Source organism: Colobus angolensis, unplaced genomic scaffold, assembly GCF_000951035.1.
Source record: "Colobus angolensis palliatus isolate OR3802 unplaced genomic scaffold, Cang.pa_1.0 Scaffold7, whole genome shotgun sequence".
NCBI lineage: Eukaryota > Metazoa > Chordata > Mammalia > Primates > Cercopithecidae > Colobus > Colobus angolensis.
This window is the reverse complement of record NW_012120709.1, coordinates 11,416,002-11,488,090: the sequence shown is the minus strand read 5'-3', so window position 1 is coordinate 11,488,090 and position 72,089 is coordinate 11,416,002. Positions and strand designations below refer to the sequence as shown.

The 72,089-nt window shown below is 37.2% G+C and overlaps 3 protein-coding genes across 3 annotated transcripts in view; all 3 read left to right on the top strand.

Moving 5' to 3' along the window:
• Positions 1-7,649: 7,649 nt before the first annotated feature.
• On the top strand, positions 7,650-16,854 carry LOC105500957 (caspase-1-like). Its single transcript, XM_011926647.1, has 9 exons — positions 7,650-7,703; positions 8,330-8,596; positions 9,671-9,733; positions 11,720-11,841; positions 12,497-12,670; positions 13,107-13,341; positions 13,736-13,879; positions 16,174-16,283; positions 16,756-16,854. The coding sequence occupies exons 1-9, from the start codon at positions 7,697-7,699 to the stop codon at positions 16,852-16,854; spliced, it is 1,221 nt and encodes a 406-aa protein (XP_011782037.1). The 5' UTR covers positions 7,650-7,696.
• A 21,550-nt stretch (positions 16,855-38,404) lies between these two features.
• On the top strand, positions 38,405-54,049 carry LOC105501187 (caspase-1-like). The gene is given in 7 exon segments (XM_011927024.1): positions 38,405-38,543; positions 38,914-39,180; positions 40,022-40,078; positions 41,889-42,016; positions 52,580-52,753; positions 53,182-53,416; positions 53,808-54,049. Coding segments are annotated over 7 exon segments (1,242 nt in total).
• A 17,756-nt stretch (positions 54,050-71,805) lies between these two features.
• Positions 71,806-72,089, top strand: part of CARD16 (caspase recruitment domain family, member 16) — a 3,820-nt gene continuing 3,536 nt past the window's right edge. The window contains exon 1 of the mRNA XM_011926644.1: positions 71,806-71,885. Coding sequence (XP_011782034.1) covers positions 71,879-71,885 — 7 coding nt within the window. The 5' untranslated portion in view covers positions 71,806-71,878. The remainder of the gene's footprint in view (positions 71,886-72,089) is intronic.

The window sequence follows — 72,089 nt, the reverse complement described above, 5'->3', positions numbered from 1 at the left end:
CTATAAAAAGCAATATCCTTGGGTTATTAATGTATTTTTCATTGCATTTACTGCAGTACTGTAATTCTTTAATAACAACAGGGGGCCCATACAACATGCCACTGCTGATGGTGTAATGCTCCCAAGAAGCAATATCATGACAATACAAGAAAAAGTAGCATTGTTTGATATGTACTTTAGATTGAGATCTGGATTTGGGGCTGCTCCCCATTTCAAGATAAATGAACACACAATGAGGACCAGTGTAAAAAAATAAAAGGAGATAATAAAGCTATCACTGCACTATGCCTGCCAGTGCCAAAACCTTAAGCTTTTGTGAAACAATTTTTAATCCCCTTATATTGAAATTGAAGTGTGTATGTGGTTGCAGGATTTTTATATGAAAGGTATATTTATAAACTCTAATATGATTCCAGAAAAAAATGAAGTCACTGTATACAACTTAAAGCAAAAGAAAGGGGAAGGACCTGAAGGTTGATGCTTTAATGACAGCCAAGGATGGTTTGATAATTTTAGAGTGCTTTTGCTTTAAAAATGTCAAGATATCAGGAGATGCAGTTTTTGGTTATCAAGAGGCAGCAGATTAGCTCCAATAAACTGTTAAGAAAATCATTGAAGAGAAACTATATTACTGGAACAGGTTTTGAATACAGACGACAGTGTCTTATTCTGGAAAAAAATGCCAAAAAGGCCATTTATTAGTAAGAAATAGAAGCAAGCACCAGGATTTAAATTTAAAAAGGATAGGCTAATTCTACTGTTTTGTGAGAATGCAGTCAGGTTTATTATCAGAACTGCTCTTATCTATAAAGCTACTAACTCCTAAGCTTTGACCAGAAATGGTAAACATCAGCAGCCAGTGTTTTGGTTGTACAACAGGAATGCATGGGCAAAGGGAATGCTTTTTCTCTATTGATTCCACTGATGCTTTGTCCCCGAAGTCAGGAAATATTTTGCCAATAAGGGACTGCCTTTTATGATTCTTTTGATGTTGGACAATGCCCCTGGTTACCCAAAACATCATGGGTTAAACACGTGAAGTGTCAAAGTAGTCTACTCACCCCCAAATGCAGCATTCTAATTCAGCTTCAAAGTCAGGAGGTCAGAAGGAACTTTAATGCTCATTACACATAGTTACTCTACGAAAAGATTTGCAAATGCCATGGAAGAGACCATCTATAGAGACAGCATCATGAAAGTCTGGAAGGGCTACACCGCTGAAGATGACGTCAAAGATATTAAAAATGTAGAAGCCATGATTTTGGGTGCAGTGGTATTGGCCTGTGATCCCAGCTACTAAAGAGGCTGAGGTGGGAGGATTGCTTGAGCCCAGGAGCTTAAGGCCAACCTAGGCAACATAGCAAGACCCCAGTAAATTCCTGCTAGAGGAAACTGTGTCCAGAAATTGTTCATGACTTCACCAGGGCTTATGAAAAAGCCAACCAAGAAAATAATGAAACAGATTGTGAATATGGCAAAAAAGTGAAGAGTTTTAAGATATGGATCTTACAACAATTCAAGAGCTAATGGCACATCAGAGAAAGTAACAGAAGACGACTTGATAGAGATGAGTGCTTCTGAACCACTTCCAAATGATGAGGAAGAAGATACAGAAGAAGCAGTGCCAGAGCATAAATTGGCATTATAACCTGGCAGAAAGATTCTAATTATTCAAAGAAGCTTTTGACCTGTTCTACAACAAAGACCACATTCTATGATATCAACACTGAAACTAAATGAAATATTGAAAGATTGGTAGTGTCTAGAGAAAATTTTAAGGAAATGAAAAAGCAAAGAAAGTCATACAGAAATAACTATGTATTTCCACAAAGATACACTCAATTTGCCTGCCTCTTCTGTCTCCTGTTCCATCTCTTCTTCTTCCACCTCTGCCACCCACGAGACTGCAAGACTAAGCCTTCCCCTTCCTCCATCTCTTCCACTTCCTCAATGTGAAGATGATGAGGATGAAGACCTTATGATGATCCACTCCCAATTAATCAATAATACATATATTTTCTCTTCCTTATGATTTTCCTAACATTTTCTTTGCTTTAGCTTACTTTATATTACAGCATATGATACATATAACTTACAAGGTATTTGTTAATCAGTGGTTTTTATTACTGTTAAGGCTTCCCTTCAAAAGCAGGCCATTATTACTTAAGTTTGGGGAGAGTCAAAAGTTATATGCAGATTTTCAACTGTGTGTGGGAGTCAGCGCCTCTAAGCATTGCATTTTTCAAAGTTCAACTTTGAAAGATACTTCTCTGTATCTTCCAGATTATTTACTTTTTCACAGACTTTGTGTGTCTGTCTTTTAATCTATTCATTATTAAATATAACTAATTTTTGTATTTACACAGCTCTAGTTTATTGTTTCTCTATTTCTTATTATATAATAATTACTTTTTGTATCTTTTATTTAAATCTCTCATACACTTTCATTCTATATTTGATATTTGGTTGGTCCAACATCTCAATATCCTTTAAGATCTAAATTTATAGTCTTTTGTTTCTGTTGATATATCCTTATAGTGTATTGCTTTCTACTGTATTTATATATTTCATCTCTCAGTGTAGTTTTTATTTTGAGCGAACGGAAGGAGAAGAATGGCTTCTACTTCTGCTGCTAGGCAACACACCACATCCAAGACCATGTCTATCCCTCCTCAGGGATTTGGCTCTATCTGGTTCCAAGATGAGCCTTTGTTGTAGAGTTTCCATGGGTCAGTTATTTTCTATCCTGTTGGTATAGAAATGTATAGAAATCTGACACAAGGAGACCATACGCCTCCTGGCCACCTTCCTGTCCAGGCAAGCTCTTTACTGCTTCATACTAGTTCCTTCCTACTCTTTTGCAGCTTCTTTCTTTAGTTAGCACCAACTCCCAGACATTCTTACCCCTTCTCCTCACTCAGTCCACTCAGGGTTCAGCTCCTGTTTCTGTGGGTCCCTGCCTCAAAGAACATGTCCTGTTAAATTCTGGATGTTGTGGTGCATGGAGTCTCAAGGGTGAGGCTCAGGATGAGATTTTGATTTCATAATCTGTGGTTAGTCCAAGTACCAATATTTTTAAACGGTTCAACAAGAGGAACAAATATTGATGAAGTACCTATTAGAGGGCCTGGGGCTTGTTAAGCACTCAATATGAAATAGTTACTTCAGAAGCATGTTAACGTGACTCTCCTACCTAGGAAGCTGCAATGGTTTTCTATTGCCCATCTCATCAGTTTAAACAGCATACTGGGGCTGACTGTTATAAATTATCATAGTCTAGATGCATTTAACTCAGAATTTATTTCCCACTGACACACCTTGTGTCTGCTTATTTAATTCAGATTTCCCAATATAGTGTCCAGGTGGAGAGAAGCACGTCACATAGAAAAGTAATGAGTGACAAGGTGGGCTGGCTTCTCACCCAATTCTCTAACTTGTGCTTACCAAGGCCTTGAAACAACTTTTTACCTAGTTTTCCTATTCATAAAATGAAATTAATGCTTATTTAACATATTAAAATAAAGCATATGAAAAATTTACAAGTACTTAACCATTTGTACATGACCTTGCTTCTGTTCTATAGGTCATGACTACCATAAATGAGAGGTACTGTGGCATGCTCTCTACACCTGACATTGTATCCTAGAAGGTGAGAATGATTAGGAGGTCCCTCCTATACATGAGAACACAGAAACTGAGAGTTGTTAAATAACTTGTCCAAAATCTAATAGCTCATAAACAGAAATTGACCTCAGACTATTAGATTCCAGAGTCCACACTGATAAGCTATGCAGAAAGGAGGAAGGTTTTAGACAAATAAAAAATAAAATAGTGTGTTATAGTTGACTAGTGCTGTAAGTTGTATTACTCAAAATGTGCAGATAGTCCACAAATATAAATAAGAAGAGGAGCTGGATAAACTGAAAGGGTATATGATGTTCTAAGGCTTGGAAATGGGATGGGCAAAACCCAAGCACAGGAATTTTCTGTCTTCTATATCAGAGATTCTTATAGTACCTACTCTGTCATTTAAAATAATATTGCTTCCCAGACTTCACATTGACAGAAGGATTTTTAAATAATTATGCACATTTTACATATTACTTATAGTAGAATTGCTACATTCATTTATTTTAAGACAATTTTCCTTATGCAATGCTATTTTCCAGGTACATATTTCAGTCAATAAATTGGTTCCTGTAAGTTATCTCCACTCTGTCTATCTATCTCCATAAACGTGGGTGGCGGGTAATTACAGTTCAGTCACTATAAGAAGTGCTTCCTCTTACCAGAATTATGACTAATTTGTGGAGGATTGAGTGTGTCCTGAAATCAAGATTAAAAAAATCTTTTTCAAATCAGTATATTATTACTACAACAAACGTTTTTCATTTCAAGATTTTAATGTTATTTTAGTGTAATTTACATAAAAGAAAATGTACCCCTTTTAAGAATACAAATTGGTTATTAAAGATATGAGGCTATTTAGTATAACTTCCTAATCAATAGGCATACCAATTTTATCACCCCAGAAAGTTTTGTCATGCCCTCTGTTCTAAAGCTCTTTCAACTTCCTCCTCAGATAAGTAGTCATTGAATTTCTCTCACTATATATTAGTTTTTTTAAACTATAACTTCATATAATTAGAATAACAGAGTATGTGCTCCTTCGTATATTACTTCTTTCACTCGTAATGAATGCAAAAGTTTTTTCATCCATGTTATTGCATGTCTTAGTAATATTTCCCTTTTATGACTGAATAGTATTCAGTGTATGTGTATAGCACAAAAATTGTTTACTTATGCTACTGGTTATTGAGTTGTTTCTAGTTTTTGACATCTTCATTTTTGAGGAAACAGTGGGCCCTTGCACTCTAGTGGCTCAATGTTTAGCTTCCCAGGACATGAGACTCAAGGCTCATGGTTCTACATTTCCAGATATGAGCCTAGCTTCTAGTCATAGTCTAACTTCTGTGTCCTGGATGCCGCTTTGGCATGCTTCAACTCAGTGGTTCATGGCTCTGGCTAGGAGGGAACCTTCGTGAAATCCTTAAGTTAACAGAGGAAATAAATGAGTCAATAAAAATTTAAAAGCAAATGAATAGAAGAGAAGTGATTTACAGGCAATTTCTGCTTTCTTCCATGCCGCAAATCCTCCCAGTGGCAAGGAGCACAAGATTGTGCTGCAAACGGATTAGGTCATTGCCAAAGTAAAGATAGAAACTTTGACCGATTTTGTCACCCCAGAAAGTTCTGTCATGCTCTTTGTCCTCAATCTCCTGCCACTTCCTCCTAAGATAAGCAGTGATTAAATTTTTTATCACTATATGTTAGTTATTTCGAATCTAAACTGTATTTAGTTGGAATCACAGGACATGTGTTCCTTTGTACATGACTTCTTTCATCATGAAAGCATAATGTTTTCATCTATGTTATTGCATTTATTAGTTTTTTCTTTTATGACTGAATCGTATTTCAGTGTATGTGTATAGCACAAATTATTTCCTTTGCTCCTGAATTAGATATTGAGTTGCTGTCAGTTTTTAACATCTTCATTTTTGAGGAAACAGTGGACCCTTGCAATCTAGTGGCTCCATATTTAGCTTCCCAGGACATGAGACTCATGGCTCGTATTTCTACATCCCCAGATAAATGGTCTAGTCATGGTGTCTGTGCCCTGGATGCCACTTTAGCATACTTTAACTCAGTGGTTCATGGCTCTGGCTTGGGGAGAAAACTATGTGTGAAATCCTTAAGTTAATAGAGAAAATAAAAGAATCAGTAACATTTAAAAGTAAATGAATGTAAGAGAAGTGATGCACAGGTAATTTCTGCTTTCTTCCATACTGCAAATCCTCCCATGGCAAGGAGCACAAGATTTTGCTGCAATCAGATTAGGTCATTGACAAAGTAAAGATTTAAAAAAAATTAGAAATCCCTTAGATTAAAAGCCACATCATTGTCCTCCCACACAGTATATTCTACTCTAACAAACACATTTAGCTCTTCGCCTAGAGCACAGAAAGTAAAGCTGATGGCCCACACGTCAAAAGGTGGATGTTTTTGTAACTCCTCATCCTTATTCTCTAAAGATAAGAAGGTAATAACAGAAGAAAATTTTTGTTAAAGAAATTGATAAATGTAAAGCACTGTCTGCATTTTCTTATTAGTCCATCTTGCATCAAAGAGGTTCATAAAATAAATTGGCCACATTGAGTTTATTTCTGGAGTGATCAATTGAACATGTGCTTGCAAGACAGAGCCCTCTTCTGGCCTTCCCTGGCTACTCCATAGTTTTCATGACTCCTGAAATATTTTGTCTCTCATTTCTCCAATTAATTTCTTATTCTTCTCATCACTTGCCATATTTGCACATTCTGAATATTGCAGTTACATATTACATACAAGGTTTCATGTTTGTCTTCTCTTCTTGTATGTGAGAGCAAGGGGGAAAATGACCATGATATGTTTTGACTGAACCGCTTGCTCCTAGAACCGTATCATCCATATATATTTGCTAAGTGAATGGCTAGATGGACTGCTTGAGCAGTCTAACAAAAGATAAACTTAGCTGGATAATCTGCAAAACTTTATCCTTGATTTTTTTCTAATGTAAAATATTTGTATTAATTATAGTAATATCACTCATTATCTGCTTACCTTTTGCCAGGCAATGTTCCATGCATTTTTTACACTTTCTCTCACTTAATGCTCAAAACTGCGTAGGTACGTACTGTTAATAAAATCATTTTATAGACAGAGGAAACAATACATAGGGGAGTTCAATTTCTTACACACAAAATGAAGTTTAAAATGCTAAGTTGAACATTCTGAGTCCAGAGCCTATGCTCTGGGCCTCTATGGTACAATGTCCCTCAAAAGAAAGCCAGCCAAGATGGGTGGGTGGCTCACACCTGTAATCCCAGCACTTTGGGAGGCCGAGGTGGGTGAACCGCTTGAGCGCATGATATAAAAACTAGCCTAGGAAACACAGGGAGACCCTGTCTTTAGAAAGATGCAAATATGATCCAGCCATGGTGGCACGTGCCTGTGTTCCCAGCTACTTGAGAGGCAGAGCTAAGAGGATCATCTGAGTCTGGGAGGTGGAGACTGCTGTGATCCACGCTAGTGCCACTGCACTCCAGCATGGGTGACAGAGTAAAAATTCTGTATCAGGAAAAAAAAAAATCCCTCTGAAGAGGAAGGACATTAAATAAGAAAAACTTTAATTATGGTGAAAAATATGTTCATTACTTAAAGCAAAATTGCTTCACAGGGACATACATTTCCCACGACTTTCCCTAGACCTGTGACTTGGGCCCAGGACAGAAGTTGTTCAAATTCTCCAAAGGTTGTGTTGCTTTTCTCCATCAAGTTTTCTAATAAATGAGAAACTCTTCACTGTGTGAGTTTAATTGTACACATACTTTGTCATTCTTGTCTTATTCTCCAAGCCCCATTCCCCTCCTACCCTGACCTGTTCCAAGGGTTGGTGAAGAAAATTCCTCAAGGATACACTCTCTAATGCAATCTACAGTTCAGGAATCTGATTCTTTTTTTGCCGGCAAAAAAAAAAAAAGGCATGCATATGCATGTGCAGTGGTTGTTTCCCAATATGTGTACACGCCCTGCCAAAAAGGAAGGTGAAGCATGCTTTCAGTTTCAGCCCACACAAGAAGGGTAGGAGAGAAAAGCCATGGCCGGTGAGTCTTTTACTCTTCTAAGAGCAGGTCCCTGGGAAGAAAGAGTTTTGGAAGGCACTGGCTGTTCTGGAAGCCAACATTAGTATCTGGGGAAGTTTAGGTGAACACAAATGAGGGAGAGGGTGGAGAGTGAGGAGAGAAGAAAGTAGAAGATGCAGCCTTTAGTAAGGAAAAGCAAGCCCAGAAAGGAACTGAGGCTTTAGGGGCAGCCTGCTGTCATTTTGCAATCTTAATTAAACTCTTACTTACCTGTTGAAAGTCTGACAGAAGGTACAGAATTGGCACAGGAGGAGTACTAGCAGCACTGATTCCTACATGAAATGGGCTATTTCTGTTTCATTACTTTATTAATCAGAGTTAAATAAACATGGGGCACAAAAGGATGATCTCCGCTTTCCAGGGACTAATGTAAATGGTAAATTCAGTCTTCAGGCCACTCCATGCACATGTATGGAGACTATTGAGGGAAACAAGTAGGACAGCGATACAGTAAGAAGAGGGATTACTCAACTTTGAGGAGGGGGACATTTCACTGATGAAATCTAAATGAGGTCACTTTCTGTTGATTACATGAGAGGAATATGAGGCTGTCTTTATGATGTGAGAAATCCTTGTGCTCCAAACAGACAAGGTCCTGAAGGAGAAGAGACAGCTGTTAATCCGTTCCATGGGTGAAGGAACAATAAATGGCTTACTGGATGAATTATTACAGACAAGGGTGCTGAACCAGGAAGAAATGGAGAAAGTAAAACGTGAAAATGCTACGGTCATGGATAAGGCCCGAGCTCTGCTTGACTCTGTTATTCGGAAAGGAGCTCCGGCATGCCATATTTGCATCACATACATTTGTGAAGAAGACAGTCACCTGGCAGGGACACTGGGACTCTCAGCAGGTAAGGGTCAGTGACTCACACGCAAGTTCATGTAGGGTCTATTATTGTGACTACCATGTGATGTCTTTACCAGTCATGTTAAGTTGCAGAAAACTTTCTTATCTCTGGCTTCAGTGCCATATTTCTGTAGCAGGGCCCCTAATGCATGTCCCTTGACTCTCCTTTGTTTCTGTTCCTTCATCCTCAGTGGCCTTCTTCTGATTAAAGTTCATTTCCAGTTCTGAGTATGTGAGTGTTCATTTGTAGAAGGTCATGAGAACTATCTAAAAAGCTTCACGCTATATGTTCCACTGTCACCGGCAAGCCACAATATTTATTGATTGATTTAGTATTTTTGAGTCCAAGGTGCTAGGCTCGTATGCAGTTGTCTGACATGAAGCTTTAAGGTCTGTAATCAAATAGGTTTAATAACTTCTCCTCAAAATTTTGCCCTCTGAGAAGAAGAAATTATATTTCAGAAATGGTGATACACTCAGAGAATATATTGAATAATTATAGAAAAGCAAAGATTTCAAGTTGGCTCTTTCCTCCAGTTGCCTCCTTGCATTTTCTTTTGAGTGAGATCACCCACTTGCCTGTTACCAGGCTGCAGATCATGCTGTGAGGCCTGGACTGCCTCCTCCTGCAGCCCCCTTAGGGCCTGCTACGGTGCACAAGAAATGCGCTGGACCAATCTTGTGATCCCTTGGACCTACCACATGGTGAGGATGAGAGGTCTGGTGGACTCTTAGTCACTGGTCTCTGTGACACTTCCTAAAGCCATTTCAGAGGGAGATGTTCTTTGAAAGCAAAAGCCTTTTTTCTAATGGTTAAGGGAGTCTTATACCTGTCTAAGCAGACATGGGAGAAGTTTATGTTTTCATCTATGTATAATAAGTATCAGATTTTTCTGACAATGTCTCTTTCATTTTATACCCCCCACCACTCTCTAAATTAAAGCACATTTTGAACATTACTTAATGTCATTCAGCCAGGGTTCTGGGATGAAGCTTTAGTGGGGAATGTTGTAAGCATTAGGGTAAAGTTTTCCAGAGATGGTAAGTGACTATTTCAGTGTCCTTCTTCTTTTTCTAGGTCCGACATCTGGAAATCACCTTACTACACAAGACTCTCAAGTAGTACTGCCTTCCTTCCTAGGTAATGCTGTTTTTAAAGAAAGAGCATTATTTGAACCCCATCTTCCATGACATTAATGTTGTAGGATGAACCACAGTCAAAGGGGCTATGGAGAATTCCTGTAAAGTGATCATGTAATTTTCTTTCTGTAATCTATTCTGCTTTTGTAGAAATTGTACCCGCAGCTTCACTATCTATGTTTATATTAAAAATTCTGAATCTTTATCTCAAATCCTGAACACCAAATAATCACCATACTTCATTATTTAAGGCTACCGAAATATTCCCTCATATGTCCCAGAGACATGATCATCTAAAGAATTTTAGAGCTGAACATGCCATTCTTCCACACCTTGCTTCTCTTCCAGTTTTGTGTAACTAGGTTGTTGGTGTCACCATCACTAGTTGTTCAAACCAGTAACTTGAAACTAGTTTTGGCCCCTTTCCTCTTACGCACCTCCAATATTCAAGCCAAAGCCAGGTTTTATGCATTCTTCTCTCAAATTTGGAACTGTATCTCTCTTTCAACTTCTATTCCATTATTTCATTTATTAAGGTTGAAACTTCTATTTCATTTATTAAGGCTGATTAACTCATGAATGTCTTCTTTTCTTTTTATTTTTAGATGGAGTCTCACTCTGTCACCCAGGCTGGAGTGCAGTGACACAATTTCGGCTCACTGCAAGCTCTGTCTCCCGGGTTCAAGTGATTCTCCTGCCTCAGTCTCCCGAGTAGCTTGGACTACTGGCACTTGCCACCATCCCCAGCTAATTTTTTAAAAAATATTTTTAGTAAAGACAAGGCTTCACTGTCTTAATCAGGATGGTCTCAATCTCCTGACTTCATGATCCTCCCACCCCAGCCTCCCAAAGATGAATGTTTTCTTAAATGTTTTCCAGCACGGGATACTCACTATATAACTAAATACTGTATTTTCACACACACACACACACACACAAATTACCTCAAAAATAACCCATATACTTCTACTTAGTTTTTTTATATTGTTTTCATTCTTCCTTTTGAAACCAAACATTTCTTCAACCAAATTATTATTTTGTAGTTTTCTCCAATACATCCGTTCTAATTAGTTCTTCTGTGTCAACACACTTCATGCTGCCTTTATTTATCGAACTGATTGTACAAGTTTCTCAAGCTTGTTTTCAAAATTGCGTAATATTTTCTTGACTTAATAGTTTCTAAAAGATACTCCACAGGTCTAGAAAACTCATTTCTATCTTGATACAAAGATTACATTAATTTCTCTAACAAGCACATCACATTGTTGGATGGTGTTGAACTTATGATGAAACAAAAGCCTCAAGGATTTTCTCACATAAACTATGTGAGAACATTTCCTCATATGTCTGTGCAATCAATGTTTAGTGCTATAAATCCATCTAGTGTGCACTTTGATTTTAGCATTTATCATACTATTTTATATACATTCTAGTTCATATATTTAGTAATCTTCTCCTTCCATACACATATATAGTAGGAAGAGATCCTGGAAGACAGGACAAATGTTCATTAAAAAATATTCCTATTGCTTACTACCATGTCTTTTAAGTAAATACATAAAAAGATAAGAATATCTCTTAAATCTTTTCAGTAGATTTAATTAAGACCTCCTACCATTAAATTTTATTCTGTGGTTCAAATCTTTTGAAATAAATTTATATTCTATTTTATCTCACACATTTGATTGGTTGTTGAGTGTTTTATCATGCACGGCCTTGAAAAGCTTTCTTTCTACATTTTTATCTAAAATACTTGTGAAAATACTGATCCTGAAATATGAAAGGAGATCCCTGTATTGCACACCTGGAAATCTCTGACTGGAAATGTATTCCATTAGCAGCGAAATCACTCAGGGTAAAAGATAAGGATTGTCTTCCTAAGAATGCATTTCCATTTTTGTGGCTTCATTCATATGTGAGGCTGTAAAAAACAAAAAGTGGAACAAAGAGGAATGCCAATGTTCATGATGTTCTTTGACTCTTGCAGCTCCTCAGGCAGTGCCAGTGTGTGATAACCCTGCTATGCCTACATCCTCAGGCTCAGGAGGAAGCATCAAGCTTTGCTCTCTAGATGAAGCTAAAACAATATGGAAAGAAAAGTCGACAGAGGTACCACGCTCAGAACACAAGAATAGAATGGGGTGACAGATATCCTTTAGGCGATTATGAAATGTAGTGACTTTTTCTTAGAGCTATTCTCAATGGAGAATCATAATTCTGCTTCCCTTACTTTAAAAAAAAATCTGTATCCTGGAATCCCAGATTTATAGAAAAAGTTCCAAACTGAATCCCATTCCTGGATAAATAACATCAACAATGGCAGCTATTGAATGTTCTTTGAGAGTGGGCAGTGTTCTAAGCATTTTATACATGATGATGCATAATTTTTAACCTTAAAAGTAACCCGTTTTAGAGATCAAGAAGCTGAGGCATAGGATTGGTAAATACTTTGCCCAAAGAAAAACAATCAGATATTGAAGCAATCAGTTTTAGAATTCTGTCATTCCTGCTTCATAGCTTGTGCGTTTTTCAAAATCCTGCCTATCAAGAAAAATGAAGTCAGTAGCTCACCTGCCATCTGGGCCTTTGCAGTTTCTATGCCTACTCTCCAAGTAGCACTCAATTCCGTCCCCCATTTTCAACGTATAGTCCATGGGATTTAGTATCTTGATACGACTAACAAAGGGAAAATGGTCATAAATTTACCAGATGAATATTAAATTACAGAGGATAAGTCTATTCATCCAAATTTCATTTCCTACAGATTTATCCAATAATGGACAAGTCAAGCCGCACACGTCTTGCTCTCATTATCTGCAACGAAGAGTTTGACATTCTTCCTAAAAGAACGGGAGCTGAGGTTGACATCGTAGGCATGACAACGCTGCTACAAAATCTGGGGTACAAGGTGGATGTGAAAAAGAATCTCACTGCTTCGGTAAGGTCTATTATACATTAGAGAAAATGGTCATGCCCTTCCTATAACTAAATAGTATTAGAAAGCTTGGTTGACCAAGAAATGTAATCTCTTCATAATCTAAAATATAAACTTGCCACGGGAGGGTACTGGATGCTACATGTTCCCTTGTAACTAACTCATTCAGTTCAAGCCTAGCGTAATTTACTTGGGAAGTGTTTCTTGTTTTATGTTTTTTTCACTCAGTAATGCCACGTTCTCTCTACAAGATAACTCTGAATGACTTCCTACAACACCTTTCTTCTCCTTTCTCGAAATGAAGACTAAAAATTTTTTGGGCACTCCTTTGTTTGTCATGAAATTCCTTAAGAAATCCTTAAGTATTTACTTACTGGCTTTCCAAGGTGCCATGATAGTTAATTACATAGTCCAAAATCAGTGGTATGGTCTCTTTCAGGAAATGACTACAGAGCTGGAGACATTTGCTCGACGCCAAGAGCACAAGACTTCTGACAGCACCTTCTTGGTGTTCATGTCTCATGGTATCCAGGATGGCATTTGTGGAACGAAATACTCTGAGCGAGTACCAGATGTATTACAACTCAATGTAATCTTTGAAAAGTTGAATACCAGGAACTGCCCAAGTTTGAAGGACAAACCGAAGGTGATCATCATCCAGGCCTGCCGTGGTGGTGAGTGCTGAGGTCTTTGAGAACACCAGACATTCTAATACTGTCCTCATCTGTATGCATCCAGGAATTTTCAGTTTATGTCTGTTTCTTAATGTCAAGGAACACGTACGGTCAGCACTCAAGTGTGGCTTCTGTTAATTGTATGAATGGTGGGTAGATATTTGTTTTATATTCAAGTCTGAGACTTTGATGTTTGGTTGCTTTTAAATGTGTTTGAGGGTTGGAAGAAATAAAAATTGTTGAAAAGATTGTTACTTGGATGTATGTGTGTATATGCATGTGAATTTAATGACAGAGCAAATACATTGATAAATATGATTGAACAGAGGCTAAGAGGAGAACATTGTCCTCTCAGTCATTGGTAATAGTAGCAAACCAAATTTTGTCTTTCCAGGTAAATATGGTGTGGTGTTGGTAACAGATTCAGTACGAGCCTCCGAAAATATAACTTTACCAACTCCAGGAGATGTTGAGGCTGATGCTATTAAGAAAGCCCACATAGAAAAGGATTTTATTGCTTTCTACTCTTCTACATCAGGTAAAAAGTTTCCTGTATACAGAACATCTTTGTGGGGGTTATCAATGCAAAAACTCACAACCACCCACTAGAGGGTAGATACGTGTGTGAAACTTTAGATTAGATTTTTGAACACAAATTAAAACTTTGTTCCAAGTTATACACACAATTCCCTTTATCCACAGAGAGCAAGGAAGCATATCTTTTCATTGAGTTAGTAATTAATGAACTCCTCTCTGTTGCAAACTATTTTAGAACTGTGAGTGATAACAGAGAATTAAATGGAAGAAGATCTCTGCTGCAATAGATTAGAATCTGACTCTGCATAGAAAAGGTCTGCCATGTTGAGATAATTCAATGGACCAGTTGGCCCAGACATTAAGTATTCATAGGAGAAGATTAAGATCAGTGTTCAGAAAATTAGAACAGCAAGCGAGGCACTTTGGGGCCCTAAATTAAAGTGGGTTTTACTTAGAAGCATGAAATGTATAAAGCAGAATAAAAATGCATTATTCTAAAGGTATGGTTTGCAGTAAGAATCTTGTTATTCTTGACTGATCTAGTCATTTAGTACTTTGTAAACTAGCTCCACTAGTTCCTCCCAGGGCTTTCTTTGAATTGCTCACAAATATATAAGAATATAAATATCAATTTTCTAAGGATTGAATAATATATGTGAAATATTGCTCATGTCACAGAATGAAGTACACATTAAAGAACTGGTATTATTTAAATAGTTTTTGTTTTATAACTTAATTACTTTTCTTAGCAAGTTTTAAATAAAAATAACTTGAATGCTTTTATCCACCTTGTATGACAGTTTCCTGAGAGGACTCACATTGTCTTGGTCACCTCTGGCCCAAAGGTTCTGCCTCTGTTCAAGTAGTTAAATTTTCTAAAATGTTCTATAAAATGAGATATCTTCTTTCAGAAGAAGCTTGGTTTTTTATTGTTTTGAACATGCCCTGATGTACAACTCAATAAGATTTTTTTCAATGATCAAAAACAATGACAAGACAAACACACAAAAAATACATTTCCTGCCTGACTACATATAGTAGACTTTAACATTAGACAAAACTGTTCTTTAACATCCTTTGATCCCAGCCTTCCACATGACATGCACCACTCTCTATGTAGCTCTTTGTAAGCCCCTGGCTTCTCATCATCAATCTTGCTGATTTCTGTGTTTTTCTTTTCTTTCACTTTCCTTACTCCTCCTTTCCATATGACTGTCAGAAACTCCAACTCAGTTATTTATAACTCCCATATTAAGCCTAGCTCCACATTCTACTGTGCAAATCCCAACTGTATCATAGTGCTCTCCTGAGGAAAAATAACTATCTACTTCCCTAATTTCACAAAACATTTGCAGAGATACCTGTCTCCACTCTATCTCTTACCTACTTCCTTCAACTAAGATAGCTGTGGTTCTAAATAGAATTTTATTATTAATGTACATTTTATGACCATTATAATTGGCTGAAATGTGTCATTAAAGAATGTATCTGTGATTATACACCGAGCTATTGCTACTGCTTTTCTCTTATCCCTTCCTTTGTATAATTTTCACATATTCATTACTTCTGTGTCTACCATGTAATAAATTAATATTGTTTTCTTTAATATTTCTCTTCTTCATAAGAACTTATTCTCCATTATCATGTGATCATTCTCTTATTGACTCTTCCTAGATTTCTACTTTTGTTCTGTTTTATGATTTGTATAGTTAACTCTTTGTATGTAAATATCGTACTGTTATTGTTAGTAAATTTTAAATAAAATTTTATGTAAGGTACATAAATTGAGAATTTATTAACATAATTTCCCTGTATAGACTGAGTATTACATATTCTCTGTTAGCTCAGACTCTTGTGTAGCCTCAGATATCTCCTATGTATGAAATTATTACCGTTCCCTGTGTAACTGAGTCTATTACATATCAGAATGGACAATTAACTTAAATCACAGTCAGTAATGCCACTTCGGGGATGCACATTTAGACATTTCTTTTCCAAATCCCAATTCCTTCCCTTGACCCTATTCTGCCTTTTCCTAACGCACTACTAAATTTTACGACTTTTTGAACTCAGGGACTAGGCCACGTTAATACCTCCACCATATACAGCACCCTTTAGAGGATCAGTAAAAATATACACACTGAACTTCAAATATATTCACTAGAAATTACAATGAAGCATATGGCAAATAGAGTAATTCCAAAACATGCCTCAGCTGGAGCAGAAATACTAGGGTTTCTTCTCTTTCTTCAGGCAAGAGCCAGTCTTGAGATTTGAAATGTGTTTTATCAATAGAAAATGTTTCTTGGAGACATCCAACGAAGGGCTCTGTTTTTATTATGAGAGTGATTGAACATCTGCAAGAATATGCCCATTCCTGTGATGTGGAGGAAATTTTCCGCAAGGTAGGCCTCTGGTGGATGCTATTTTCACTCTACTTCCCTGAATGCTTGGTTATTGCAATTGGAAGCATAGAAAGCAGATCCAGACATGTTTATTTTCCAATAACACCCTTCTTTCCAAAAGTGTTTTGAAGTTCTTTGGAGAGTGAACAAGCCTGGGAGTCAAATCCAATGTATTAAGACCCACAGCCTCAATAAAACCATCATTTATTTTCACCCTCCTCCTGCCCTGCAGAGACAAATGAATGGACTCTAATTTGCCTGTGTCCTTCTTGGCGATTATGCCCAACCACAGATTTTAAAAGCCCCAAGGAGGGTCATTCAATGCTTAGATAAGCACATGACTATACTTGTTGCAGATACAAGTACTTTTTGTTTTTGTCGCTTATTTTGCTATATTCGTTGTAGTCTTTTTGGCATGAGTCATCAAACTTTTCAGAAAAAACAGGTCTCCAGATTTTCCTTTCTCTTTTAGGTTCGACTTGCATTTGAGCAGCCAGATGATAAAGCACAGATGCCCAGCACTGAAAGGGTGACTTTGACAAGACGTTTCTACCTCTTCCCAGGACATTAAAATAAAGAAGCCGTTTGAATGTCTGTGGGCAGGTATGTTGGGAGTGTGGGAAGATTGAGGAAAGTGTACTCAAAGTCCATTTTAGTCAAGGACTCTAGGTCTACAGGCGTAGAATTTTTAATCCAAAAATTTAAATTTTGAAATGCTCTAAAATCCAAAACTATGTGAATGCCCACATGATATTCAAAGGAAATGTTCATGGAATCATTTCAAATTTTAGGTTTTTGGATTAAGGATGCTAAACCAGTAAGTATAAGGCAGATACTCCAAATATACAAAAATATCTGAAATTCGAAATACTTCCGGTAGCATAAAATTTTAAAATAGCATGCGGTCTTTCCTTTTAAGATTGCATATGTTCCCACTGGTGGTATAACTTTATAACTTACATTTCTTTTAGCAAAATTCTTTTATGTTTGTTTTTTATTTTTTGTCCCCACAGGAAACCAAGAGTTTCTTCATTCCGTAATCGTTTTTGGAATTATGTCTGTTTAGTAATTGACTTTTTTGAACATTTTAATAAATCTGATATAAAAGTTAAAAAGTGTCCTCAGTTTTATTCCACACTGGAGAAACAAGGGTTGGAAATCAGAGGGAGTAATGAATTTAGAATGCTAGACTTAATTCATAAGATCTGAACTGGCTATTGGCCCCATTTTTTCATTCGAAAAACCATTTTCTGTGCTTTCTGCTTTAGGGATGCAGATACAAATTACCACAGGTACTTGACTTCAAAAAATTTAGGGTTCAGCAGGAGACATGGGGAGAAGATGGATTTTTATGACAGTGACACTGCAGTGTGATAGGGGACTTTTCCCAAATCCCACGGTTTACTACTGACAAATCCATGAACAGAACCTGCATATTTCTACCCTTTGTTAAGGTATTTAAGAGAGAAAAAGTAAATTTTGAGTTAACTCCAGACCCTCAGTAGTTCACAGACTTCTTGAAAAGGCAAGGCAGCCATCAAAAATGAAGCACTTGGCAGATGGTGCATGACACCCTGAAGAAACTCTAGGATGAATGGTGTGCACAGTGAAGTCCCTGCATGGTGTAGAGAAAATGAGTTTGGTGTGAAATCACTCACTCAGGGATGTTAAAATTTAGGGAGGATTGGAAGAACTACACTTTCACTTGCAGACATGAGCCTTTTCTAATATTTATCCTATTAAATCAAAGTGAATATCTAACCTTTTAAAAATCTTCATAGTTGAACACATTATGGTTCCTTTTTCTTTGGTCTTTTATTAACTGTTGGTCTGGGCATACCTTTTCTCTACTAACGTGCATATTCTACTATAATCGGAGACTACATTTGTGATCAGTCTTTGCTCAGAGAATATCAAAAAGCAGAAGAGAATTGTCACCCTCAGTAAAAATTAACTGTTAAGGCAATCTTAAGCAGTTGCAGGAAAGCATTCCAGGGAGTAAAGGGATTCCTTCAGAACACTCTCCAATCAAAGAATAAGATTACAGGGAGATGTAGAGCGGAGGCAGCATCATGATTCCTCAGCACAGTTTAAACTGTTGCAGGTGCCAATATTTTTTGTTTTTGTCATTTATTTTGCTGTATTTGTTGCAGTTTTTCTGGTTTAAGATTCTACATCACAAACGGTCCACAGACTTTCTCTTTTTAGGTCTGATATTCGTTTGAGTTTCCAGATGGTAGGGCACAGATCCTTATCATTGAGTGACATTGACAAGATGTTTTTATCTCTTCCCAGGACATTAAAAGAAGTAAGTTGTATGAATGTCTGTGGGCAAATGTGTGTGTGTGTGTGTGTTGGAGATTTTCAGATGTTGGAGAGGAGTACTGAAGCTCTATTCTGGTCAAGGTGTCCAGTTCGAAATGTATTATTCCTCATCCAAAAACTCAAAATCTGAAATCCTCCAATATCTACATTCTTTCCTATTACCTCCCACAATTTTTTAATCAAAAAGAGACGTTGAAAAGTCCTCAAAAATTGCTGGTATAAATGCCTTCATTCCATAAAAAAACATAAGAGTATATCATATCGATGAGTGTTTTTTTAAAATATAATTCCAACTTTTATTTTCCATCAAGGGGTACATGTGCAAGTTCATGACCTGGGTATACTGCATGATGCTGTGGTTTTGGTGACAATAGTTCCTCTCATCCAAGTTGTGAGTATAGTACATAATAGTTAATTTTTCAACCGTTGACCCTCTACCTCCGTCCTCCCTCTTATTGACCCAAGTGTCCATTGTGCCCATTTGTATGTCTGTGTGTACCCAATGTCATTATTATTCTTGTGTTTGTACCCATTAATATTCCCCAAATTCCCCCCCACACCACACTATGCTTCCCAGCCTCTGCTAATTATTCTTCAACTCTCTGTTGCATTGAGTTCAAATATTTTAAAATTTAGCTCCCACAAATAGGTTTGATTTGCATTTCTCTAATAATAATGTTGTGCACGTTTTCATATACCTGTTTGGCATTTGTGTGTACTCTTCAGAAATGTCTATTCAGATCTTTTGTCCATTTTTAAACCAGATTATTAAAATTTTCTCCTACAGAATTGTTTGAACTCCTTACATATTCTGGTTTTTAATCCCTTTTCAGATGGATAGTTTGCAATTTTTCACCCATTCTGTGGATTTTGTCTTTGTTAATTGTTTCCTTTGCTGTGCAGAAGGTTTTTAACTTGATGTAATCCCATTTGTTCATTTTTGCTTTGGTCGCTCATGCTTCTGGAGTGTTGATCAAAAAATCTTTGCCCAACCCAAAGGACTGGAGAGTTTCTCCATTTTTTGTAAGAGTTCCGTAGTTTGAGGTCTTTGATTTAAGTCTTTGATTCATTTTGATTTTATTTTTGTGTATGGCAGGAGGTAGAGGGTCTAGGTTCATTCTTTTGCATATGGATATCCAGTTTATTTTCAGTACCATTTATTAAAGAGACCGTCCTCTTACCAATGTATTTATGTTCTTAGCACCATTGTCAAAAACGAGTTGACTGTAGATGTATGGATTTATCTCTGGGTTTTGTAATCTGTTCCATTGATTTATGTGTCTGTTTTTATACCAGTACTATGCCATTTTGATAACTACAGCTCTGCAGTGTAATTTAAAGTCAGGTAATGTGATTCTTACAGTTTTGTTCTTTTTCCTCTGGGTACCTTTGATATTTTAGATCTTTTGTGGTTCTATATACATTTTAGGATTTCTTTTTATTTTATTATTTCTGTGAAGAATGCCAGTGGTATCTTTATAAGGACAGCATTGAATCTATAGATTGCTTTAGGTAGTAGAGACATGTTAGCAATACTGATCCTTTTAATAAGTATTCTTTTAAACCATAAACAATTTTTTTTTAATTTTTTGCATCCTCTTTAATCTATCACATTGATGTTTTATAGTTTTCATTGCAAGACTCTTCTACTTCCTTGGTTAATGTAATTCCTAGGTATTTAATTTTACTTGTAGCTATTGTATATGGAATTATTTTCTTGATTTCTTTTTCAGATTGCTTACCATTGGCATATAGAAATGCTACTAAATTTTGTACACTAATTTTTGTATCTTGCAATGTTTCTGAATTAGTTTATCAGGTCTAAGAGTTTTTTGGTGGAGTCTTTAGTATTTTTCAGATATAAGATCACATAATCTGCAAACAAGGATAATTTGACTTCTTCCTTTTCAATCTGGATGCACTTTATTTCTTTATCTTGTCTAATTGCTCTGCCTAGGACTTCCAACACTATGTTGGATAACAATGTTGAAAGTGGACCTCCTGATGTTAGAGGAGAGACTTTTAGTTTTTCTCCACTCAGTATAATACTAGCTGTTGGTCTGTAGTATATGGCTTTTATTTTATCAAAGTATCTTCTTTCAGTTCCTGGTTTTTTTTTTTTTGAGAATTTTCATGAGGAAGGTATTTTGAATTTTATTAAATACTTTTTCAGCATCAGTTGAAAGGATTTTATGTTTTTTGTCCTTTCTTCTGTTGATACAATCTATCACATTAATTGATTTACATATGTTGAACAATTCTTACATCCCTTGGATAAATCTTGCTTGGTCACGATGAATGATCTTTTTAATGTGTTGTTGAATTTGGCTTACTAGTGTTTTGTTATGGATATTTGCAGCAATATTCATCAATCATATTGGCCGATATTTTCTTTTTTTTTTTTTTATGTGCCTTTGTCTGGCTTTGGTATCAAAGTAATGCTGTCCTTGTAGAATGAGTTTGGAAGTATTTCTTCCTCCTTTGTTAGTCTGAGGTGTTTTTTTTTTTTTTTTTCCTTCAAATTATTTTAAGTTCTGGTGCACTTGTGTAGTATGTGGAGGTTTGTTCACAGGTAAATGTTTGTCGTGGTAGTTTGCTGCACAGATTAAGCAATCATCTAGGTATTAAGCCCAGCATCCATTAGTTATTCCTCCTGATGCCCTGCCTTCTTCCCCTGACACCCTCACAAGCCCCATGTGTGTTGTTCTCTTCACTGTGTAAATGTGTCCTTATTGCTCAGTTCCCACTTCAAGTGAGAACATGAGGTGTTTGGTTTTTTGTTCCTGAATTAGTTTGCTGACGATAATGGCTTCCACCTCTATCCATGTTCCTGTGAAGGACATGATCTCATTTCTTTTTATGGCTGCATAGTATTCCAGCATAGTATTCCATGATGTAGTGGCACAGTATTCTGTGATGTGTATTTACTACCTTTTCTTTATCCTGTCTATCACTGATGGGCATTTGGGTTGATTCCACATCTTTGCTATTGTGAATAGTGCTGCAATGAAGATACGCTACCATGTATCTTTGTAATAGAATGATTTATGTTGCTTTGGGTATGAAAATCTCCAGTCTACTTCCCACAGTGCTGAACTAATTCAAGTTTCCACCAATATTGTATAGGCATTGCTTTTTCTTCACAGCATTGCCAGCATCTGTTATTTTTGTTTTATTTTCACAAAAAAAGGAGAAAACACTTCTCAATTTATTCTGTGAGACTGATATTGCCTTGATATCAGAACTTCACAACAGCAAAGACATGGAATCAACCCAAATGCCCACCAATGATAGAATGAATAAAAAAAAAATGCAGTACACATACCCCATCTAATACTATGCAACCATAAGAAAGGATGAGATCATGTCCTTTGTAGAGACATGAATTACCTGGTAGCAATTATCCTCAGAAAACTGGCACTGAAACAGAAAACCAAACACTGCATGTCCTCACTTTTACGTGGGAGCTGAACAATGAGAACACATGAACACATGGAGGAGAACAACACACACTGGGGCCTGACATGGGGATTTGAAGGGAGGAGGAGCATTAGGAAAAATATTTAATGCATGCTTGGCTTAATAGCTAGTTGATAGTTTGACCTGTGCAGCAAACCACCATGGCACACATTTGCCTAAGTAACAAACCTCCACATGCTGCACATTAATCCCAGAAATGTAAAAAAAGTATCTAATAAAGTCATACATAAAAATTATCAAAACTTCTAAAAAATTGAATACAGCAACATATAAAAATTATTATATGCAATGACCAAATGATATACTTTTGAAATTTTATTAACAGCCATTCTGATTGGTGTGAGATGGTATCTTATTGTGCTTTTGATTCGTTTTTCTCTGATGATTAGTGATGCTGAACATTTTTCCATATATTTTTTGCTATTTGTATGTCTTCTTTTGAGAATTGTCTGTTCATATCTTTTCCCTACTTTTTAATAGGGTTATTTATTTTTTTCCTGCTGAGTTGTTTTAGTTACTTACGGGTTCTGGACATGGGACCTTTGTTGGACACATTGTTTGTAAATATTTTCTCTCATTCTGTCTCAGCACCATTTATTGAATAGAGAATCAATTCCTTATTGCTTATTTTTGTCCACTTTCTCAAAGCACAGATGGCATACAGCTTCATTTCTAATTTTTTCATTTTGTCTATTGGTCTATGTGTCTGTTTTTGTACCAGGACCACACTGTTTTTGTTACTGTGGCCTTATAGTACAGTTTGAAGTCAGGTAACATGATGCCTCCAGCTTTGTTTTTGTTGCTCAGGGAGGTTTTGGCTATTCAGGCTCTTCGCTTGTTCCATATGAATTTTAGAATTGGTTTTATTTTTCACTCTGTGAAAAAGGGCATTGATCATTTGATAGGAATAACACTGAATCTGCGGATTGCCTTAGGCAGTATGGCCATTTTAATGGTATTGATTCTTTTACTCCATGAGCATCGAATATTTTCCCATTTGTTTGTGTCATATCTGATTTTGTGTTTTGTAGTTCTCCTTGTAGAGATCTTTTAGATATATTCCTGGGTATTTTATTTTTATTTTTTGGCTCTTGCAATTGAGATGAGTTCTTGATTTGACTCTCAGCTTCAACGTTTTTGGTGTACAGAAGTGTTACTGAATTTTGTACCTTGGGTGACAGTTTGACATCTTCTTTTCCTATTTGGATACCTTCTATTTCCTTCTGTTGTCTGATTACTCTGGCTAGGAATTTCAGGATTATGTGCAATAGTTGTGTTGAGAGAGGGCATCCTTGTCTTGTGCTGGTTTTCAAAGGGAATGCTTTCAGATGTTTGGCTATGAGTTTGTCAAAGATGACTCTTATTATTTTGGGGTCTGTTCCCTTTATTGCCTAATTTGTTGATGGTTTTCTATCATAAACGGATTTTGGATTTTATCAACAGCTTTTCTGTGTCTGCTTTTTTATTTGAAATCCTGCTTATTTGGTGAATCACATTTATTGACTTGTGTATGTTGAATCAATATTGCATTATGGGAATGAAGTGCACAGGACTGTCGTGAATTAACTTTTTGATGCACTGCTGTTATTCAATTTGCTAGTATTTTGTTGAACAAAATCAAAAAGTTTTTGAGTGTTGACATGATATTCAAAGGGATGCTTATTGAAGTATTTCAGAGTTTAGGTTTTGGGGTTAGGAATGCTCAACTAGTAATTATAATGTAGATATTCCAAAATTCAGAAAAATCTGAAATCCAAAACATTTTGTGTCCCCAGCATTTTGGAAAAGAGATACTCTACCCATAGTATAATAAACAGGGGATACTGAAAGAACGCCTTCCTTCTGGTCAGTGCAGAGTACACTGCTCTTCTCTCAAAGTTCTTTGCTTAAACCACTCCTTTTGAGGATCAGTTGATGTTGATTTCTGAGGTGGTAATAAGATCACAAATGTTTTTTATAGGTGTTTCTCATTTCAGCAGAGGAATACTTAGACACAACATGGGCTGTTTCCTCTTCAGAATGTGTATAGTCCCATTGGTGGTATGACACTATAACTTGCATATCTTTTAGTGGAACTTTTAGAAATGTTTGCTTTATTTGTTTTCTCTACAGGAAGCCAAGAATTCTCTCTTTACGCACTTAATTTTTAGGTATGCCTGTTCCAAAACACACAGTTCTGTAAGAATTCCATTAAGTCTGATATAAAAATGAAAAAAAATTTTTTTTTTATCACACTGAAATAAAAACAAAAGAAGAAACTTAGAGCAGGTAATGGATTTAGTCCTTAGGCTTGATTCATAAGACCGGAACTGGCTAATAGCACCATTTTTTCCTTCAGAACACCATTTTCAGGGCTTTCTGCTTTAGGAATACAAATATAAATTACAGTAAACACATAACTTTGAAGAATTTAGAACTCAGCAGGCGAGGTGGGGAGAAGAAAGACAGTTATGATAGTGAAAGCATGATGTGAAAAGGGACATTTTCCAAATCCCAGACTTTACTACTGACAAATCCATGAAGAGAATCTGTACATATCTAATATTTGCTAAGAGTGTTGAGAAATACAAAGTAAATTTTGATTCAACCCTAGACACCTAAGATTTCACAGTCTCTTTAAGAATGTATAACAGTCAACAAACATAAAAGCAATAGCAGATAGAGCATGACACTCTGAAGAAACACTACAGTGCACTGAATGCAAAATTATGCACCTGCATTATGCAGTGGACAATAGTTTGGGGTTAAACCAGTTACTCAGTGATGTGAAGATTTTGAAGAACTGGAAGAAATACAAATTCAGTTGCAATCATGAGACTTTTCTAATCCTAAACTCAATAAAATTAAAGGTGAATTTCTGACCTCTTGAAATCCTTCAGCATTGCTCATCATACTGCCATTTTATTACTTATTATTTTTAAAGTTCTGGAATACATGTGCAGGATGTGCAGGTTTGTTACATAGGTAAACATGTGCCATGGTGGTTTGCTGCACAGATCAACCATTACCTATTTACTAAGCCAGGCATTCATTAGCTCTTTTCCCTAATGCTCTCCCCCATCCCCCATCCTCTTCTCTGACCCTGGTGTTTGTGGTTCCCTTCCCTGTGTCCATGTGTTCTCATTGTTCAGCTCCCAATTACAAGTAAGAACATGCAGTATTTGGTTTACTCTTCCTGCATTAGTCTGCTGAGGATAATGGCTTCCAGTTTCATCTTTGTGCCTTCAAAGGACACGATCTCATCCTTTTTTATGGCTACATAGTATTCCCTGGTGCATATGTGCCACATTTTCTCTATCCAGCCTATCATTGATGGACATTTAGGTTGATTTCATGTCCTTGCTATTGTGAATAGTTCTGCAATGAACATATGCATGCATGTAATGTATCTTTATAATAGAATGATTTATACTCCTCTGTGTATATACCCAGTAATGGTATTTCTGGGTCAAATGGTATTTTCAGTTCTAAATCTTTGATGAATCACCACACACTCTTCCACAATGCTATACCTAATTTACATTCCCACTAACCGTGTCTCTTGAACACAGCATACTGATGGGTTCTGTCTTTTTATCCAACTTGCCATTCTGTGTCTTTTAACTGGGGCATTTAGTCTATTTACCTTTAAGGTTAATATTGGTATGTGTGAATTTGATCCTGTCATCATGATGTTGGCTGGTTAATTTTGCAGACTTGTTAATGTAGTTGTTTCATACTGTCATTGACCTGTGTTTTTTAGTGTGTTTTTGTAGTGACTGCTAACAGATTTTCCTTTCCATGCCTAGTACATCCTTCAGGATCTCTTGCAAGGCAAGCCTGGTGGTGACAAAATCCCTCAGCATTTGCTTGTCAGAAAAGAATTTTATTTCTCCTTCACTTACAAAGCTTAGTTTGGCCAGATATGAAATTCTGTGTTGGAAATTATTTTCTTTATGAATGTTGACTATTGGTCCCCAGTCTTTTCTGGCTTGTAGGGTTTCTGCTGAGAAGTCTGCTGGTAATCTGATGGGCTTCCCTTTGTAGGTAACCTGACCTCTCTCTCTGGCTGCCCTTAACACTTTTTCCTTCATTTCAACATTGGAGAATCTGATGATTACATGTGTTGGGACTGATCTTCTTGTGGAGTATCATACTGGGGTTGCCTGAATTTCCTGAATTTGAATGTTGGTCTATCTTGCTAGGTTAGGGATGCTCTCCTGGATGATATCCTGAAGTGTGTTTTTCAGCTTGGTTCCATTCTCCCCATCTATTTCAGGTACTTCAGTCAGTCATAGATTTGGTCTTTTTATATAGTCCCATGGTTCTGCGAGGTATTGTTCATTGCTTTTTTTCCCCTCTAATCTTGTCTGCCTACCTTATTTCAGCAAGATAGTGTTCAAGCTGTTGTATTCTTTCTTCTTTCTCTTTGATTCGGCTATTAACACTTGTGTTTGCATCAGGAAGCTCTCATGCTGTGTTTCTCAGCTCCATCAGATCATTTGTATTCCTCTCTAAACTGGTTATTCTAATTAGCAGTTCCTGTAATCTTTTATCATGGTTTTTAGCTTCTTTGCATTGGGTTAGAACATAATCCTTTAGCTCAGCAAAGTGAGTTTGTCATTACCCACTTTCTGATACCTACTTCTGTCAGTTCATCCATCTCAGCTTCAGCCCTGTTCTATGCTCTTGCTGAAGAAGTGTTGAAATCATTTGAGGAGAAAAGGCATTCCATCTTTTGGAATTCTCAGTGGGTTTGCGATGGTTTTTCATCTTTGCGGATTTATCTACCTTTAATCTTTGAAGCTGTTGACCTTTTGATGGGATATTTGTAGGGTCTTTTTTGTTGATGCTGTTATTATTATTGTCTTCTGTTTTTTGTTTTTCTTGTAACAGTCAGGCCCCTCTTCTGCAGGTCTGTTGCGGTTTGCTGGGGGTCCACTCCAGACACTGTTCACTTGGGTATAACCAATGGAGGTTGCAGAAAAGCAAAGGATGCTGCTTGCTCCTTCCTCTGGAAGCTTCATCCCACAGGGGCACTGACCTGATGCCAGTCAGAACTCACATGCATGAAGTGTCTGGTGACCCCTATTGAAAGGACTCACCCACTCAGCAGGAAAGGGATCAGGAACCCACTTAAGGAAGCAGTCTGGCTATCCCTTAGCAGAGCTGGAGCACTGTGCTGGGGAATCCCCCTTGTCTGGATCTCTGGGAATCTTCAGAGCCAGTAGGCAGGAAAGATTAAGTTGGCTGAACCTGAGACCACAGCTGCCCCTCCCCACCCCACAGGTACTCTTTCCCAGGGAAATGAGAGCTCTGTCTGTAAACTCCTGCTGGGTTTGCTGGAATTCCTGCTTGCCCAGGGAGGAGGGATGGATCCTGTTCCCACCTGAAAAAGCAGTCTGGTCATGATCTGCTTCAGTGGCTGTGCTGTGCTGTAAAGACTGCTGCCCAGTCCAATCTAACCAGCATCTCTAGCACTGGTAGGCGAAAACCACTGACTAGAGCTACAGCAATGACAGTCGCCCCTCCCCTGTGGAACTCGGTCATCTTTGGCCTACTCCATGCTGCTATGCTGGCTAGTGGGGATACTAATCCAGTGGATCTAAGCTTGCAGGCTTCTGTAAGAGTGGACCTGCTGAGCTAGGCCATTTTGCTCCCTGGCTTCAGCCCCGTTTCCATGGGAGTGGACGGGTCTCCTGCCTCACTAGAGTTCTGGGAGCTGCTGGACTATGTAAAAACTCCTGCAGCTCAGTGCCTTCCCAAACAGCTGCCGACCAGAACAGCAGCCATGGGTCTGTCCAGTTTTGTGTTGAGATCCCAGGCCGTGATGATGTATACTCATGAGGGGATATCCTGAACCCTGGATTGCAAAAATCCTGGAAAACATAGTACCCCGGTTGGGTAGCACAGTCTCTTACTGCTTTCCTTGCCTGAGGGAAGGAGGTCCCTTTGTCCCATGTAGCTCCTGGGTGAACTGCCGCCCTACTCTGCTTTTCCTTGCTTTCTGTGAGTTGCACTTACTGCCTAGGTAGTCCTAGTGAGAGGACTTGGGTACCTCGGTTTGAAATGCAAAAATCTCTCACCTTGTGTGTTTCTCTCTGTGGGAGTTGCAGACTGGAGCTGTTTCTACTTGGCCATCAAGGCCTTTTCTTTCTCCTTTTACTAACTGTTCTTCTGGGCATATCTTTTTTGTATAATCACACATTAATTCTATTACAGCCTGAGACACCTTCTACAAGCACCTTTCATTCAGGGAATGTCAAAAACCAAAGGTGAACTTTTACCCTCAGTAAAAGTTAAATGTTATGGCCATCTTAGGTAGTAAAAGGAAAGCATGCCAGGGAGTAGACCACAGCGTTCTTTCACCTCTAACTCCAATAAAAGGTTAACACCACAGGAGACGGAGAGGGGAAGACATCGTGACGATTCATCAACACAGTTAAAGCAGGAAATATGAACTATTTGGTTAATTCTTATGAGGAAATGAACAGAGACTTCTTAGATTAAACTCCTTCAGTCATTGTGGGTTTATGTGATCAGAGAAAGAAAAACTGAGAGATCAGGAAGAGAAGAGACAGATGGATAGGAGAAGTAGGGGGTCACAGAAACAAGGAAAAGAAACAGGCTGAGGTGTCAACCCACAGGACAGTGTTTTGTCATTTTCTTTTTTTTTTTCTTCCCACAGGAAGAAACTAAATTCCAGTACTTGGATGCCAATTTGCTGACAACATGGCACTTCCTGACAATGAGCCTGGAATTCTGAGCAGCAGTTTCACAACCTGTAATCACACGTTTCTGCCCTTTGCAATAAAAAATACACAGTTTCCTTTCATTTTTCTGCCTGAACCTCTTTTGAACGCTGTAGGGAAGAACAGAGGCTGTTACCTATGGCAGGTGATTCCTTTTCTGACTAGGAGCTTGGGAGTAGAATCTTAGGAAACACTTGATTTATTGATGTGTAATAAACACAAGAAAGGAAGAGAGCCGATAGCACGCATGCTGAATTCTTTTTCTTACAGATTGTGTGTAGTTTGAATCACGGAACCCAGTGTTAGAGATACTGAAGGAGATCATATGTTTTCCAGATGTCTTCTAACCAGAAAGAAGTTAATTCATTTCTTCCAGCTTCTGGTAATCATAGGAAGGGTAAAGAAAGCTAGAGGAAATTATTTGTGTGAGACAATTCTGGAAGTTGCAAAGTACACCCTGAAATCTTTCTGTTGATTTCAAACTAATTGCCCAGATCAGAAACATTCATCTCAGAACCAGACCTGAAAGCCTCTGAATTGTTAATCTCTTTGCCATCTCTTATTGTGAATTATATTCTTGGTCTGTTTAAAGTGATTCCTTTTCTCCCCCTTTCTCTTTGGTCCTGGTTCTGACTACTTTAATCCGATATTTTATGAGTTACTATCACAGTTGTTTTGTTTTGTTATTGTTGTTGTTGTTTTTAAGTGGTCTCCTTCTCTCCAGGACTTAACTCTAAAATCCATTCTGTACACAACTTTCAGGTCTCCTGTCTAATATATTGAAGCTGAAAAAGCCTAAGTGATAATGTCATGAGTTACTTAGGCAGTTAGTATTCTATTAGATACTATCGCTTCTTTGGTTTCATTCTCCTCACAGGAAAAGGAAGAAACTGGACTAGATCAGTGGATTCTAAGCCTTATAACATACCACAGTAATCTGTAGCCATATAAAAATGTCTGATGACTACCCCCTTCCTCATCCTGAATAACTCAATCTTAAATACCCTGCAGGCATTTACTGCCATTTGAAGATCTGCAGATAATTCTTATGAAACTGACTTGGCATAGGTTTGTCTGCAGATTAGTGTTATTAGGAAGGTTGGTCAGTTAGTTAACTCTCTCTGCTTACCTGCTAGTGATCTATTAATGTAATTAACTTTGCTCAGGGACATACAGTGGCATCCTATTTCCTTTCTTAAAAAAATCTGAACTTTCAGACGAATTTTTCTACCTTCTGAAACATGTGTGTTCATTTTCTCCATTAATCCCTGTAAAGCACAATTTCAACTTCATAACAAAATTGCTGTATTTACTTCACTCATATTTTCTTGTTTTGAGTTTCTTTATTCCTTTGATTCTCCCTATAGAACAATTCTATCCAGGGTTTATGTCTCACCTCACAACACTTAACTTAAGCTCCAGAATCAAGGATCATTAGATAATAGATAGGAGAAATTGAAAGCCACTAGTCATAAACAAGTCACGGTCTGATAATTATAAAAACCAAGTGTAGACAGCTATTGTTACCTTAAACTCCTGAGGAATTGTATCCTATAATGTGTTCAAGCATTATGTCACTTTACCTGGAACCAAAACTGTGGTCCTGATGAGTTTTTTCCTCTAATCCATTCCTTCCATTTTTATTATCACTGCAGCTTTCATTCAGTAATTATAATAATAACAAAATAATCTATAATAACAGTCTCTTTGAAAAATACTTACCATATGATAGCTATTTCATGCACCTTCTCTGATTTAATATTTAAAACCAATCAATACAGTTGTGTTATCAGCATATTATAATTGAAGGGGATACTTAGAGAATGCCATCAAAATATGCTTTAGGTCAAAAGTCTATTGGGAGGAGTGATCTCAGCTTGGCATGACTCTCAAACTCTGCTATTACTCTACCTGTCTGCAAACGTCTTCAAATACTTGCCCTGTCTCTGATCACTCCCACTTCAGTCCTGGCTTCACATTTCTATTCATTCTAAAGCCCAGTTCTCCCAGTTTTGTGGTTATGTCAGACACCTTCAAACCTTTGTGCTTCTTCCCATACTGCTCTCTGCCGGGAGACCAGCCCCCAGTTGTCCAAGGGACAAATTCCTTCTAGTCCTTCCAGATTCAGTGCCATGCCCTCTCTTCTCTGGAGAGCTATCTTCCTCCTGAGACACAGTTTACTTATGCTTTTCTTAAACATCTCATTATTTATATTCTTATGTTTCATTTTACTTATTTGCATATCTATCCACTTGACTGTAAGCTTTAAAGTGTATGAACATGTTTCCAAAATGATATCCCCAACACAAGCAGAGTAAGTTTTAAGAACTGATGATCATCAAATATTCCTGAATGGGGCCGGGTGCAATGGCTCATGCCTGTAATCACAGCAGTTTGGGAGGGCATGGTGGATGGATCACCTGAGTTCAGACATTCGAGACTAGCCTGGCCAACATGGTGAAACCCTGTCTCTACTAAAAATACAAAAAAATTAGCCAGGCATGGTGGTTCATGCCTGTAATCCCAGCTACTCAGGAGGCCGCGGCAGCAGAATTGCTTGAACCCGGGAGGTGGAGGTTGCAGTGAGCTGAGATTGTGCCATTGCACTCCAGTCTGGACAACATGAGAGAAACTCCATCTCAAAAAATATATATATTCCTGAATGGATAGGGGAATGAACATGCCTTCCTTCTGCTTGAAACTCCCAATACGCACTTATCATTTTTAAATGAGATCAAACTTACCTGGTTTGCTATTAAGAATTTATTCCCGTGCAATGGGTTCACCTTGTCCACTGTTTAGGCAGAGCTGATTTATCAAGACAGGGGAATTGCAATGGCAAAAGAGTGACTCAGAGTCGGCTGTGTGGGAGATCAAAGTTTCACTATTACTTAAATCAGTCTCCCTGAGCATTCAGAAATCAGAATGTTTAAAGATAATTTGGCAGGTAGGGGCTTGGGAAGTAGGGAGTGCTGATTACTCAGGTGGGAGATGGAATCACAGGGTGTCAAGTGAGGTTTTCTTGCTGTCTTCCCTTCGTGGGTACGATGGCAACCTCGTTGGGTTAGATTACTCCTCTGGGTGGTCTCAGCTGATTCACTGAGTGCAGTGTCTGAAAAATATCTTAAGGGCTGATCTTAGGGGTTCACAATAGTGATATTATCCCCAGGAGCACGTTGGGGAGGTTCAGACACAGGGAGCCAGAGGTTGCATGATCCTTAAATTATAATTTTTAATCTTGTAGCTAATTTGTTAGTCCTGCAAAGGCAGACTGGAACCCAGGCAAGAAAGGGGTCTTTTCGGGATAGGGCTGTTATCTATTTTGTTTCAGAGTCAAACCATGAACTGAATTCCTTCTCAAAGTTAGTTCGGCCTATGCGCAGGAAAGAATAAGGACAGTTTAAGGGTTAGAAGCAAGATGGAGTTGGTTAGGTCTGATGTCTTTCACTGTCATAATTTCCTCAGTTGCAATATTGTAAAGGTGGTTTCAATCCATTCCTTCGGGTTTTATAACAGCTTAATCTTATGATGTAGGCTATGAAGACGAGAAAAGGCCATCAATCGTGTTGGCTCCTACCTGCTGACAGGGGACGGAGTGGAAATTGGATGAACCCCAAGGAGAGAAGACTGGAACTGCTTTGCAACTGTCTGAGCATACTCATGCAGGCCTAGCTGGGCTTCCAAAGCTTGCAATGCAAAAACATTAGTACTCTCAGCCGGGCGCGGTGGCTCACGCCTGTAATCCCAGCACTTTGGGAGGCCAAGATGGGTGGATCACAAGGTCAGGAGATCAAGACCATCCTGGCTAACACAGTGAAACCTTGTATCTACTAAAAATACAGAAAATTAGCCAGGCGCAGTGGCGGGCGCCTGTGGTCCCAGCTACTCGGGAGGCTGGGGCAGGAGAATGGCATGGTCCAGGAGGTGGAGCTTGCAGTGAGCCGAGATCGCACCATTGCACTCCAGCCTGGGCGACAGAGTGAGACTCCATCTCAAAAAAACAAAACAAAACAAAACAAAACAAAAATTAGTACTCTCCTCTGTAAGTTTATTACAATATTTACATGAACAGCCTCCTGTAAGGTAGATAACAAATCCTAGGATGAGGAGTACAATTCTCAGTTTTAAAGGGAAAGATTTGAAAGCACTAGTTTGGGGACTTCTAATCCACAATTATTTGACTGTGTGGGCCAGGCTTACTCAAGGGAACTTACGAAAAAAAAAAAAAAAAAAAAAAACTTCAAGGACAGCTAACAATAGATGTATTATTGGTTTTCTTTTGACGCATAATTTTTTTCCTTCCAGACCCATTTTTATTAACAACAAATTATGACAGAAATAATTTGTTCACAAAAATAAGCTTTAGTCTTACTGTACTTGACCTGATTATTTGCACAAGGTGCAACAAGAATAATTATTTTTCAGTTAGGCTGCTTTTTGCTTAAATTGGCTTTGATGGAACTCTGTTCCATGAGGAATCTCAGATAGGACTTTTCAAGAGCCGAGCCCAGCCATGCATTTGTACTCTCAAATACCTATGAGTTGGGTAAATTCCTCTCCTCTCAAGGTCCCAAGATAACTTGGAGCTCCTGAACCTGTTAGGAAGTGATATTCTTCACTTACCAGAGATCAAGAAACTTGTACAAGGACTCTGTAGACAAGGTATGAGGCCAGGTTCCCCAAGGGACTTTTACTGGCTGTATAAGTCAACTTTGATTCTTTAAAGGAAGCATGCCATTCCAGTCAAATTCTTGGTAAAATAACCAATTTCTCCAATTGTGTCCTGTTACAAATGAAAACAGATTCTTATTGCACTTACACAATTAACTATTCTGCCATAAATTGTGAACACTTACAAATAGTTCCCAAATTCTGGAGAAATCAGGTAGAGAGAAACAAATATGCTTCAACATTTTTTCACAGGAGCATATTTTACTCACTTGTTAAAAGTTGCAAATAGCTCTAAAGAAGTAAGTTATCTTAACTCTGAAAACAAAAGAATTAGTGATGTTTAACACATACGCTCTCCCTGAGAGTCCTAGAATTTCATTTTTTCCTCTATTCCAATAGCACAATTTTTGAAGTTATCTGATACCCGCTTTCAGAGTCCTATATCTGATTATAAACTGCCTTTTGAAAAGGACCAAAGCAAGACAAAATATCTGTGGATGACAAAACCCTGTAGACACTATTAAAGTTACAATTGACTAGGAATTTGGCTTACTTCTGTGGCATTCAACAATTTTACATAACAATGATAATTACTAATAATGTACACTAAATAATATCAGAATTATAGAAGTTTATATAAATATACAGACAGAAAATTCAGCACTTGTAAGATTTTTTATTTGCCAGATTTTTCACTGGATTACTAACTTCATGGTGGAGCCCTTGGAGGAACAGGGTCAGGAAAGCATGCATTTTTTTCCAAGTAAATAAGCAGCCACAGCTGAAGGGAAAGACAGATATCCAAAATTAAGGGTGCCATTTTATACTGAATCTTGGATGCCCAAAAGGAGGGAAGTACTAATGGAGAAGACAGTGCAGTGCTTCTACCCTGCATTTTGTTGCAAGACAACCTAAAACCAATCAGCCCATTTTGAAATCAGCCCAAGCCCCATGGGAGTCTCATCTCTCTGTCAGGGGTGAGGATATTTCCATATCTTCCAGGTGGCCAAGAGCATGTTTCTCTAATCCAGTGTGCAAAGAGCCAGTTATCCCTCCAAAAACACTATTAGCCATCCCTTCAAGTATATTTCCTTCCTGGTTATTATATACCAAAGCTCTCTCATAATACAAAGTAATTTCTGATCCCCCCAAAACTCAAACTGTCAGATAACACAATGCAAAACAGAACAGAGCCTTTGATTTTGAGAGGGATCTATGTACATTTAATTCCTGGGGTTTCAGGAAGAAAACAGAGGGTGTTTGTTTGTTTGTTTGTTTTCCAAAACAAGGTCTATGTTTTTCCCAAGGAGTCCCAGGCTACCAGAAGTTATCTTAGGGCCTTTCATGTGTGCATTAAGAGTGGCAAGACAAAAAATGGAGAAAAATAATTCAGTTGACTAAGAAGAAAAAAACCTTTTACAGAAAAATGAGATCCAAGAAGAGAAAAACATGAAGACCTTTTAAATGTATCCATAGCTTGTTTATTCACTTTTAATTAAGCTGACTTTGAACCATAGTGCTCTTTAAAAAATCATTTTAAATTCCTTATTACTCAACTTTAGCCATGCGGCCAATATTTCTGGCTTTTGAACTTTACCAAAAGTAACCTCCCAGGCACTTCAAAGATATGGTAAGCAGTTTCTTTTTACAAGATTTAGAATTTCCCCAAGGTAGTTCAGAGCAAGGAAAATTCAAGAGAGGCAATCAGAAGCTATCCATGGGGTTGTGAGGGAACCTCATTAAATGGCAAAGTTATGCAAATAGTAAGCCAGAAAGAAATCATTCCAGAAGCCAAGAATAGAGACTGGGCCACTATTGTCAAAAGGCAAAGTCTTAGCTACTGAGTTACAGCCTTGAGAAGTTTCTACTGCTAATCCCTGAAGGAGCCTAGAGAAGCCAATTTTAACCTTGCCAAGGCTTTTAATTGCTCAAGAAAAAATTTTAGGGCTGGATGGTGTAAACCAATAGAAAGTTTCCACATACTGTCACAAGATTAAGCTCTTAAGGAGACCAAACAAGACACAGAATTTTCATACAGTATTGGTTTCAGGGACTCATGGCAAAGTTTATGATTGGCCAGCCTGCTAAGCAGTCTGCTATTACTACTAATGACCTTATTCATTTCAAAATTTTATTTTAGTATAATTTACATCAAAGAAAATGTACCCCTTTTAAGAATGCAAGTTGGTTATTAATGATATGAGGATATTTAGAATAATAACTTCCTAATGAATAGGCAAACCAATTTTGTCACCGCAGAAAGTTTTGTCATACCCTTTGTTCTTAATCTCATTCCACTTCCTCATCAGATAAGTTGTGATTGAATCTCTTTCACTATACGCTAGTTTTTTCTAAGTTAGAACTTTGTATAATTGGAATCACAGAGTATGTGTTCCCTCCTATATGGCTTCTTTCACTCATAATTAAAGCATAATGTTTTTATCCATGTTATTGCATATCTTGGTAATATTTCCCTTTTATGACTGAATAGCATTGCAGGGTATGTGTACAGCACAAATTGCTTACTTATGCTCCTGAATTGGATATTGAGTTGTTACCAGTTTATGACATCTTCATTTTTGAGGAAACAGTGGGCTCTTGCAATGTAGTGGCTCAATATTTAGCTTCCCAGGACATGAGACTCAAGGCTCACGGTTCTGCATCCCCAGATATGTGGTCTAGGCATAGTTTCTGTTTCCTGGATGCCACTTTGTCATGCTTTAACTCAGTGGTTCATGGCTGTAGCTGGGGCATAAATCTTCATGTGAAATCCTTCAGTTAATAGAGAAAATGAAAGAATCAGTACATAAATGTAAAAGTAAATGAATGGAAGAGAAGTGATGAACAAGCAATTTCTGCTTTCTTCCATGCTACAAATTCTCCCAGTGGCAAGGAGCACAAGATTTTGCTGCAATAGGATTAGGTCATTGACAAAGTAAATATTAAAAAACATCATGAGAAAGTTTGATTTAAAGCCACATCACTCTCTTTCTACACAGTGCATTCTACTCTAACCCAAACACATTTAACTCTTCGCCTAGAGCACAGGAAGTAAAACTAGTGGCCCACGTGTTAAAAGGTGGATGTTTTTGTAACTCCGGGTCCTTATGCTCCAAAGATAACAAGGTAATAACACAAGAAAATTTTTGTTAAAGAAATTGAAAAACGTGAATTACTGTCTGCATTTTGTTATTAGTCCACTTGCATCAAAAAGGTTCATAAAATAAATTGGCCACATTGAGTTTATTTCTGGAGTAATCATTTCAACATGTGCTTGCAAAACAGAGACCTCTTCTGTCCTTCCATGGCTACTCTCTCTATAGTTTTCATGACTCCTAAAATATTTTGTCTCCCTTTTCTCCAATTAATTTCTTATTCTTCTCATCACTTGCCATATCTGCACATTCTGAATATTCCAGTTACATATTACATACCAGGATTTGCACATTCTGAATATTCCAGTTGCATATTATATACCAGGCTTCATGTTTGTCTTCCTCCCTTGTATGTGAGAGCAAGGGGGAAATGACCATGATGACTGAACCCCTGGCTCCTAGAACTACATCATCGCTATATATTTGTTAAGTGAATGGCTAGATACACTGCTTGAGGAGTCTACAAAAGATAAATTTAGCTGGATAATCTGCAAATAATTATCTTTGATTTTTTTCTAATATAAAATATATATGTTAATTATAGTAATATCACTCATTATCTGCTTACCATTTGTCAGGCAAGGTTCCATGCATTTTTTACATTTTCTTTCAGTGCTCAAAACTGTGTAGGTATGTACTATTATTAAAATTATTTCACAAACAGAGCAACCAATGCATAGGGAAGTTCAATTTCTTCCCCGCAGAATGAAGTTTAACATGCTAAGTTCAACATTCTGAGTCCAGAGCCTATGCTCTGGGCCTCTATGATGCAATGTCCCTCTAAAGAAAGCCAGCCAGGATGGGTGGGTGGCTCACACCTGTAATCCCAGCACTTTGGGAGGCCAAGGTGGGTGAATCGCTTGAGTGCATGATATAAAAACCAGCATAGGAAACATAGGGAGACCCTGTCTTTGGAAAGATACAAATATGATCCAGCCATGATGGCATGTGCCTGTGTTCTCAGCTACTTGAAAGGCAGAGCTAAGAGGACCATCTGAGCCCAGGGAGTGGAGGCTGCTGTGAGCCATGTTAATGCCACTGCACTTCAGACTGAATGACAGAATAAAGTTCTGTATCAGAAAAAAAAAAAAAAAACCCTCTGAAAAGGAAGGACTTTAAACAAGAGAAGCTTTAATTTTTGTGAAAAATGTGCTCATTTCTTAAAGTAAAATTCCTTCACAGGGACATAGATTTCCCATGACTTCTCCCAGACAGTGAAATGGGCCTAGAGAACAGTGGTTCAAATTCTCTGAAGGTTGTGCTACTTTTCTCCATCAAGTTTTCTAATGAATGAGAAACTCTTCACTGTGTGAGTTTAATTGTACACATACTTTGTCACTCTTGTCTTATTCTCCAAGCCCCATTCCCCTCCTACCCTTACCTGTTCCAAGGGTTGGTGATGAAATTTCCCAAAGATACACTCTCTGATGCAGTCTATAGCTCAAGAATCTGATTCTTTCTCTGCTGGGGGGGGAAAAAAAAAAAAAGACATGCATATGCATGTGCAGTGGTTTTTTCCCAGTATGTTTACATGCCCTGCCAAAAAGGTGTAAAAGGAAGGTAAAAAGAAAGGTGAAGCATGCTTTCAGTTTCAACCACACAAGAAGGGTAGGAGAGAAAAGCCGTGGCCAGTGAGTCTTTTACTGTCCCAAGAACAGGTCCCTGGGAAGAGTGTTGGAAGGTGCCGGCTCTTCTGGAAGCCACAATTAGTATCTGTGGAATTTTTGGTGAGCAGAAGTGAGGGAGAGGGTGGAGAGGGATGAGAGAAGAAACTAGAAGATGCTTGCAGTCTTTAGAAACAGAAAGGCAAGTCCAGAAAGGAACTGTGGCTTTAGAAGTAGGCCACTGTCATTTTGCAATCTTAAACTGTTACTTACCTGTTGAAAGTCTGACAGAGGGTACAGAATTGGCACAGGAGGAGTACTAGCAGCAGTGGTTCCTAAATGAAATGGGCTATTTCTGTTTTATTACTTTATTAATCATTACTTTATTAATCAGAGTTAAATAAACATGTGACATAAGAGGATGATCACTGCTTTCCAGGGACTAATGTAGAAATGGTAAACTCAGTCTTCAAGCCACTCCATGCACATGTATGGGGACTACTGAGGGAAACAAGGACAGCGATACAGTAAGAAAAGGGATTATGCAACTGTGAGAAGGGGAACATGTCACTGATGAAATCTAAATGAGGTCGCTTTCTGTTGATGACCTGAGAGGAATATGAGGCTGTTTTCATAATGTGAGAAATCCTTGTGCTCCAAACAGACAAAGTCCTGACGGAGAAGAGAAAGCTGTTAATCCGTTCTTTGGGTGAAGGTACAATAAATGGTTTACTGGGTGAATTATTCGAGACAAGGGTGCTGAGCCAGGAAGAGATAGAGATAGTAAAATGTAAAAATGCTACAGTTATGGATAAGGCCTGAGCTTTGCTTGACTCTGTTATTCGGAAAGGGGCTCCGCCATGCCAAATTTGTGTCACATACATTTGTGAAGAAGACAGTCACCTGGCAGGGACGCTACGACTCTCAGCAGGTAAGAGTCAGTGACTCACACTCAAGTTCACTGTTCCCTGGCGAGGCACAATATTTATTGATTGCTTTAACATTTTTGAGTCCTGGGTGTACCCAGGCACTTGTGTAGTTGTCTGACAGGAAGTTTCAAGGTCTGTAATTAAATATGTTTTATAACTTCTCTCCAAAATTTTGCCCTCCTAGAAGAATAAATTATATTTCAAAAGTGGCAATATACTCAGAGAATACATTGAATGATTATAGAAAAGTAAGGACTTCAAGTTGGCTCTTTCCTCCAGTTGCCTCCTTGCATTTTCTTTTGAGTAACATCACCCACTTGCCTGTTATCAGGCTAGGGATCATGCTGTGAGCCCTGGACTGCCTCCATTTGTGGCCCCCTTAGGGCCCAATACAGTGCTCGGGAAATGAGCTCGTCCATTCTGGTGATCCCTTGGACCTACCACATGGTAAGGATGAGAGGTCTGGTGGACTCCTAGTCAGTGGTCTCTGTGGTACTTTCCAAAGTCACTTTAGAGGCGGATGTTCTTTCAAAGTAAAAGCCTTTTTGTTTTGTTTTGTTTTGTTTTGTTTTCTAAGGGTTGGGGGAAGCTTATCCCTGTCTAAGCAGATAAGGGACAAGTTTATGTTTTCATCTATGTGTGATAAATGTAATATTTTTCTGACAATGCCTCTTTAATTTTATACCCCCCACCACTCTCTAAATTAAAGAACATGTTGAACATTATTTAATTTCATTCAGTCAGGGTTGTGGGAGGAATCTTTAGTGGGGAGTGTTGTAAGCATTAGGGTAAAGTTTTTAGAGGTACTAAGTGACTATTTCAATATTCTTCTTCTCTTTCTAGGTCCAACATCTGGAAATCACCTTACTACAGAAGATTCTCAACTAGTACTTCCTTCCTAGGTAATGCTGTTTTTAAAGAAAGAGCATTATTTGAACCCCGGCTTCCGTGACATTAATGTTGTAGGATGAACCACAGTTAAAGGGGCCATGGAGAATTCCCATACAGCGATCATGTAATTTTCTTTTTGTAATCTATTCTGATTTTGTAGCAACTGTCCAAATTGCTTCACTATCTATGTTTACATTAAAATTTGGAATCTGTATCTCAAATCCTGATTACCCAAATAAGTATCAAACTTCATTATTTAAGCCTGCTGGAACATTCCCTCACATCTCCCAGAGACAAACTTATCTAACCAATATCAGAGCTGAACATTCCATTCTTCCCCACCCTGCTTCTCGTCCAGTTTTGTGTCACTCGGTTGTTGGTGTCACCATCACTAGTTGTTCAAACCATGAACTTGAAACTCATCTTGGCCCCTTTCCTCCACCCACCTCCAATATTCAAGCCACGGCCAAGTTTTATGCATTTTTTTTCTCAAATTTGGAACTGTCTTTCTATTTCTTCTTCTATTTCATTAAAAACCCCTATTCATCAAGGGACCTCTTAAAATAAAAGACACTTATATTTAAAAGCAACTTAGAGGCAAGAAATGCAAATTTTTCTACCAAGTTCAGGTTTTACTCTATTGAATTTATTCAGGTTGATTAACTCATGAATGTTTTCTTAAATGTTTTACAGCATGGGACACTCACTATATAAACAAATACTGTATTTTCACTAAGAAAAATTACCTCAAACATAACCCATATACCTCTATTTAGTTTTTTTTATGTTGTTTTCATTCTTCTTTCTGAAGAAACCAAACATTTATTCTATCAAATTATTATTTTATAGTTTTCTCCAATATATCCATTCCAATTAGTTCTTTCCCAAGTCAACACACTTCATGCTGCCTTTATTTATCTAACTAATTGTATAGCAGTTTCTCAAATTAGTTTTCAAAATTAAATATTATTTTCTTGACATAATAGTTTCTAAAAGATACTCCATAAATCTAGAAAACTCATTTATATCTTGAAACAAAGATTACATTAAGTTCTTTAACAAGTATCTCACATTGTCAGATGGTGCTATACTTGTGATGAAATAAAAGCCTCAAGGATTTTCCAACATAAACTCTGTGAAAACATTTCCTCATATGTCTGTGCAGTCAATGTTAAGTGCTATAAATCCATCTAGTGTGAACTTTGATTTTAGCATTTATTCCAGTTCATATATTTAATTCCATATGTATACATAGTATACATCTTCCTTCCATATGTATCCTTCTTCCATATGTATACAGAGTAGGAAGAGATCCTGAAGGACGGGACAGAGGTTCATTAACAAAATATTCCTAGTGCTTACTACCATGTCTATTAAGTAAATAAATAAAAAGATAAACATATTTTCTTAAAGATTTTTAGTAGATTTAATTAAGGCCTCCTCCCATTAAATTTTATTCTGTGGTTCAAATCTTCTGAAATAAATTTATATTCTAATTATTTTATCTCACACATTTGATTGTTTTCTGAGAGTTTTTTTTTCCATTCATGGCCTTGAAAAGCTTTCTTTCTACATTTTTATCTAAAATCCTTGTAAAAATACTGATCCTGAAATATGAAAGGAGACCCCTGTATTGCACACCTGGAAATCTCTGACTGGAAATGTACTCCATTAGCAGTGAAATTACTCAGCGGTGAAAGATCAGAATTGTCTTCCTAAGAATACATTTCCACTTTTGTGGCTTCACCCATAGGTGAGGCTGTAAGAAACACAAAGTGGAACAAAGAGGGATGCCAATGTTCATGATGTTCTTTGACTCTTCCAGCTCCTCAGGCAGTGCCAGTGTGGGGCAACCCTGCTATGCCTACATCCTCAGACTCAGAAGGAAGTGTCAAACTTTGTTCCCTAGACGAAGCTAAAAGGATTTGGAAAGAAAAGTCGACAGAGGTGCCATGCTCAGAATGCAAGGTTAGACTGGGGTGAAAGATATATTTGAGGCGATTCTGAAATGCAGCGGCATTTTATTAGAGTTGTTCTCAATGGAGAATCATACTTCTGCTTCCTTTACATAAAAAAAGAAAAAAAAATCCTTTATCCTAGAATCCCAGGTTTGTAGACAGAGTTCGTAATTAGATCCAATTCCTGGATAGATAACATCAACTATGGCAGCTACTGAATGTTCACTAAGAGTGGGCAGTGTTCTAAGCATTTTGTACATGATAATACATAATGTTTAACCTTAAAAATAATCAATTTTAGAGATCTAGAAGCTGAGACATGGGGTTGTTAAATATTCTGCCCAAAGAAAAACAATAAAAAATTAGAGCAATCAGTTTTAGAATTCAGTCATTCTTGCTTTAGAACCTGTGCATTTTTCAAAATCCTACCTATCAAGAACAATGAAGTCAGTAGCTCACCTGCCATCTGGGCCTTTGCAGTTTCTATGCCTACTCTCCAAGTAGCACTCAATTCCGTCCCCCATTTTCAATGCATAGTCCATGGGATTTGGCATTCTGATAGGTCTAAGAAAGGGAAAATGGTCATAAACTTAGCAGGCGAATATTAAATTACAGAGAATAAGGCTACTCATCCAAACTGCATTTCCTACAGATTTATCCAATAATGGACAAGTCAAGCCGCACACGTCTTACTCTCATTATCTGCAACGAAGAATTTGACAGTCTTTCTAAAAGAGTGGGAGCTGAGGTGGACATCATAGGCATGGCAACGTTGCTACAAAATCTGGGGTACAAGGTAGATGTGAAAAGAAATCTCACTGCTTCAGTAAGGTCTATTATACCATAGAGACAACGGTCACACCCTTCTTGTAACTAAATAGTATTAGAAAGCTTGATTGTAGGACCAAGAATTGTAATCTGTTGATAATCTAAAATATAAACTTGCCATGGAAGGGTGCTGGATGCTACATATTCCCTTGAAATATCAGAGTCATTCAGCACGAGCCTGGTTTAACTTAAATGTGAAGTCATTATTTTTTTTCTCTCAGTAATGCCACATTCTCTCTACCAGATAACTCTGAATGACTTCCTACAACACCTTCCTCCACCTTTCTCGAAATTAAGACTGAAAGTTTTTTTGGCACTCCATTGTTTATCATGAAATTTCTTAAGAAAAAGATTCAGTGCGGGCCTCTGAAAATATATCTTTACCAACTCCAGGAGATTTTGAGGATGATGCTATTAAGAAAGCCCACATAGAAAAGGATTTTATTGCTTTCTACTCTTCCACATCAGGTAACAGGTTTCTTCTACACAGAACATCTTTGTGGGGGTTATCAATGCAAAACCTCACAACCACCCGCTAGAAGGCAGATACGTGTGTGGAACTTCAGGTAAGATTTTTGAACACAAACTAAAGCTTTGTTCCAAGTTACACAGTTCCCTTTATCCGCAAAGAGCAAGTAAGCACTTCTTTTCACTGAATTAGTAATTAATGAACTCTGTTGCAAAATATTTCAGAACTGTGAGCAATAACAGATTATTAAATGGAAGAAGATCTGTGCTGCAGTGATTTGGAGTCTGACTCGACGTAGAAAAGGTCCGCCATGTTGAGATCATTCAACGGACAAATTGGTCCTGACATCAAATATTCACTGGAGAAGGGTAGGAGCAGGGTTCAGAAAAGTAGAACAGCAAGCGAGGCACTTTGGGCCCCTAAATTAAAGTGGGTTTTACCTAGAAGCATGAAGTACATAAAGCAGAATACATACGCATTATTCTAAATGTATGCTTTGCAGTAAGAATCTTGCTATTCTTGACTTATCTAGTCATTTAGTATTTCGTAAACTAGCTCCACTAGTTCCTCCCTGGGCTTTCCTTGAATTGCTCACTAATATATATGAATATAATTATCACTTTTTAATGATTAAATAAATTAATATATGCGATATATTGCACATGACAGAAAGAAGTACACATTAAATAACTGCTATTATTTAAAATGTTTTTATTTTAGAACTTAATGCAGTTACTTTTCTTAGCAAGTTTTAAATAAAAATGACTTGAATGCTTTTATCCACCGTGTATGGCAGTTTCCTGAGAGGACTCGCATTGTCTTGCTCACCTCTGGCCCAAAGGCCCTGCCTCTGGTCAAGTAGTTAAATTTTCGAAAATAATTTGTACTATGAGATATCTTCTTTAAGAAGTTTGGTTCAATATTGCCTTAAACATGCCCTGATGTAGGACTCAATTTTTTTTCAGTGATCAAAAACAATGACAAGACAAACACACAAAAAATACATTTCCAGCCTGAGTACATGGAGTAGACTATAACATTAGACAGAACTGTTCTTTAATATCCTTTGGTCCCAGCCTTCCACATGACATTCATAGCTCTCTACATAGCTCTTTGTAAGCCCCTGGCTTCTCATCATCAATCTTTCTGATTTCTGCATTTTTCTTTTATTTCACTTTCCTTACTCCTCCTTTCCATCTGACTATCAGAAACTCCAATTTAGTTGTTTATAACTCCCATATTAAGCCTAGCTCCACATTCTACTGTACAAATCCCAACTATATCATAGTGCTCTCCTGAGGAAAAATTACTATCTACTTCCCTAATTTCATAAAATATTTGCAGAGACACCTGTCTCCACCCTATCTCTTACCTGCTTCATTTAAATAAGATAACTGTGGTTCTAAATAGAATTTTATTATTAATATACACTTTATGACCATTATAATTGGCTGAAATGTGTCATTAAACAATGTGTTTGTGATTATACACAGAGCTATTGCTACTGCTTTTCTCTTACCCCTTCTTTTGTATAATTTTCACGTCTTCATTATTTGTGTCTACCATGTAATAAATTAATAATGTTTTCTTTAATATTTCTCTTCTTCATAAAAACTTCTTACTCTCCATTATGATGTTATCATCCTTTTACTGACTTGTCCTAGATTTCTACTTTTGTTCTGTTTTATGATTTTTATGGTTAACTCTTTGTGTGTAAATATCTTACTGTCAATGTTATTAAATTTTAATTAAAATTTTATGTGAAGTACATAAATTGAGAATTTGTTAACATAATTACCCTGTATAGACTGAGTATTACATACCCTTAGTTAGCTCAGACAGTGTAGACTCCCCTAGTGTAGACTCAGGTATCTCCTGTGTATGAAATTGTTACCATTCCCTGTATAGCTGAGTCTATTACATATCAGAATGGACAATTAACTTAAATCACAGTCAGTAACACCACGTTGGGGATGCACATTTAGATATTTCTTTCTAAAATCCCAAATCCTTCTCTTTACCGCATTCTGCCTTTTTCTAACTCTCTACTAAATTTATGACTGTAACTCTGGGACTATGAGACGTTAATACCTGCACCATATACAGCACCCTTTAGAGGATCAGTAAAAATATACTCACTGAACTTCAAATGTATTCACTAAAAAATACAATGAAGTATATGGAAAATAGATGAATTCCAAAATATGCCTAGAGCAGAAATACTAGGGTTTCTTGTCTTTCTTCAGGCAAGAGTCAATCTTGAGATTTAACATGTGCTTTATCAACAGATAATGTTTGTTGGAGACATCCTGCAAAGCGCTGTTTTTATTATGAGACTGATTGAACATCTTCAAGAATATGCCTGTTCTTGTGATGTGGAGGAAATTTTCCACAGGTAGGGCTCTAGTGGATGCTATTTTCACTCTACTTCCTCAAATGCTTGCCTATTTCAATTGAAAGCATAGAACGTAGATCCAGACATGTTTATCTTCCAATAATGCCCTTCTTTCCAAAAGAGTTTTGAAGTTCTTTGGAGAGTGAACAAGCCTGGGAGCCAGATCCAATCTGTTAAGACCAACAGCCTCAATAAAACAATCATTTAGTTTCATCCATCTCCTGCCCTGCAGAGACAAATGAATGGACTCTAATTTCCCTCTGTCTCTCATGGGTATTAGATCCAACCACAGATTTAAAAAGCCCCGAGGACAGTGATTCAGTGCTTAGGTAACCACATGGCTATACTTGTTGCAGATACAAGTTCTTTTTGTTTTCGTAACTTACTTTACTATATTTGTTGTAGTCTTTTTGGCACAAGTCAATAATCTTTTCAGAAAAACAGGTCTCTGGACTGTCCTTTCTCTCTTAGGTTCAACTTTCATTTGAGTAGCCAGATGATAAAGCACAGATGCCCAGCACTGAAAGGGTTACTTCAACAAGATGTTTCTACCTCTTCCCAGGACATTAAAATAAGAAAGCTGTATGAATGTCTCTAGACAGTTATGTGTATATGGTCAGGAGTGTGGGAAGGTTGAGGAAAGTGTACTGAAAGTCCATTTTAGTCAAGGACTCTAGGTCTACAGGTTGAGAATTTTTAATCCAAAAATTTGAATTTTGAAATGTTCTAAAATCCCAAACTGTGTGAGTGCCCACATGATATTCAAAGGAAATGCTTATGGAAGCATTTCAAATTTTAGTTTTTCGGAATAAGGATGCTAAGCTAGTAATTATAATGCAGATATTTCAATATACAAAAATATCTGTAATTCAAACTACTTCAGGTAGCATGCATTTTGGGTAAGGGATAATCAAGCCATAGCGTAATATACAGAAAATACTGAAGTAATGCCTTTCTTCTGGTCAGTGCAGAGCATGTTGCTCTTCTCCCAAAGTTTTTCTTTTTTTCTTTTAGACCCTTTCTGAGGGTCACTTAGAAGTGGCCATAAGTCTATGAAGGCTGACTCTTAGATGTTTCTCCCCTTGACCTCAGCAGGATAAGATTTTTAAATAGTATGTGGCCTTTCCTTTTAAGATTGCATATGTTCCTATGGTGGTATACCTTTATAACTTACATTTCTTTTAGCAAAATTCTCTTTTATGTTTTTTTTTCCCATAGGAAACCAAGAGTTCCTTCATTCTGTAATGGTTTTTGGAATTATATCTGCTTAAAAATAGACTTCTTTGAACATTTTCATAAATCCGATATAAAAGTAAAAATGTGTCCTCAGTTTTATTCCACATTGGAGAAACAGGGGTTGGAAATCAAAGGAAGTACTGAGTTTAGAATGTTAGACTTCATCCATAAGACCTGAACTGGCTATTGGCACCATTTTTCCATTCAAAATACCATTTGCTGCTGGGTTGCAGACATAAATTACAAATTAGGGATGCAGATAAAAATTACCACAGGTACTGGACTTCAAAAAATTTAGAGCTCAATAGGAGACATGGACAGAAAACAAATAGTTATGACAGTGACACTGCAGTGTGATAAGGGGCTTTTCCCAAATCCCACAGTTTACTGCTGACAAATCCATGAAGAGAACCTGCAGATTTCTACCCTTTGTTAAGGTATTTAAGAGAGAAAAAGTAAATTTTGAGTTAACTCCAGACCCTCAGTAGTTCACAGACTTCTTGAAAAGGCAAGGCAGCCATCAAAAATGAAGCACTTGGCAGATGGTGCATGACACCCTGAAGAAATTCTAGGATGCATGGTATGCACAGTGAAGTCCCTGCATGGTGCAGAGAAAATGAGTTTAGGGTGAAGTCACTCACTCAGGAATGTCAAGATTTAGGAAGGATTGGAAGAACTACACTTTCACCTACAGATATGAGCCTTTTCTAATCTTTATCCTATTAAATCAAAGTGAATATCTGACCCTTTAAAAACCTTTATAGTTGAACACATTACAATCCCCCCCTTTTTTTTGGCCTTTTATTAACTGTTTGTCTGGGCATATATTTTCTGTACTATCGTGAATGTTTTACTACAACCTAAGACTACATTTGTGATCAGTCTTTGCTCAGAGAATATCAAAAAGTAGAAGTAAATTGTCACTCTCAGTAAAAATTAACTGTTAAGGCAATCTTAAGCAGTTGAAGGAAAGCATTCCAGGGAGTAAGGGGATTCCTTCAGAACCCTCTCCAATCAAAGGGTAAGATTACAGGGAGATGTAGAGGGGAGGCAGCGTCATGATTCCTCAGCACAGTTTAAATTGTTGCAGGTGCCAATACTTTTTGTTTTTGTCATTTATTTTGCTGTATTTGTTGCAGTTTTTCTGGTTTAAGATTTTACATCACAAAAGGTCCACAGACTTTCTCTTTTTAGGTCCGATTTTCATTTGAGCTTCCAGATGGTAGGGCACAGATGCTTATCACTGAGTGACATTGACAAGATGTTTCTATCTCTTCCTAGGACGTTAAAAGAAGTAGGTTGTATGAATGTCTGTGGGCAAATGTCTGTATGTTTGTGTTTGGGATTTCAAGAAGTTGGAGAGGAGTACTGAAGCTCCATTCTGGTCAAGGTGTCTAGTTCTAAATATGTTACTCTTCATCCAAAATTTCAAAATCTGAAATCCTCTGATATCTACATTCTTTCCTATTACCTCCCATTTTTTTTTAATCAAAAAGAGACATGGAAAAGTTCCCAGTAATTGCTAGTTTAAATTTCTTCATTCCATTAAACTGTAAGAGTATCTCCTACTGATATTGATTTTTTAAATATAATTCCGACTTTTATTTTGCTTCAAGGGATACATGTGCACGTTTGTGAACTAGGTATATTGCATGATACTGTGATTTTGGTGACAATTGTTCCTCTCATCCAAGTTGTGAGCATAGTACAAAATAGTCAGTTTTTTGACCCTTGACCCTCTACCTCCATCCTCCGTCTTACTGACCCCAGTGTTCATTGTGCCCAGTTGTATGTCTGTGTGTACCCAATGTGATTATTCTGTTTCTGTGCCCATTAACATTCCCGAAATTCCCCCACACCACACAATGCTTCCCAGCCTCTGGAAATAATTCTTCAACTCTCTGTTTCGTTGAGTTCAAATACTTGAAACTTTAGCTCCCACAAATAAGTTTGACTTGCATTTCCCTAACAATAATGTTGTGCACCTTTTCATATACCTGTTTGGCATTTGTATGTACTCCTTTCAGAAATGTCTATTCAGATCTTTTGTCCATTTTTAAATCAGATGATTAAAATTTTCTCCTACAGAATTGTTTGAGCTCCTTATGTATTCTGGTTTGTAATCCCTTATCAGTTGGATAGTTTGCAACTTTTTTGCTCATTCTGTGGGTTTTTTCTTTACTTTGTTAATTGTTTCCTTTGCTGTGCAGGTTTTTAACTTGATGTAATCCCATTTGTTCATTTTTGCTTTGGTTGCTCATGCTTCTGGAGTGTTCCTCAAAAAATCTTTGCCCAACCCAAAGGACTGGAGAGTTTCTCCATTTTTTGTAAGAGTTCCATAGCTTGAGGTCTTTAAGTCTTTGATTCATTTTGTTATGATTTTTGTATATGACAGGAGGTAGGCGGTCTACCTTCATTCTTTCGCATATGGATATCCAGTTTATTTTCAGTACCATTTATTAAAGAGACTGTCCTCTTACCAATGTATTTATGTTCTTAGCACCATTGTCAAAAACGAGTTGACTGTAGATGTATGGATTTATCTCTGGGTTTTGTAATCTGTTCCATTGATTTATGTGTCTGTTTTTATACCAGTACTATGCCATTTTGACAACTACAGCTCTGCAGTGTAATTTAAAGTCAGGTAATGTGATTCTTACAGTTTTGTTCTTTTTTCCTCCGGGTACCTTTGTCTATTTTAGATCTTTTGTGGTTCTATATACATTTTAGGATTTCTTTTTATTTTATTATTTCTGTGAAGAATGCCAATGGTATCTTTATAAGGACTGCATTGAATCTATCAATTGCTTTATGTAGTAGAGACATGTTAACAGTATTGACTCTTCCAATACATAAACAATTTAAAAAATTTTTGCATCCTCTTTAATGTCTTACGTTAATGTTTTATAGTTTTCATTGCAAGAGTCTTCTATTTCTTTGGTTGATGTAATTCCTTGGTATTTAATTTTACTTCTAGCTATTGTATATGGAATTATTTTCTTGATTTCTTTTTCAGATTGCTTACCATTGACATATAGAAATGCTACTAAATTTTGTACATTAATTTTTGTGTCTTGCAATGTGTCTGAATTAGTGTATCAGGTTTAAGAGTTTTTTATGGCATCTTTAGTATATTTCATATATAAAATCACATAATCTGCAAACAAGTATAATTTGACTTCTTCCTTTTCAATCTGGATGCACTTTATTTCTTTATCTTGTCTAATTGCTCTGCCTAGGACTTCCAACAGTATGTCGGACAACAGTGTTGAAAGTGGACATCCTGATCTTGGAGGAGAGGCTTTTAGTTTTTTCCCACTAAGTATAAAACTAGCTGTAGATCTGTAGTATATGACTTTTATTATTTTGAAGTATGTTCTTTCTGTGTCACTCAGTTGTTGGTGTCACCATCACTAGTTGTTCAAAGCAGGAAATTGAAACTCATCTTGGCCCCTTTCATGTCAAGCACCTCCAATATTCAAGCCGTGGCCAAGTGTTATGCATTCTTCTCCCAAATTTGGAACTGTATCTCTGTTTCTACTTCTATTTCATTAAAAAACCCCTATTCATCAAGGGCCCTCTTAAAATAAAAATAAAAAAAAACCATATTTTTAAAAGCAATTTGGAAGCTAAGAATGCAAATTTTTTAAATCAAGTTCAGGTATTACTCTATTGAATGTATTAAGGTTGATTAACTCATGAATGTTTTCCTAAATATTTTACAGCATGGGATACTCACTATATAACCAAATACTGTATTTTCACTAAGAAAATTGCCTCAAAAATAACCCACATATTTCTACTTATTTTTTATACAGTTTTCATTCTTGTTTATGAAGAAACAAAACATTTCTTGTATGAAATTATTATTTTATAGTTTTCTCCAGTATATCCATTCTAATTATTTCTTGCCCATGTCACCACACTTCATGCTGCCTTTATTTATCTAACTGATTGTATAACAGTTTCTCAAGCTTGTTTTCAAATTAAATATTATTTTCTTGAGTTAATGTTTTCTGAAAGACACTCTAGAAATCTAGAAAACTTATTTCTGTCTTGAAACAAAGATTACATTAACTTCTTTAACAAGTGCATGACATTGTTGGTTGGTGTTGAAACTGTGATGAAATAAAAGCCTCAAGGATTTTTCCACATGAACTCTGTGTAAACATTTCCTACTATGTCTGTGCAATGAATGTTTAGTGCATGAATTCATCTAGTGTGCACCTTGATTTTAGCATTTATCATTCTAGTTTGAATATTTAATAATCTCCTCCTTCCATACGTATGCATAGTAGGAAGAGATCCTGCAGGACAGAACAGATGTTCATTAAAAAATATTCCTAGTGCTTACTACCATGTCGATTAAGTAAATAAATAAAAAGATAATCATATCCCTTAAAATTTTTTGGTAGATTTAATTAAGACCTCCTCCCATTAAATTTTATCCTATGGTTCAAATCTTTTGAAATAAATTTATATGCTAACTATTTTATCTCACACATTTGATTGTTTTCTGAGCATTTTTTCATGCATAGCCTTGAAAAGCTTTCTTTCTACATTTTTTTCTAAAATACTTGTGAAAATACTGATCCTGAAATATGAAAGGAGATCCCTGTATTGCACACCTGGAAATTTCTGGCTGGAAAGTATTCCATTAGCAGTGAAATTACGCAGCGGTGAAAGATCAGGATTGTCTTCCTAAGAATGCATTTCCACTTTTGTGGCTTCATCCTTAGATGAGGCTGTAAGAAACACAAAGTGGAACAAAGAGAGATGCCAATGTTCATGATGTTCTTTGACTCTTGGAGCTCCTCAGGCAGTGCCAATGTGGAGCAACCCTGCTATGCCTACGTCCTCAGGCTCAGGAAGAAGCGTCAAGCTTTGCTCCCTAGACGAAGCTAAAAGGATATAGAAAGAATAGTCGACAGAGGTGCCATGCTCAGAACACAAGGATAGAGTTGGGTGAAAGATACACTTGAGGCAATTATGAAATGCAGTGGCTTTTTCTTAGAGTTGTTCTCAATGGAGAATCATACTTCTGCTTTCCTTACATAAAAAAAAAAAAACCAAAACCCAAAACCAAACAACCACCACCAAAAAAACCTGTATCTTAGAATCCCAGGTTTATAGAAAGAGTTCCAAATTGGATCCAATTCCTGTGTAAATAACATCAACAATGGTAACTATTGAATGGTCACTAAGAGTGGGCAGTGTTCTAAGCATTTGGACATGATAATACATAATGTGTAACCTTAAAATAATCCATCTTGGAGATCTAGAAGCTGAGACATGGGGTTGTTAAATATTTTGCCCAAAGAAAAACAATCAGAAATTGGACAACCAGTTTTAGAATTCAGTCATTTTTGCTTTAGAGCTTGTGCATTTTTCAAAATCCTACCTATCAAGAACAATGAAGTCAGTAGCTCACCTGCCATCTGGGCCTTTGCAGTTTCTATGCCTACTCTCCAAGTAGCACTCAATTCCGTTCCGCATTTTCAATGCATAGTCCATGGGATTTGGTATCCTGATAGGTCTAAGAGAGGGAAAACGGTCATAAACTTACCAGGTGAATATTAAATTACAGAGAATAAGGCTACTCATCCAAACTGCATTTCCTACAGATTTATCCAATAATGGACAAGTCAAGTCGCACACGTCTTGCTCTCATTATCTGCAATGAAGAGTTTGACAGTCTTTCTAAAAGAGTGGCAGCTGAGGTTGACATCATAGGCATAACAATGCTGCTACAAAATCTGGGGTACAAGGTGGATGTGAAAAGAAATCTCACTACTTCGGTAAGGTCTATGATACCATAGAGACAACGGTCACGCCCTTTGTGTAACTAAATAATATTAGAAAGCTTGGTTGTAGGACCAAGGAATATAATCTTTTGATTATCTAAAATATAAACTTCCCATGGGAGGGTGCTGTATGCTACATGTTCTATTGAAACATCAGAGTCGTTCAGGACGAGCCTCATTTAACTTAGTGGTGAATTTTTTTTTAACTCAGTAATGCCACTTTCTCTCTACAAGATAACTCTGAAAGACTTCCTATGGCACCTTCCTTCACTTTTCTCAAAATTAAGACTAAAAGGTTTTTTGGCACCCCATTGTTTGTCATGGAATTCCTTAAGAAATCCTTAAGTATTTATTTATTGGCTTTCCAAGGCACCATGAGGGTTAATCACATAGTCCAAAATCAGCAGTATGGTCTCTTTCAGGATATGACTACAGAGCTGGAGGCATTTTCTTGCCGCCAAGAGCACAAGACCTCTGACAGCACCTTCCTGGTGTTCATGTCTCATGGTATTCGAGAAGGCATTTGTGGGAAGAAATACTCTGGGAAAGTCCCTGATGTATTACAACTCAATGAACTCTTTAAAATGTTGAATAGCAAGAACTGCCCAAGTTTGAAGGACAAACCGAAGGTGATCATCATCCAGGCCTGCCGTGGTGGTGAGTGCTGATGTCTTTGAGAACACCAGACATTCGAATACTGTCCTCATCTGTATGCATCCAGGAATTTTCAGTTTATGTCTGCTTTTTAGTGTCAAAGAACACATATTGTCAGCACTCATCTTGTGGCTTCTGTGAATTTTATGACTGGTTGGTAGATATTTGTTTTATTTTCAATCCTGAGACTTTGATGTTTGCTTGTTTTTAAAATTTGTTTGAGGGTTAGAAGAAATAAGAATTAGAAAAGATTGTTACTTGGATGTATGTGTGTATGTGTGTGTGAATTAATGATAGAGTAGATACATTGACAAATATGATTGAACAGGGCTTAGAGGAGAACATTTTCTTCTCAGCCATTGGTAGTAGTAACAAACCAAATTTGTCTTTTCAGAGAACCGTGGTATGGTGTTGGTAAAAGATTCAGTACAAGCCTCCAAAAATATATCTTCACCAACTCCAGGAGATTTTGAGGATGATGCTGTTAAGAAAGCTCAGATAGAGAAGGATTTTACTGCTTTCTGCTCTTCCACATCAGATAACAGGTTTCTTCTAGACATGATATCTTGGTGGGGATTTTCAATAAAAAAACTAACAACCACCCACTATAGGCTAGATAGCTGTGTGAAACTTTAGATAAAATTTTTGAACACAAACTTCAGCTATGTTCCAAGTTATACACACAATTCCCTTTATCCACAGAGAGCAAGTAAGCATATCTTTTTACTGAGTTGGTAATTCATGAGCTCCTCAATGTTGCAAAATATTTTAGAACTGTGAGCAATAACAGAGAATTAAATGGAAGACGATCTGTGCTGTAATACATTAGAATCTGACTCTGCATAGAAAAGGTCCACCATGTTGAGATCATTCAAGGGACCAATTGGGCCCGACATCAAGTATTCATAGGAGAAGGATAGGAGCAGAGTTCAGAAAAGTAGAACAGCAAGCAAGGCACTTTGGACCCCTAAATTAAAGTGGGTTTTACCTAGAAGCCTGAAGTATGTAAAGCACCCCAGAATATATACACATTATTTTAAGGGTATGCTTTGCAGTAAGAATCTTGATCTTATTGATTGATCTAGTCATTTACTACTTTGTAAACTAGATCCACTAGTTCCTCCCTGGACTTTCCTTGAATTGCTCACTAATACATATGAATATAAATATCATTTTTCTATGGATTAAATAAATTAATATGTGTGAAATATTGCACATGACACAGAATGAAGTACACATTAAGAACTGTATTATTTAAAATGTTTTTATTTTGTAACTTAATTATGTTACTTTTCTTAACAAAGTTTAAATAAAAATCACTTGAATGCTTTCAGCCATCTTGTGTGGCAGTTTCCTGAGAGGACTCGCATTCTGTTGGTCGCCTCTGGCCCAAAGGCTCTGCATCTGCTCAAGTGGTTAAATTTTCTAAAATATTTTGTACAATGAGATATCTTCTATCAGAAGAAGCTTGGTTCTATATTGTTTTGAACATGTCCTGATGTAGACCTCAATAATACTTTTTCAATGATCAAAAACAATGAGACACAGAAAAAAACATACATTTCCAACCTGAGTACATATAGTAGAATTTAACATTAAATCTAACTGTTCTTTAATATCCTTTGGTACCAGCATTCCACATGATATTCACAGTTCTCTCTATAGCTCTGTATATAGCTCTTCTCCAAATCCCAATTCCTTTCCTTTACTCCATTCTGCCTTTTTCTAACTCTCTAGTAAGTTTACAACTGTTTGAACTCAGGGACTATGCCACGTTAATACCTGCACTATATATTGCACTCTAGAGAATCAGTAAAAATATACTCACTGCACCTCGAAAGCATTCACTAAAAATTACAATGAAGTGTATGGAAAATAGATGAATTTCACAACACGCCTCACCTGGAGCAGAAGTACTAGGGTTTCTTCTCTTTCTTCAGGCAAGATCTAGTCTTGAGATTTGAAACGTGCTTTATCAACAGATAGTGTTTCTTGGAGACATCCCACAAAGGGCTCTGTTTTTATTATGAGACTCATTGAACATTTGCAAGAATATGCCTGTTCCTGTGATGTGTAAGAAATTTTCTGCAAGGTAGGGCTCTAGTGGATGCTATTTTCACTCTACTTCCCTGAATGCTTGGCTATTGCAATTGGAAGCATAGAAAGCAGGTCCAGACATGTTTAACTTCCAATAATATCCTTATTTCCAAAAGAGTTTTACAGTTCTTTGCAGAGTGAACAAGCCGGGAGTCAGATCCAATCTGTTAAGACTCATGGCATCAATAAAACAAAGATTTAGTTTCACCTTCCTCCTGCCCTGCGGAGACAAATGAGTGGACTCTAATTTGCCTGTGTCCCTCATGGCTATTAGATCCAACCACAGATTTAAAAAGTCCCAAGGAGGGTCATTCAATGCTTAGATAAGCACATGGCTATACTTGTTGCAGATACAAGTACTTTTTGTTTTCTTCACTTATTTTGCTATATTTGTTGTAGTCTTTTTGGCATGAGTCATCAAACTTTTCAGAAAAACAGGTCTCCAGATTTTCCTTTCTCTTTTGGGTTCGACTTTCATTTGAGCAGCCAGATGATAAAGCACAGATGCCCAGCACTGAAAGAGTGACTTCGACAAGACATTTCTACCTCTTCCCAGGACATTAAAATAAGGGAACTGTATGAATGTCTGTGCTCAGGTATGTTGGGAGTGTGGGAAGATTGAGGAAAGTGTACTGAATGTCCATTTGAGTCAAGAAGTCTGGGTCTACAGGCTGATAATTTTTAATCCAAAAATTTGAAATTTGAAATCCTCTAAAATCCAAAACTGTGTGAGCGCCCACATGATATTCAAAGGAAATGCTTATGGAATCATTTCAAATTTTAGGTTTTTGGATTAAAGATGCTAAACCAGTTAGTATAATGCAGATATTCCAAATATACAAAAATATCTGTAATTCGAAATACTTCTGGTAGCATGCATTTTGGATAAGGGATCATCAATCCGTGCTATAATATACAGAAAATACTGAAGTAATGCCTTTCTTCTTGTCAGTGTAGAGCACGTTGCTCTTCTCCCAAAGTTTTTCTTTTAGACCCTTGAGGGTCAACTGATACTGACCTAGAAGTGGCCATAAGTCTATGAAGGCTGACTTTTAGATGTTTCTTCTCTTCACCTCAGCAGGGTAATATTTTAAAATAGCATGTGGCCTTTCCTTTTAAGATTGTGTATATTCCCATTGGTGGTAAAACTTTATAACTTACATTTCTTTTAGCAAAATTCTCTTTCATGTTTTTCTTTTTCCCATAGGAAATCAAGAGTTTCTTCATTCTTTAATGGATTTTGGAATTATGTCTTTTTACTAATAGTCTTTTTCAACATTTTAATAAATCTGGTATAAAAATAAAAATGTGTCATCAGTTTTCTTCCACACTGGAGAAATGGGGTTGGAAATCAGAGGGAATGTTGAATTTAGAATGTTAGACTTCATTCATGAAACCTGAACTGGCCATTGGCACGATTTTTTCATTCAAAAAACCATTTTCTGTGCTTTCTGCTTTTACGGGTGCAGATACAGATTACCATAGACACCCGACTTCAAAAAATTTAGAGCTCAGCAGGAGAGATGGGGAGAAGACAGACAGTTATGACAGCCACAGTGCAGTTTAATAAGGAACTTTTTTCAAATCCCACAGTTTACTACTGACATATTCATGAACAGAACCTGCATATTTCTACCCTTTGTTAAGGTATTTAAGAGAGAGAAAGTAAATTTTGAATTAACTCAAGACCCTCAGTAGTTCACGGACTCCTTGAAAAGGTAAGAAGGCCATCAAAAATGAAGCACTTGGCAGATGGTGCATGACACCCTGAAGAAACTCTAGGATGCATGGTGTGCACAGTGAAATCCCTGCGTGGTGCAGATAAAATGAGTTCAGGGTGAAATCATTCACTCAGGGATGTTAAGATTTAGGGAGGACTGGAAGAACTACCATTTCACTTGCAAATATGAGCCTTTTCTAATCTCTAACCTATTAAGTCAAAGTGAATATTTGACCTTTTAAAAACCATTATAGTTGAACAAATTACAGTTTCTTTTTTTTTGCCTTTTATTAACTGTTGGTCTGGGCATGTGTTTTCTGTGTTATCATGCATCTTCTACTACAACCTGAGACTACATCTGTGATCAATCTTTGCTCAGAGAATATCAACAAGCAGAAGTGAATTGTCAATCTCAATAGAAATTAACTGTTAAGGCAATCTTAGGCAGTGGAAGGAAAGCATTCCTGGGAGTAAAGAGATTCCTTCAGAAAGATCTCCAATCAAAGGGTAAGACGACAGGGAGATGTGGAGGGGAAGACACCATCATAATTCCTCAGCATAGTTTAAACAGAAAATACATTTATTGAATAGATGATCATTTCCTCATTTCTTTTTCGTTGTTGTTTTTGGCTTTGTTAAGTATCAGTTGGTTACAGGTGTGTGGTATTATTTTGTAGTTCTCTATTCTGTTCCATTGGTCTACGTGTCTGTTTTTTGTACCATTACCATGCTGTGGGGTTACTGTAGACTTGAGTAGCTTGAAGTCCAGGAATGTGGTGACTGCATCTTTGTGAAAAGGAGTTTGGAAATTTACCAAAGAACTAAAAACAGAACTATCATGTGATCAAGCAATCCCATTACTGGCTAAATTCCCAAAGGAAAATGTACTGTACTATCAATAAGACACATGCTTTCAGATGTTTGTCACAGCACTATCCACCACAGCAAAATCATAGAATCAAACCAGGTACCCATCAGTAGTGGATTGGAAAAAAAAATTGAATTGTGTTACATATCTACCATGGAATAGTACATAGACATATAAATGCAAATCTTGTTCTTTGCAGCAACATGAATGCAACTGGAGCCCATTACCATAAGCAAATTAACAGAGAAACAGAAAACCAAGTACCACATGATCTGACTTATAAGTGGTAGCTAAATAGTAGGCGTGTATGGACATAAAGATGGAAATAATAGACACAGGGAGCTACTAGAGGAAAGAGTGAAGGAGGAGGGCAAGAGCTGAAAAACTACATACTGGGTGCTATTCTCACTACCTTGGTGAAGGGTTAAATCATACCCCAAACCTCAGCATCACATAATACACTCTTTTAACACACCTGCATGTGTACCCCTGAATCTAAAAAAAAAAAAACAATTGAAATGAAAAAAGCAAACAATGAAATATAAACTATTTGGTTAATTCTTATGGGAAAATGCAAGGCGCCTAGTTAAATTTTACTCATTCAGGACATGTGTTTTAGAAAAGCTGAGATAGGCCGGGCGCGGTGGCTCAAGCCTGTAATCCCAGCACTTTGGGAGGCCGAGACAGGCGGATCACGAGGTCAGGAGATCGAGACCATCCTGGCTAACACAGTGAAACCCCGTCTCTACTAAAAAACACAAAAAACTAGCCGGACGAGGTGGCGGGCGCCTGTAGTCCCAGCTACTGGGGAGGCTGAGGCAGGAGAATGGCGTAAACCCGGGAGGCGGAGGTTGTAGTGAGCTGAGATCCGGCCACAGCACTCCAGCCTGGGCGACAGAGCAAGACTCCGTCTCAAAAAAAACAAAAAAGAAAAGCTGAGATAGAAAAACCAACCGATCAGGAGAAGAAAAGTATGAATAGAAGAAGGTTTGGGGGCCATGAAAAGAGAAAAGAAAAGGGGAAACCAGGCTGAGGTGTCAACCCACTGAAAGATGTTTTGTCATTTGCACTTTTTTCCCCCAAGGGAAGAAACTAGAGTTCAGGACTAGAAAGCCAATTTGCTGACTATAGGACACTTCCAGTCAATGAACCTGGAAGTTCTGAGCAGCAGCTTTACAATCTGTAATTACATGCCCCCTCTCTGCCCAGCAATAAGAAATACCTGGTGACTTCTATTTCTGGGTCTGAGGCACTTTCCGGTGCTGTGCGAAGAGACAGAGGCTGTTAACTTTGGCTGGTGAGTCACGGGTCTTTTTCTGACTAGAAGCTGGGGAGTTAAGTCTTAGAAAACCCTTGATTTATTGCGTGTGTGACAGGCAGACACACTTAAAGGAAATGAGCCAATAGGGTGTATGTTGAATCTTTCTCTTCTTGGTTGTGCACAGTTTGAATCACTGGACCTTGTGTAGAGACACTGAAGGAGAGTACGTTCTCTAGATGTTTTCAAGTCAGAAAAAAAGTTAATTCCTTTCTTTGAGCTTCCAGTAATCAAAGAGAGAGTAAGGAAAGACAGAGTAAGTTGTTTGTGTGAGAAAACTCCAGAAGTTTCTAACTGCACTCTGAAATCTTCTCTGCTTCCTCTTGATTTCAAATTCTGCTTCCTGGTTACATCAGGCATCCTCAAGCCTTTGTGCTCCAGATCACAAACCTTCTTCCCAGAATCAGATCTGAGAGCCTCTGTGTTCTCAAGGTGTTGTCATCTCTTGTCTGGAATTATATTTTTGGTGTGATTAAAGTGATTCCATTTATTCCCACCTTTCTATGTGGTCCTGATACAAACAACTGTAATTTCTTGTTTTGTTATCATAGATTTTTAACTGGCCTCCCACTCTCCAAAACTCAGCCCTCAAAACCAATTTTCACACTACTTGCAGGCCAACTGTCTTATATATATGGAAGCTGAAGAAGCCTAAGAGTTGGAGTCCTGAGCTACTTAGACATTTACCATTCCAGCAGGGCATATTGTTTCTTTGGCTTCATTCTCCTCATTGGAAAAAGAAAAAGTTGGAATAGATCCGTGGTTTCCAAACCTTATAACATATGGGGATAATTCATAGACATATAAAGAAATCAGGTGACTACCCTTTTCTGACCCTGAATAGCTCAATCTTAAATAGACTATAGAAATGTATTAACTTTTAAAGATATGCAGACAACTTTTATGAAACTAGTTTGGCATTGGTTTTTCTGCAGGTTAACATTATTAGGAAAGTTGATCAGTTAACTCTCACTTCTCACATGCTAGGAATCTATTAATGTAATTTTCTTGCTCAGGAACATGCAATGGCTCCCTATTGCCTTTTTAAAAATATATAAACTTTCAGATAGGTGTTTCTATCTATCAAAATATACTTACATTTTTCCAGTAATCCCTCTAAGGCATAATTTCAGGTTCCTAAAAAAAAAGCAAATGTTTACTATATTTACTTCACTCATATTTTTTTCTTATTCCTTTGATTCTCCCTGTAGTTTAATTATCTCAGGGTTTATCTCTTACCTCACAACGTTCAATTTAATCTCCTAAAATGCAGGAGTTGTTTTTTTCATTTCTCTTCTTTATGATACTAATAAAGCATTTATCCAGGGAGGAGTAAGTCATATTCATACCCATGGATATCTCTTTGGCTGGGAAGGCTGACTTCACTGGCCATTGGACTGGAGTCAGGAGATAATTAGATAATACTTAGGAGAAATCAAAAGGCCCTAATAAAAAAAAAAAAAACAAGTAAAATGGTTCAATAATTATAAACAATGACGTGCAATTGGTCTTTGTTAACTAAAACTTCTGGAAAACAGTATCCTATATATAATGTCTAAGGGCATTTCACCACTTTGCCTGGGACCAAAACTGTGGTCTTGATAAATTTTGTCCTCTAAATTTTTCCATTCATTTTTATTATCCTGCAAACTTCAATTCAGTGATTATTACAATAACAAAATATTATCAGTAACAACTGTAAAAAAATACTGTATGAGAGGTATTTCATGAACTCTTTCTGAATGAATACTTGAAACCAGTCAATTAAGTTTTTGCTATTATTTCCACTTTATAGTTGAAGAAGATATCTAGAAAAGGACTACAAATTTTTCTTTTGGTCAAATGTCTGTTGAGAAGAGTGAATCTAACCTGACTCTCAAACTCAACACTCTAACTTTAAGTCAGTGTTCTACAAACCTCTTCAAAGGGTGGCTTTGTCTCTGATCACTCCCACTTCATTACATACTGCATACTTCCACTTACAGTAGTATTCTTTCTAAAGCACAGCTCGGCTAGCTTCCTGGTTACATCAGGCACCATCACGCCTTTGTGCTTCTTCCTGCAATGCTCCCTGCTGGGAGACCAGCCCCCAGTTTTCGAAGAGGAAAATTCCTACTAGCCCTTCAAGTCTCAGTGCCAAGCCCTCCCTCGTCTGGACAGCTATCTTCCACCTGAGACACACTTTGCTCATGCTTTTCTTAAGCATCTGCTCCATTTAAATTCTTATTTGTTTACAATTTTACTTATATGTATATCTATCTTTCCACTTGACTCTCAGTTTGAATGGGTAGGCACATGTTTCCAAAATGTGTAGGCACACGTTTGAATGTGTAGGCACATGTTTCCAAACTAATGCTCACTAAATATTTCTGAATAAATAGGAGAATGAATGTGCCTTCTCTCTGCTTGAAACTTTCAATGTGTGCTTAATGCCTGTTAAAAGAAATCAGACTTGCTTAGTTTTTATTAAGTATTCTTCAAGAGTGGGGCCATACTTAAATTTTATTCATTTATTTCTACATTCACTCAATTAGTGATTCAGTAGATAATTATTAGACTTATCTTGAAGGCCAGAAGTAATGTAGGCCTAGTTTATGGCCACCTGTTCTCACAGAGCATAAAATCTAATGGTGCATGCTGAGAAGTAGGCCGGAAATCACAATTAAAAGTAAAAAAGTATGCTACCCTAAAGAGAAACAAGGTCACCTAAGGGCGTGTACCTCTGACACTGTCTCCTTTCAGAGACTCAGAGAAGATTGCGTGAAAAAGTGCCATCTAATCTTAGACTTGGAGGATAAACAGAAAGCAGTAGGAAAACAGGAAGGAATGAGAATGTGGGGGCTGGAAATACAGAGATCCCTAAGTAGGGGATTCCTAGAAATTAAATGAAGGGCAGAATATTTAGAATGTAATGAGCAAGGTGGGGACAGTATCAGAAGATGAGGCTGAGTAAGAAGGCCTAGGTTAGAATAAGCTGATTCCAGAGAGATTCCTATTTCATTAGACAACAGGTAAGACTCAAAATGAAATTTTTGTCTAAACTCCTGATTTCCACATTTTTTTGTGTTGCACTGCCTGGCTAATAGAAACTCTCTCTGGGCAGCAATCTGCACTATAATATTTACAATTTTGTAATAAAATTATCTTTTTTTTTTTTTGAGACAGAGTCTTGCTCTGTCGTCCAGGCTGGAGTGCAGTGGCATGAGCTCTGCTCACTGCAAGCTCTGCCTCCCAGGTTCACGCCATTCTCCTGTCTCAGGCTCCTGAGTAGCTGGGACTACAGGCACCCACCACCACGCCCAGCTAATTTTTTGTATTTTTGGTAGAGACGGGGTTTCACCGTGTTAGCCAGGATGATCTCGATCTGCTGACTTCATGATCTGCCCTCCTCGGCCTCCCAAAGTGCTGGGATTACAGGCGTGAGCCACTGCACCCAGCCAAAATTATCTTTTTTATAGTAATTTTACTATTGGCTATGAGAAAGAAATTCTAGTTTCTAATTTTACCTAAAATCACTTTATCTATCTATCTATCTATCTATCTATCTATCTATCTATCTATCTATCATCTATCTATCTATCTATCTATCTATCTATCTATATATATAGGGAGAGAGAGAGAGAGAGGGAGAGAGATGCATAAAGGTCATTAAAAGATGACTATTAACTTAGGAAATTCTCCAAACCTGTAAACAGGAAAACATACCACCAGACCAGGAATATATCAGGACCCTGGATGTCTTCACATTGGCAGAACTTTCTGAAATGAGAAGGAGGAATATGTGTCACTGTTTAATCTATGAAAAAATATATGCTTAGAAGGTTTGGTTTCCTTGCATACTCTTACAACTTTTTGCATCCCCAGAGATCAGGTTTTTAATCATACACTTTAGCAAGATATTTATTCTAAAATATCATTAAAAATGAATGGAAACAAATGATTGAAATAGAAAAAATACATGAAATATAACAAAACAATATAATTTGTATACAGGATAATAATACTTTACTCGTAGTTCCTATGTCTTGATTGGGTCATGTAACCAAACATAAATACTATGCCTGTCCATTCCTTTCATGAAAAGAAACCTTGTCATTATATCTTAGTAACTTTTCTTCTAATTTGTATATATAAATCCTTTTTTCTTTTGGTGAAAGAAGGCCCAAGAGTCTCCCAGTTTCTTGCACAATATCAGTCAAAAGAGATTAATATTATATTTCACAAGGGGATAGATCAGAATGACTATTACAAACTTATCCACAAGAGATGTATTATTTTCTCACATTATAAAACACAAGGTGAAAAACTTAGTGTTGGTTTTCAGCACTCTGGAGGCAAGATGTCCACATTTATGTCAGAATCTCATACAAATATTTGTCCCTTTGACCTTGGACACAGTACTATTGTCACTAGACAACATTTCTTCCTTGAATAGCTGGTTTCACAGTTTGTTGAAAGATATCTGAAGCCTATTTCTTCTAGAAAAGTTAATAATTCACTTAAAGTTTGCTTTAAAAATATCAGGATGGTACAGAATTCAATATTCTGTTAACGGTTTGGTGTATATGTGTATCTGTATATGGTATGGAGTACGAAGGGACTATCATTCCAAAATGGGATGTTGTCCCAACCAGGTTTGTAGCCACATGTACCTATTAAGTACTTAACTTGTGGCTAGTGACACATGTTGAGAGCAATGTTTTGTATATATTATAATAAATATATTATTGAAATTAATTATACCTTTTGTAAATGTGACATTACAAAATTTAATATTGCATGTGGAACTCACATTGTATTTCAGATAGACAGCACTCCGAACAGGTATTTATTTAGTACACTCTTGCCCAGACACAGTGGAAAGTCCACATGGATGAATGAGTTCCATACAGTAAAACCACTGGAAAAATCAAACTGATTTTCTGAATACAGGAAGGCCAAATGAAATCCTAAATAATGAAGATTTTTTTTCCAGAATGATCAGAATCTGTGATTGCATTTTGTGTGTGGGGGAGGTTAGAGGGAGATTTCTGCTTTCTTTATCAGGGAATTTCCTTTTCTTTCTCAGCATTTCCTTAAGCTGGAAGTTAAGCACAGCTATAATCTCTACATGCAAGGAAGTCTTGTTCCTAGGGTTTCTCTCTCTCACTCTCTCTCTGTCAACCTTCTTAGGTGATAACCTGGGTCACAGAGGCAGAAGGCATCATTCGTATTTTGTGATATCCCACAGCTCTTCCGCAAATCAAAGCTAGACCACCTGAGTCAGCAGAATCTACAAATACTCTCAAGCTTTGCCCCTGGAAGAATTCTTAAGACTGTGAAGAAAAACCTGGAGAGGTGCTGTGCTCTGTTCATGAAACGGACACAAAGAGAGAAACAACTGTTTTCATTAAATGCACTATTTTTAATGGGGTCTTGCTCTTTTGCCCGGCCTGTAGTGCCATGGTGTGATCATAGCTGACTGCTATCTTGAACACATGGGCTCAAGAGATTCTGCAGCCTCAGCTTCTCAAGTAGCTAGGACTACAGATGCATACCACCATGCCAGACTGATCATTTTAATTCTTGTAGTGACATAGTATCACTATGTTGCCCAAATTGATTTCTAAATACTGGCTTCATGAGATCCACTGCCTTCACTTCCCAAAGCACTGAGATTACAGGCTGGAGCCACAGTGGTAGCTATAAATGCACAAATACTTAAAGCACTAAATGACTGGGGGTGAATGACAGATAAAGCTTCTTTATCATAGAAGCTTTCAGCAAGACTTCAAACGGATACCAATGCTCATTCAACCCATGATAAAATGTAGATTCATCAATTTGTTTCATTTGATTCTTGTATCTATTTGATTTATTATAATTTCAGCTATAGCCACAGAATAAAAATAGTTACATGATAACATAGCTGAGTAATAATTCTTTGTACTCTGGTTGAAAAACCTAGATGTGAAGCATATTTGAAAAATATAATTAAAGTTTAAAAAATTATAAGTTGATGTTTTTTAAATAGTATAAATATAATCATAATATGGAAGGCAAACAACCTCTGCTATATTCATTTTTACTGGAGCCAATGACGTCTCTCAGTTTTTATGAAATTTGATTTGAACCTGAATATAAGAAATGTTTGAGTAGATGCAGAAGAAAAAGAATAAAAAAGGGAGTAGGAATTATTCTAGTTTCCTTAAGATTCTTGAGTAATCATTCCAGATATGTCCTGGTTCTGGCTCTGGGCTCTAGAGAGAGAGGAAGGCAGTGTCTTTTGATAGAGGTTAGGGAGGATGGTAGCTACATGAGGTTCTAAAAAAGCAAAATTGTGAGGCATATGGAGATTGAAAAGAGACTTGGGTAATCAAAGTGACTTCAACTCCATCTCCTGCAGATAGATCCAATAAAAAAAAAGAAAGGGCCGCAGACACCTGGCTCTCATTATATGCAATACAAATACAAAGTTTGACCATCTGATTCCAAGGAAGGGGGTTCACTTTGACATCATGGGGATGAAGGAGCTATTTCAGGACCTGGCTACCTCTGCCCCATACTTGATATTAGATATGTGATTATATGTGTAATTAACTTAGCTACAGAGTTTTATCAGTGAGGAGAGTTAATCCCAGCAACTTTGTATTATGGTAAGAACTACATGACATGATATATGTAGAAAACTAACCACAGTTCTGTTCATACTTAAATTGCTCGATAAAGATGATGATGGCAAGAATGACAGTGGTGATGATAATGATACAAATTAGTTGACCATGAAACAGGAGGAGTCAGGGACTTGATTGTAAGTATTATTTGGAAAGTATTTCCAAAAGCAGAAGTAAGGGAGTGGGGAAGGGAGATGAAAGGAAGATAATATTCCTTAAAAATGCAATAATGAATTCATTACTGCTCTGAGAAACCAGGTTCCAATCTTTCTTCGGGACCCTCTACAATTATGTAGATTCTACCTTACTAGAAGGTGGGGAATTAGAAACATTTGTCAACTGACTAATGCCATTCATTGGTTGAAATTAGCCCCCAGGAGCAGGTCCTCCCTCTCCCAAAATTCTGGACCCACATCTGCATGGCTAAACAGCCCTCAGTCCTTTGATGAACATCTCCCATCTTCAAAGCAGAAAGAACCTCAGGCACAGTGGCTTGATGTGTGAAAACAACCACATGAGGGGGAGTCCCCACTATAGCAGCACTAAAGTCAGGCAGCCTGAAGTGATGTGTCATGTAATGACAATGATTTTTCTCAGTTCCATAGTGAAAATTAACATCACATACTACATTGCTTATGAAACTTATGTTGCATTATTTATCCGTTAAATTTCCTTTCCTTTCTGAATCAATATAGTTGTTGCATCCTTTTACCCTCCCTTCTCCCTTGAAATAGATACATTTACTCACTGTTTTGAAATCCTTGTGGAAAAATGCTATTGCTCTTCCTTATGAAAAATTTTCTCTTATGTAACTTAGATTTTCCTAGCATTACAGATATGTGAAGAATCATATTGAGATAATAGGTAACATTACATTTGCGCTGTTCAATAGGTACTATTGGTTTGTGGACATTACATTTATACAGTTGCAGATTCGCAACTGTATATGCGGGTCAGTACCTCTAAGTATTTCATTGTTGAAAGGTCAACTGTACATCTCTGTATCTTCCACCTCATATACATTTTCGCAGATTTGTGTGTCTGCCTTTTAATCTGTCCATTATTAAATATAACTAATTTTTGTATTTATACATGCTCTATTTTTATTGTTTCTCAAATTATTGCTTATTATAGAATAATTACTTTTTGCTCCCTTTATTTACATCCGTCTATATTTGATATAGAATGATTTCATCCTATATTTGATATTTGATTGGTCCAACATCTCAATGTCCTTCAAGATCTAAATTTACATTCTCTTTTTTTCTGCTGATATATCCTTATAGTGGCTTGCTTTCTAATGTATTTTTATACTTCATCTCTCAGTCTAGTTTTTATTTTGAGTGGATTGAAGGAGAAGAATGGCTTCTGTTTCTGCTGCTAGGCAACACACCGCATCCAAGACCATGTCCATCCCTCCTTAGAGATTTGAGTCTATCTGGCTCCAAGATGAGACTTTCTAACTTGTAGAGGTTCCATGGTTCCGTTATTTTCTATCCTGTTGGTATAGAAATCTGACACAAGGAGATCACACCCCTTCTGGCCACCTTCCTGTCCGTGCAAGCTTTTTACTGCTTCATCCTAGTTCCTTCCTACTCTTGTGCAAATTCTTTCTATAGTCAGCACCAACTCCCAGACATTCTTATCCCTTCTCCTGTCCCCAACACTCAGTCCACTCATGACCCAGCTCCTGGTTCATATGGGACCAGCAATGCCTCCAAGAACATGTCCTATTAAATTCTGGATGTGGTGTGCATGGAGTCTCAAGGGGGAGGCTCAGGATGAGATTTTGATTTCATAATCTGGAGTTATTCCAAGTACCAATATTTTTAAATGGTTTGACTGGTGGAACCAATATAGATGAAGTATCTATTACAGGGCCTGGGCCTTGTGAAGCACTCAATATGAAATAGTTACTTTAGAAGCATGTTAACATGACTCTCCTACCTAGGAAGCTGCAATAGTTTCCTATTGCCCATCTCATCAGTTTAAATACCTTAGTGAGGCTGTTATAAATTATCATTGTCTAGATGCATTTAACTCAGAATTTATTTCCCACTGACACAAACAAGCACCTTTTATTTGCTTATCTACTTCAGATTTCCCAGTGTAGTGCCCAGCTGAAGAGCAGCACATCATATAGAGCAAGTAATGAGTGAGGTGGTGGGCTGGCTTCTCACCCAGTTCTTCAACTTGTGCTTACCAAGGCATTAAAAAGATTTTTTTACCTGATCTTCCTACCATAAAATGAAATTAATGCTTATTCAACATACTGAAGTAAAATATATGAAAAATTTAGAAGTACTTAACCAAAAAGTACATTTTTACATGACCTTGCTTCTGCTCTATAGGTTATGACTACCATAAATGAGAGGTACTGTGGCATGATCTCTACACCTGCCATTGCATCCTAGAAGGTAAGAATGATTAGGAGGTCCCTCCTATACATGAGAACACAGGGGCTGAGAGATGTTAAATAACTTGTCCAAAATCTAATAGCTCATAAACAGAAGTTAACCTCAGAACCATTAGATATCCAAGTCCACACTGATAAGCTGTGCAGAAAAGAGGAAGGTTTTAGATAAAGAAAACACAAAACAACATGTTATAGTTGATCAGTGCTCTAAGTTGTATCACTCAAAATGTGCTGATAGTCCAAAAATATAAATAAGAAGAGGAGTTGGATAAGATGAAAGAGTGTATGATGTTCTAAGGTTTGGAAATGGGATGGCCAAAACCCAAGCACAGGAATTTTCTGTCTTCTGTGGCAGAGATTCTTATAGTACCTACTCTGTCATTTAAAATAATATTGTTTCACACACTTCACACTGAGAGAAGGATTTTAAATCAATATGCACATTTTAAATATTACTTATAGTAGAATTGCTACATTTGTTTATTTTAAGATAATTTTCCTTATGTAATGCTATTTTCTGGATACATATTTCAGTCAATAAATTGGTTCCTGTAAGTTATCTCCCCTCTGTCTACCTATTGCCATCCAATGTGGGTGGTGGGTAATTACAGTTCAGTCACTATAAGAAGTGCTTCCTCTTACCAGAACTACAACCAATTTGTGGAGGCTTGAGTGTGTCCTGAAATCAAGACATAAAATCAAGAAAATCAAGAAAACCAAGAAAAAAAATTTTTTTTCCAAATCAGTCTATTATTACTACCACTGACCTTTTTCATTGCAAATTTTAATGTTATTTTAGTATAATTTACATCAAACAAAATGTACCCCTTTTAAGAGTATAAATTGATTATTAATTACATGAGGATATTTAGTATAATATCCCATTTAATAGACAAACCAATATTGTCACCCCAAAAAGTTTTGTTATGCCCTTTGTTCTCAATTTCCTTCCATTTCCTCCTCTGATAAGTAGTGATTGAATTTCTACAACTATACATTAGTTTTTTTCTAATCTAGAACTTTATATAATTGGAATCACAGGGTATGTGTTCCTTCCTATATGGCTTCTTTCACTCATAATGAGAGTATAAATTTTTCATTCATGTTATTGCATATATTAGTAATTTTTTCCCTTTTATGACTGAATAGTATTTCAGTGTATGTATCTAGCACAAATTGTTTACTTATGCTCCCAAATTGGATATTGAGTTGCTTCCAGTTTTTGACATCTTCCTTTTTGAGGAAAGAGGGGGCCTTGCACTCTCATGGCTCAATGTTTACATTCCCAGGACATTAGACTCAAGGTTCATGATTCTACATCCCCATATATATGGTCTAATCATTGTTTCTGTGTCCTGGATGTCACTTTGGCATGCTTCAACTCAGTGGTTCTTGGCTCTGACTGGCAGGGAGAAACCCTCGTGTGAAACCCTTAAATAGCAGAGAAAATAAATGAGTCAGTACATAAATTTAAAAGTAAATAAACTAAAGAGAAGTGGTGCACAGACAATGTCTGCTTTCTTCCATGTTACAATTCCTTCCAGTGGCAAGAAGCCCAAGATTTTGTTGCAATCAGATTAGGTCATTGGCAGAATAAAGATCAAAACACCATGAAAAACACCTCAGATTAAAAGCCATGTCATTGTCTTCCTACACAGTCGGTTCTACTTAACCAATGACATTTAAGTCTTAGCCTAGAGCACAGGAAGTAAAACTGGTAGCCCACATGTCAAACCGTAAATATTTTTGTAAATCTGGTCGTTATCCTCCAAAGATTAACATAACAGCCCAAGAAAATTTTCGGTTAAAAAAAATAATGAATGAAATGTACCGTGTGCATTTTGCTATTAGTCCATCTTCCATCAAGTTTATTCATGAAATAAAATAGCCTCATTGAGTTTATTTCTGGGATAATCAATTGAGCATGTACTGACAAAGGCAGAGACCTCTTCTGGCCTTCCCTGGCTACCTCTGTGTACAATTTTCATGAGTTCTGCAATACTTTGTCTCCCACTTCTCCAATTAATTTCTTATTCTTCTCATTGCTTGGCATATTTTATCATTCTAAATATTCCAGTTACATATTACATACCAGATTTCATGTTTATCTTTCCCTCTTGAATGTGAGAGCAAGGGGGAAAGGATCATAATATGTTCTGACTGAACCCCTGACACCGAGAACCATGTTGTCCACATATATTTGCTAAATGAATGACTGGAGGCACTGCGTGAGGATTCTAACAAAAGATAAACTTAGCTAGATAATCTGCAAATAATCATCCTTGATTATTTTTCTAAACTGAAATATTTGTATTAATTATAGTAATATCCCTCATTATCTGCTTACCATTTGCCTGGCAATGTTCCATTCATTTTTCACATTTTATCTCAATGCTACTCAAAACTGTGTAGATATGTGTATGTACTATTAACAATATTATTTTACAGACAGAGGAACCAATGTATAAAGAATTTCAATATCTTGCCCAGGAAGGTGAGTTTAACATGTTAGTTTCAACATTCTGAGTTCAGAGTCTATGCTTTAGGCCTCTATGATGCAATGTCCTTCAAAAGAAAGCCATCCAAGATGAGTGAGTGGCTCATGGCTCATGTCTGTAATCCCTGCTCTTTGGAAGGCCAAGATGGGTGGATCGCTTGAGTGCTGGAATTCAAAATCAGTCAAGGAAACATTGGGAGAGTCCATCTCAACAAAAAATACAAAAATTAACCAGCCCTGATGGTGCTTGCCTGTAGTTTTTAACTACTCAGGAAACTGAAGTGGGAGAATCATCGCAGCCTAGGGAGGTAAAGGCTGCAGTGAGCCATGGGCATGCCACTGCACATGGTGTCACAACAGAGTGACACCATGTATGAGAAAACAAAACAAAACAAAAAGCCATCAGGAAAGGAAGAACAGTAAATAAGAAAGACTTTAATTTTGGTGAAAAATGTTTACATTTCTTAAAGCAAAATTGCTTCACAGGGACATATATTTCCTACAAGCTTTCCCCAAAGCTGTGAGGTGCGGTCAAGGGAACAGTGGTTCACATTCTGCAAAGGTTGTGTTAATTTTTTTCTGTCAAGTTTTTGAATGAACGGGAAACTCTTCACTGTGTGAAGTTAACTGTACACATACTTTCTCAATCCTGTCTTAATCTCTAAGCCCCATTCTCCTCCTACCCTGATCTATCCAAGGGCTGGTGAAAAAAAATTCCCATTGATACACTCTCTGATGCAGGCTACAATTCTGATTCTTTCTCTGGGAAGAAAAATAAAGATATGCATATGCATGTGCAGTGGGTGTTTTCCAGTATGTGCACACACCCTGCCAAAAAGGAAGGCGAAGCATACTTTCAGTTTCAGCCCACACAAGAAGGGCAGGAGAGAAGAGCCATGGCCGGTGAGTCTTTTACTGTTCCAAGAACAGGTCGCTGGGAAGAAAGAGTTTTGGAAGGTGCTGGCTCTTCTGGAAGCCATAGTTAGTATCTGTGGAAGTTTAGGTGAGCAGAAGTGAGGAAAAGAGGGGAGAGAGAGGAGAGGGAGGAGAGAAGGAACTAGAAGATTCTTGCAGCCTTTAGAAAGGAAAGGCAAGCTCAGAAAGGAA

Bases quoted from the DNA above. Each gene is read 5' to 3' on its own strand.
- LOC105500957 (XM_011926647.1), top strand. The intron at 11,842-12,496 runs GTACCACGCTCA...CATTTCCTACAG, and splicing joins GGAAAGAAAAGTCGACAGAG to ATTTATCCAATAATGGACAA. The intron at 13,342-13,735 runs GTGAGTGCTGAG...TTGTCTTTCCAG, and splicing joins CATCCAGGCCTGCCGTGGTG to GTAAATATGGTGTGGTGTTG.